At 42.0% G+C, this 71,929-nt stretch overlaps 2 protein-coding genes and 1 pseudogene across 8 annotated transcripts; 2 read left to right on the top strand and 1 right to left on the bottom strand.

The window, feature by feature from the left end:
- Nucleotides 1–4,207: 4,207 nt before the first annotated feature.
- LOC101118928 (protein SET-like) lies at nt 4,208–5,826 on the top strand (annotated as a pseudogene).
- A 23,070-nt stretch (nt 5,827–28,896) lies between these two features.
- PNRC2 (proline rich nuclear receptor coactivator 2) lies at nt 28,897–32,813 on the top strand. The gene is made up of 3 exons (XM_004005121.6): nt 28,897–29,066; nt 29,827–30,032; nt 30,748–32,813. Exon 3 carries the CDS (start codon nt 30,766–30,768, stop codon nt 31,183–31,185), a length of 420 nt encoding a protein of 139 aa, XP_004005170.1. The 5' UTR covers nt 28,897–29,066; nt 29,827–30,032; nt 30,748–30,765; the 3' UTR covers nt 31,186–32,813.
- Nucleotides 32,814–33,975: 1,162 nt separating this feature from the next.
- Nucleotides 33,976–47,323, bottom strand: SRSF10 (serine and arginine rich splicing factor 10). 7 transcript variants are annotated; one of them, XM_027965528.2, is made up of 7 exons: nt 47,178–47,323; nt 45,665–45,769; nt 41,781–41,884; nt 40,105–40,267; nt 39,831–39,884; nt 39,598–39,699; nt 35,014–36,329 (listed from the first exon to the last, which is right to left on the bottom strand). In XM_027965528.2, the coding sequence occupies exons 1-7, from the start codon at nt 47,240–47,242 to the stop codon at nt 36,269–36,271; spliced, it is 654 nt and encodes a 217-aa protein (XP_027821329.1). In that variant the 5' UTR covers nt 47,243–47,323; the 3' UTR covers nt 35,014–36,268. The 7 variants fall into 7 exon arrangements, with proteins under 7 accessions (XP_027821327.1, XP_027821330.1, XP_027821328.1 ...); XM_060410668.1 differs by having other exon boundaries at nt 39,831–39,881; XM_027965526.3 differs by having other exon boundaries at nt 33,976–39,699.
- Between the last annotated feature and the right edge of the window lie 24,606 nt (nt 47,324–71,929).

The following is a 71,929-nucleotide window of genomic DNA, read 5'->3' as shown; positions in this document are numbered from 1 at the left end:
GATCAGCCCTGGGATTTCTTTGGGAGGAATGATGCTAAAGCTGAAACTCCAATACTTTGGCCAACTCATGTGAAGAGTTGATTCATTGGAAAAGACTCTGATGCTGGGAGGGACTGGGGGCAGGAGGAGAAGGGGACGACCGAGGATGAGATGGCTGGATGGCATCATGGACTCGATGGACTTGAGTCTGATTGAACTGCGGGAGTTGGTGATGGACAGGGAGGCCTAGCGTGCTGCGATTCATGGGGTCACAAAGAGTCGGACACAACTGAGCGACTGAACTGAACTGAACTGATGTTCTGCTAAATGAAATAAGCTAGACACAGAGAGAAAATATTGTATGATTCCACTTAAGTGAGGTGCCTAGAGTAGCCAAAATCATAGAAACGGAAAACAGGATGGTGGTTATCAGGGGCTAGGGGGAGGGGAAAATGGGGAATTATTGTTTAAGGAGGACCGAGTTTCAATCCAAGAAGATGAAAAGGTCTGCAGATGAGTAGAGGTGATGGTTTCACAACAGTGTGAATGCCTTTAATGCCACTGAACTGTGCACCTAAAAAGGGTTAATGGTGAATTTTGTGTTATGTGTATTTTACCACAATACAAAAGCAGTGATGGGATTTTACTTCTGAGGTTAAGTTGCAAAAAGACTGTGACTTCCGTTTTGCTTGCTCTCCTGCTTTAACTCCCCCTGAGGGAAATCGTTGCCATATTGTGTGCTGTCTTTCAAAGCCCCTGTGACAAGGAAATTAATTCTCCAGCCAATAGCCAGGAAGTAGTCCTGTGGACAGCCAGCTGAGTAAGTCTGGAAGTGAAACCTTCCCGACTTCCAGCCTTGAAATGACCAGCTGACTCCTTATTGCTATCTCGGGAAGAGCCTGAGCCTCTTGTTGATTGAATGAGACCGAGATGAAATCTCTAAATTACAGAAAACATTGTTAAGAATGAGATATGTGAACAAGTGATTATCATTCTATTTCCAAATGAATGAGCACAGAAATGAGAAAAGGAATATCTAAATAAACCTAGTTTTGCCAGCCATGGGAGTTGAAGGACTGTTTGGCCACATGGGTTGTTTTGCATGCCAAGAACCCGAGGGCACTTCTGGTGCCCAAAGTGAAAGAAAGTGAAGTCTCTCAGTTGTGTCTGACTCTTCGCAACCCCGTGGATTGTAGCCCGCCAGGCTCCTCTGTCCATGGGATCTTCCAGGCAAGAGTACTGGAGTGGGTTGCCATTTCCTTCTCCAGGGGATCTTCCTGACCCAGGGATCGAACCCAGGTCTTCCACATTGCAGGCAGATGCTTTACTAGGGAAGCCCAGTGCAAGCTCAACACAACCCCAACATCCACTCATGGTTAACAATGTTTTGGCTCCGGGAAAATGCTTTCCAGATATCTTGCTGCATGATCTTGAAACAAAAAGCAACTGCATCCAAATGATAATGAAGTTTTGTGGTTGATTTTGTTGTTTTGAGTATAAATTTGACAAGGTAGGAAGCTGGGATATCTTTTATTTAAATATTTTTTAGTTTGTCCTGTTTAAATATTTAGACAAATGATATGTGGGTCTCCATGTGCACCCTTGCCCCAGACCTTCACATACATCAGGGACAGTGATGCCAAAATCCTGGCTCTCTGTGCATTAAGGCCAAAAAGATATATGGAGACAAAGCTTTGGAGAAAGGAGAAAAATCAGCTTTATTCTTTGCCAGACAAAGAGGGAACATAATAGGCTACTGGCTCAAGACTGGGGCTCACTTCCTGGGGACTAGGGAGAGATTTTATATCCTAATGAAGGTCTTGGAGAAGGCACTGGCACCCCACTCCAGTACTCTTGCCTGGAAAATCCCATGGGCGGAGCAGCCTGGTAGGCTGCAGTCCGTGGGGTCGCTAAGAGTCGAACACGGCTGAGTGACTTCACTTTCACTTATCACTTTCATGCATTGGAGAAAGAAATGGCAACCCACTCCAGTGTTCTTGCCTGGAGAATCCCAGGGATGGGGGAACCTTGTGGGCTGCTGTCTATGGGGTTGCACAGAGTCAGACACGACTGAAGCGACTTAGCAGCAGCAGCAGCAGCAGTGAAGGTCTTGCCTTATTTTTTCTTTTGCAAAATTTCAAAATGGTCACAGTTGGCATCAGGTAACTTGGTGACTGGGGTTAATCTTGTCTAAAGTCCATCTGAAACAAAGAATGCTACTAGGGCGTGTAGGGGGAGAATACCAGAAGCAGAATGTGATTCATATGGAGTCAGAGAGTAATTAGCTTTGTGAAGGCTAAGTCTGGCTACAGGTGTTTGTTCATATTAACCAAGAATAACCAAGATTGCTTAACTCTTTCAGGCTTGTTTATGTTATTTCCCCAGCCTGTTCCTGGTTTCATTTTTTTCCTTATCAGAAAAGTCTCATTATAATGTAAGAAAAGTCTCATCTCTATTTTTGCTGCAACAGTGGGTCTCAGTATCATCTTGGACGATCAGTCGCTCAGTCGTGTCCAACTCTGTGCAACATCATGGACTGTAGCCCACCAGGATCCTCTGCGCATGGAATTTCCAGGCAAGAGTACTGGAGTGGATTGCCATTTCCCTCTCCAGGGGATCTTCCCAACCTGGGGGTCGAGCCTGTGTCTCCCGCATTGGCAGGCAGATTCCTTACCACTGCGCCCCCTCGGAAGCCCTCAGTATCCCGGTATGTTGAAAAAGAAGCTCCATGGTATAAAGAAGTATTTTTATTTTTCTTATCCTGCCCCCTCCCTGTCTTCCCCTCCGCCTCCTCCTCCTCTTCTTTTTACTGTGGGAAATTAATGTAACATAAAATTTACTAATTTAACAATTTTTAGGTGTATATTCATATTGTTGGGTAACCATCAGCATCACCCATCTCCCAAACTTTTTCATCTCGTAAAACTGAAACTGTATATTCATGTTTTTGTTGTTGCTGTTGTTTATTTGTTTTTATTGAAGTGCGGTTGATTTACAACGGAGAAGGCAGTGGCACCCCGCTCCAGTAGTCTTGTCTGGAAAATCCCATGGACGGAGGAGCCTGGTAGGCTGTGGTCCATGGGGTCAGTAAGAGTCGAACACGACTGAGCAACTTCACTTTCCCTTTTCACTTTCATGCATTGGAGAAGGAAATGGCAACCCACTCCAGTGTTCTTGCCTGGAGAATCCCAGGGATGGGGGAGCCTGGTGGGCTGCCGTCTATGGGGTCGCACAGAGTCGGACACGACTGAAGCGACTTAGCAACAGCAGCAGCAGCAGCAGTTGATTTACAATATCATGTGAAACTCTATACTATTAAACAGTAACTCCCCCTTCTCCCTCTTTCCAGTCCATGGTAAGACCCATTATATTTTCTGTCTCTATGAGTTTGACTACTCAAGGAACTTCCATTCATATAAGTGGAATCATACAGCACTATCTTTTGGTGATTAGCTTATTTCACTTAGCATATTGTCTTCAAGTTCCACCCATCCTGTGGCAACTGTTAAAAGTTCCTGTCCTTTTAAAATGAAATAGTATTATATTTTATGTATATGCTACATTTTGCTTATCCATTCACTCATCAATAGACATGTGAGTTGCTTCCATGTTTTAGTTATTGTGAATAATGTTGATGGGAACATGGATGTAAGAAATATCTGAGACCTCCACTTTAAACTCTTTTGGGTATGTACCCAGAGGTGGAAGTGATGAACCATATGATAATTACGGTAACTATATTTTTTAATTATTTCAGGAGCCAGCATACTGTTTTCCACAGTGGCCATTCGAGTTTACATTCCTGAGTGCAGAACTGATGTTTTTCAACTGTGGTGCTGGAGAAGACTCTTGAGAGTCCCTTGGACTACAAGGAGATCAAACCAGTCAATCCTAAAGGAAATCACTCCTGAATATTCATTGGAAGGACTGATGCTGAAGCTGAAGCTCCAGTAATTTGGCCACCTGATGTGAGGAGTCAGTTCTTTCAAAAAGACCCTGATGCTGGGAAAGATTGAAGGCAGGAGGAGGAGGGGACGACAGAGGATGAGACGGTTGGATGGCGTCACTGACTCAATGGACATGAGTTTGAGCAAGCTCTGGGAGATGGTAAAGGACAGGGAAGCCTGGGGTGCTGCAGTCCACGAGGTTGCAAAGAATCGGACACGACTGAGCAGCTGAAAAGCAGAAGCAACGCACAAGGGTTGCAGTGTCTCTAAATCCTCACCAGAGTTCTCTGAGCTCGCAGTTCCTCTCTCTTCTCCTGGGAGGATTCTTGGCTTTTTTTCCCCATCATGGCCCCCAAACACCAGTCTTCTCTTCCACCCCAAGCGAAGAAACTGAAGAAAGCCAGGCCAACTCCTGCCTCCAGGCCAGACGAGGCATCTGCTTCTTCAAACTTGCCGAAGGAAGAAAAAGAACAGCAAGAAGCAACTGAACATATTGATGAAGCACAAAATGAAATAGACAGGCTTAATGAACAAGCCAGTGAGGAGATTTTGAAAATAGAACAGAACTATAACAAACTCCGCCAACCATTTTTTCAGAAGAGGTCAGAATTGATCGCCAAAATCCCAAATTTTGGGGTATCAACATTTGTTAACCATCCGCAAGTGTCTGCACTGCTTGGGGAGGAGGATGAAGAGGCGCTGCCTTATTTGACAAGAGTTGAAGTGACAGAATTTGAAGACGTTAAATCAGGTTACAGAATAGATTTTTATTTTGATGAAAACCCTTACTTCGAAAATAAAATTCTCGCCAAAGAATTTCATCTGAATGAGAGTGGTGATCCATCTTCAAAGTCCACTGAAATCCAATGGAAATCTGGAAAGGATTTGACGAAACGATCACGTCAAACACAGAATAAAGCCCCTGCTGGAAGAGACAGCATGAGGAACCAGAAAGCTTCTTCACCTGGTTTACTGATCATTCTGATGCAGGTGCAGATGAGTTAGGAGAGGTCATCAGAGATGATATTTGGCCAAATCCATTACAGTACTACTTGGTTCCTGACATGGATGATGAGGAAGGGGAAGGAGAAGAGGATGACGACGGTGACGAAGAGGAAGAAGGATTGGAAGACATTGATGAAGAAGGGGCTGAGGATGAAGGTGAAGAAGATGAAGATGATGATGAGGGGGAGGAAGGAGAGGAAGATGAAGGAGAAGATGACTAATGGAACACTGATGGATTCCAACCATTTTTAATTTTCTCCAGTCCCTGGGAGCAAGTTGCAGTCTTTTTTTTTCTTTTTTTTCCTCCTCTTGTGCTCAGTCGCCCCGTTTTTGAGGTCTTTTTTCTCCTTTATACCATGGTTCACACCTTATTTGGGCGGGGCAGGGGGGATACCTTGAGCAGAATTCAGTGGGACAAGAATCTCTACCCCTTTCTGTTCCAAATTCATTTTTATCCCTTCCTGTCTCAACAAAAACTATGGAATCAACACCACCATGCTCTGTGGGAAAAAAAGAAAAACCTTCTGCTCCCTTAGCTCTGCTGGAAGCTGGAGGGTGCTAGGCCCCTGTGTAGTAGTGCATAGAATTCTAGCTTTTTTCCTCCTTTCTCTGTATATTGGGCTCAGAGATTACACTGTGTCTCTGTGTGAATATGGACAGTTAGCATTTACCAACATGTATCTGTCTACTTTCTCTTGTTTAAAAAAAGAAAAAAAAAACTTAAAAAAATGGGGTTATAGAAGGTCAGCAAAGGGTGGGTTTGAGATGTTTGGGTGGGTTAAGTGGGCATTTTGACAACATGGCTTCTCCTTTGGCATGTTTAATTGTGATGTTTAACGGACATCCTTGCAGTTTAAGATGACACTTTAAAAATAAAATTCTCTCCTAATGATGACTTGAGCCCTGCCACTCGATGGGAGAATCAGCAGAACCTGTAGGATCTTATTTGCAATTGACATTCTCTATTGTAATTTTGTTCCTGTTTATTTTAAAATTTTTCTTTTTGTTTCACTGGAAAGGAAAGATGATGCTCAGTTTTAAATGTTAAAAGTGTAAAAGTTGCTTTGTTACAATAAAACTAAATGTGTACACACACACACACACACACACAAATCCTCACCAACATTTGCTATTTTTTGCTTTTTTATTTTTGTTTTTGTAATAGTCATCCTAATGATTGTGAAGTGGTATCTCATTGTGGTTTAGCTTTGCCCTTCCCTGATGATTAGTGATGTGGACTATTTTAGATATACTTTTTGGTCATCTGTATATCTTCTTTGGAGAAAATCTATTCATGTTCTTTGCCAGTTTTTGGATTGGGTTATTTTGTTGCTGTTGTTTTTATAGGAGTTCTTTATATGTTCTGGATATTAATCCCTTATGAGAAAATATGTACAAATATTTTCTCTCATTTGCTAGGTTGTCTTTTCACTCTGTTGATCGTGTCTTTTGATGCGCAAGACTTTCCTGGTGGCTCAGATGGTAAAAGTGTCTGCCTACAATGTGGGAGACCTGGGTTTGATCCCTGGGTCGGGAAGATCCCCTGAAGAAGGAGGAAATGGCAACCCACTCCCATGGAAAATCCCATGGACAGAGAAACCTGGTAGGCTACAATCCATGGGGTCACAAAGAGTCAGATACGACTGAGCGACTTCACTTTCACTTTGATGCAGAAAAGTTTTTCATGAAATCCAATTTGCTTCTTTTTTCTTTTTTTTTTGTCTGTGCCTTTGGTGTCATAATCCAACACTACATTGGCCAATCTAAATCTTGTCCCATGTTTTCTTAAGAGTTTTAGCTCTGATGTTTAGGTCTCTGGCCCATTTGTGCTTACTTTTTGTATATGGTATAAAACGAGAGTCCAACTTCACTCTTCTGAATGTGGATATTCAGTTCCCCTGGCACATTTGTTGAAAAGACTATACTTTCTCCCACTGAATGGTCTTGGCACCCTTGTTGGAAATCATGTGACCATATATGTGAGGGTTTATTTCTAGGGTCTCTATTCCATTCCTTTGATCTCTATGTCTATGGTTATGCCAGTTTCCCATTGTTTTTTTTTTTTTTTAGTTTTTATTTTTTAAATTTTAAAATCTTTAATTCTTACATGCGTTCCCAAACATGAACCCCCCTCCCACCTCCCTCCCCAGCCATTGTTTTGATTACTATAGCTTTGTAGTAAGTATTGAAATCAGAAAGTTTGAGACATTCCATTTTGTTCTTCTGTTTTCAAGATTGTTTTGGCTATTCAGGGTCCCTTGAGATTGTATATGAATTTTAGGACAGATTTTCCTGTATGACAAAATGTCATTGCATATTGATAGGGATTTCATTAGATGTATAGATCACTATGCAGTGTTGGCATCTGAACAATATTAATCCATGAACATTGGTGTCTTTCTACTTGTTTATGTCTTCTTTAATTTCTTCTAACATTAAAAAATGTTTTTATTTTAGTTTTAATTGACTAAGACTTTCACTTCCTTCCTTCATTCTTTTTCTGGCAGCTCAGAGGGTAAAGCACCTGCTTGCAATGCGGGAGACTTGGGTTTGATCCCTGGGTTGGAAAGTTCCCCTGGAGAAGGAAATGGCAACCCACTCCAGTATCCTTGCCTGGAGAATCCCATGGATGGAAGAGCCTGGTGGGCTATAGTCCATGGGTCGCAAAGAGTCGGACACGACTGAGCGAGCTCACTTCATTTCACTTCACTTCACTTCACCTCCTTGGTTAAATTAACTACTATTTTATTCTTTTTGATACTGTTGCAAATTGTGTTGTTTTCTTAATTTCCTTTTCAGATTTTACATTGTTAGTATGTAGAAATGCAACTGATTTTGAGGCCCTGACTTTTTATTTTGCTACTTTGTCAAATTTTTTTTTATTGTTTCTAACGGATTTTGGTGGAATTTTAGGATTTTCTATACATAAAAAATCATATCTGCAAACAGAGATAATTTTACTTCTTTTTCTTGCTTAAATTGCTCTGTTTAGGACTCCAGGACTGTGTCTAATAGAAATGGCAAAAGCAAGCATCCTTGCCTTCTTCCTGCTCTTAGAGGAAAATCTTTCAGTCTTTCACCATCAGCTATGATGTTTGCTGTGGGTTTTTCATATATGACTTTTATTATGCTGAGATAGTTTCTTTCTATTTCTAGTTTACTGAATGTTTTATGTTGTCAAATTCTTTTTCTGCATCAATTGAGATGATCATGTGGTTTTTTCCTTCATTCTGTTTCAGTGGTGATTAACTTCAGGAAAAAATTGATCAGTTTTCTATGTTAAACCATCCTTGCATTTCAGGAATAAATTCCACTTGATCATGGTGTTTTATCCCTTTACTATGCTGTTGAATTCAGTTTGATAGTATTTTTTAAGGGTTTTTGTATTAATGTTGATAAGAGATATTGGTGTGTGGTTTTCTTTTCTTGTAATGTCTTATCTGGCTTTGGTATCAGGGTATTATAAAATGAATTAGAAAGTATTCCCTCCTCTTTAATTTTTGGGACAATTTTGAGAAGAGTTGGTATTAGTTCTTCTGAAATTTTGGCTTCCTTGGTGGCTCAGATGGTAAAGAATCTGCCTGCAATGTGGGAGACCGGGGTTTGATCCCACGGCAACCCACTCCAGTATTCTTGCCTGGAGAATCCCCATGGACAGAGGAGCCTGGCAGGCTACAGTCCATAGGGTTGCAAGGAGTCAGACATGACGGAGTGACTAAGCACAGCACAAATGTTGGTAGAATTCACCAGTGAAGTCATTAGGTCAAAGCTTTTCCTTTGTCAGAAGATTCTGATAACTGACTTAATCTCCTTGCTAGTTATAGGTCCAATAAGATTTTTTATTACTTTATGACTCAGTCTTGGTAGGTTATGCGTTTCTAGAAATGCTTACATTTCATCTAGATTATCCCATTTGTTGGAGCACAGTTGTTCATAGTACTCTCTTATAATCTTCATGTGTGTGTGTGTGTGTGTGTGTGTGTGTGTGTGTGTGTGTGTAGAATTGGCAGTAATGTCTCTACTTTCACTCTAGATTCTAAGTAAATTGAGTTCTCTCTTTTTTCTTAGTCAATAAAGCTAATTTGTCAATTTTGTTGCATTATTTTTTTCAAAGAACTAACTTTTGGTTTTGTTGATTTTCTATTCTCTATTTTATTTATCTCTGTTCAAATCTTCATTATTTCCTTTCTTCTACTACCTTTGTGCTTAGTTTGTTTTTCTTTTTCTAGTCCTTTAAGGTGGAAAGCTAGATTGTTCATTTGAGATCTTTCTTGGTTTTTTATTGTGTTTATACTTACCCATTTCTTCCTTAGCCCTGTTTCTGCTGGGTTACAAAAGTTTCGATAGGTTGCGCTCTCAATTTCATTTGGTTGTAAGTGCTTCCTAATTTCTCTTATGATATATTTGATCCATCAATTGTTTAAGAGTGTCTTGTTTAATTTCCACAACTTTGTGACTTTTCCAGTTTTCCTTCTGTCACTGACTTCTGACTTCATCCTGTTGTAGTCAGAGTTCAGTTCATTCAGTTCAGCCCCTCAGTCGTGTCCAACTCTTTGTGATCCCATGGACTGCAGCACGCCAGGCCTCCCTGTCCATCAACAACTCCCAGAGCTTGCTCAAACTCATGTCCATTGAGTCGGTGATGCCCTCCAACCATCTCATACTCTGTTGTCCCCTTCTCCTCCTGCGTTCAATTTTTTCCATCATCAGGATCTTTTCAAATGAGACAGTTCTTCACATCAGGTTGGAAGTTTCAGCTTCAGCATCAGTCCTGCCAATGAATATTCAGGACTGATTTCCTTTAGGATGGACTGGTTGGATCTCCTTGCAGTCCAAGGGACCCTCAAGAGTCTTCTCCAACACCACAGTTCAAAAGCATCAATTCCTCGGTGCTCAGCTTTCTTTATAGGCTGACTCTCACATCCATACATGACTATTGGGAAAACTATAGCTTTGACTACATGGACCTTTGTGGTCAGAGAAGATACTTTAAATGATATCCATATTTTTTAATATATTGAGACTTCATTTGAGACATAAAATATGGTCTACACTGGAAAACGCCCCATGAGCACTTGAGAAGAATGTATATGTTGTTGTTGTTAGGCAGAGTGTCCTCTATATGTCTGTTAGATCTGGTTCATTTATTGCGTTGTTAGACAAGTCCTCTTTATTTTTTATTTTTACTTGTCTTCTACCTGATTGTTGTATTTTTCAGTAAGAATGGCATGTTGAAGTCTTCAACCATCATAGTGGAAATCTCCATTTCTCCCCTTAGTCCTATGAATTTTTGCTTCATACATTTGATACTTTGTTATTATGAACATAAACGTATTCTTTTAATCTGTGCAAGTTGATTGTCTTTTTCAGTCAATGGGTGACACACCCATTTTTATGGGCAGGTGACCTTTTTGATTACTCCTGGGCGGGGATGACATTTATCCAGTATGCTCCCAATGGCCCTGATGCTGCTGCTGCTGCTGCTAAGTCGCTTCAGTCGTGTCCGACTCTGTGCAATCCCAGAGACGGCAGCCCACCAGGCTCCCCCATCCCTGGGATTCTCCAGGCAAGAACACTGGAGTGGGTTTCCATTCCTTCTCCAATGCAGGAAAGTGAAAAGAGAAAGTGAAGTCACTCAGTCATCTCCGACTCCTAGCGACTCCATGTACTGCAGGTTACCAGGCTCCCCCGTCCATGGGATTGTCCAGGCAAGGGCTGTCTAATTTTGATTAGTCAACTGTCTGATGTTGTCTGTGCTACACCAGTAGTTATTTTACATTATCAGCATTTTGGGGGTGGGTGGGTGGGTAATAGAAATCTTTGATCACTTTAAATTTTAAACCCAATTTTGACCCAGTAATTAAAATTGGCCTGTCCAGGTAATAATCAGAACTTTGAACTTGGTTGAGGGTTGATGCTCCATTCTTCCTTATTCTTCTTCTGCAGCTTGCTAACTATGTAGCTTTTGACACCACTGAGATTTTAGTCACGGAGGAGGAAAGGCAAAGGAGAACAGGAAAGTTCCTTCTGCACTAGATAGAGCTCTTGTCAGATGGCTTCATGTTTTCCTAGCTTGATGGACATCGAAAGCTGCCTCTTTTTCTCATGGGCACTTTTGGGAGATCTTCATGAGTTTCAATTCAGTTCAGTACAGTCGCTCAGTTGTGTCTGACTCTTTGCGACCCCATGAATTGCAGCACGCCAGGCCTCCCTGTCCGTCACCATCTCCCAGAGTTCACTCAGAGTCATGTCCATCGAGTCTGTGATGCCATCCAGCCATCTCATCCTCTGTCGTCCCCTTCTCCTCCTGCCCCCAATCCCTCCCAGCATCAGAGTCTTTTCCAATGAGTCAGTTCTTCACATTAGGTGGCCAAAGTACTGGAGTTTCAGCTTTAGCATCATTCCTTCCAAAAGAAATCCCAGGGCTGATCTCCTTCAGAATGGACTGGTTGGATCTCCTTGCAGTCCAAGGGACTCTCAAGAGTCTTCTCCAACACCACAGTTCAAAAGCATCAATTCTTCAGCGCTCAGCCTTCTTCACAGTCCAACTCTGACATCCATACATGACCACAGGAAAAACCATAGCCTTGACTAGATGGACTTTAGTCAGCAAAGTAATGTATCTGCTTTTGAATATACTATCTAGGTCAGTCATAACTTTTCTTCCAAGGAGTAAGCATCTTTTAATTTCATGGCTGCAATCACCATCTGCAGTGATTTTGGAGCCCAGAAAAATAAAGTCTGACAGTTTCCACTGTTTCTCCATCTATTTCCCATGAAATGATGGGACCGGATGCCATGATCTTCGTTTTCTGAATGTTGAGCTTTAAGCCAACTTTTTCACTCTCCTCTTTCACTTTCATCAAGAGGCTTTTAGTTCCTCTTCACTTTCTGCCATAAGGGTGGTGTCATCTGCATATCTGAGGTTATTGATATTTCTCCCGGCAATCTGGAGTCCAGCTTATGTTTCTTCCAGCCCAGCGTTTCTCATGATGTACTCTGCATAGAAGTTAAATAAGCAGGGTGACAATATACAGCCTTGATGTACTCCTTTTCCTATTTGAAACCAGTCTGTTGTTCCATGTCCAGTTCTAACTGTTGCTTCCTGACCTGCATATAGGTTTCTCAAGAGACAGGTCAGGTGGTCTGGTATTCCCATGTCTTTCAGAATTTTCCACAGCTTATTGTGATCCACACAGTCAAAGGCTTTGGCATAGTCAATAAAGCAGAAATAGATGTTTTTCTGGAACTCTCTTGCTTTTTCCATGATATAGAGGATGTTGGCAATTTGATCTCTGGTCCCTCTGCCTTTTCTAAAACCAGCTTGAACATCAGGGAGTTCACAGTTCACGTGTTTGTGAAGCCTGGCTTGGAGAATTGTGAGCATTACTTTACTAGCGTGTGAGATGAGTGCAATTGTGCGGTAGTTTGAGCATTCTTTGGCATTGCCTCTCTTTGGAATTGGAATGAAAACTGACCTTTTCCAGTACTGTGGCCACTGCTGAGTTTTCCAAATTTGCTGGCATATTGAGTGCAGCACTTTCACAGTATCATCTTTCAGGATTTGAAATAGCTCAACTGGAATTCCATCACCTCCACTAGCTTTGTTCATAGTGATGCTTTCTAAGGCCCACTTGACTTCAGATTCCAAGATGTCTGGCTCTAGATTAGTGATCACATCATCATGATTATCTGGGTCGTGAAGATCTTTTTTGTACAGTTCTTCTGTGTATTCTTGCCACCTCTTCTTAATATCTTCTGTTTCTGTCGGGTCCATACCATTTCTGTCCTTTATCAAGCCCATCTTTGCATGAAATATTCCCTTGGTATCTCTAATTTTCTTGAAGAGATCTTTAGTCTTTCCCATTCTGTTGTTTTCCTCTATTTCTTTGCATTGATCGCAGAAGAAGGCTTTCTTATCTCTTCTTGCTATCCTTTGGAACTCTGCATTCAGATGTTTATATCTTTCATTTTCTCCTTTGCTTTTCGCCTCTCTTTTTTTCATAGGAATGAAGCAGGGCAAAGACTAATAGAGTTTTGCCAAGAAAATGCACTGGTCATAGCAAACACCCTCTTCCAACAACACAAGAGAAGACTCTACACATGGACATCACGAGATGGTCAACATCGAAATCAGATTGATTATATTCTTTGCAGCCAAAGATGGAAAAGCTCTATACAGTCAACAAAAACAAGACCAGGAGCTGACTGTGGCTCAGATCATGAACTCCTTATTACCAAATTCAGACTCATATTGAAGAAAGTAGGGAAAACCACTAGACCATTCAGGTATGACCTAAATCAAATCCCTTATGATTATACAGTAGAAGTGAGAAATAGATTTAAGGGCCTAGATCTGATAGATAGAGTGCCTGATGAACTATGGACTGAGGTTCATGAGTTAACCTGCCTGCAATTTCTTTGCAGTGGGTCCTGCTCCTCCTTAAGCTGGCGGCTGTAGAAGTTCTCTCAGCTTCTGCCTCTTAGCAGTATACTTTCACTGCAGGAACCACCTTTGTGGGCAGGATCCCTTTGAAAATAACCCCACATATTTATAGTCTAGCTTTTCTTTGCTTCCTTTCTAATTGGCATGAAGGATATATGCACAGATTTACTGGGCTGAAGATAGCTTGGACTCAGAAGGGTAGGAACCTCCCATTCCAGAGCAAGTTATATTCTATTTCCTAGGGATACAAACCCTGTAGACTATGCCAGTGTAGCAGAGAGACTCAAATCAGAGGTTTTGGTATCTCCTTAAGCCAGGTGTGAGTTCTCTGTGTATGACTCTGAGAATATCTCTCAACCTGCCTCTCTGAACTTCAATTTTCTCATCTGTTAAGTGGAGATAATAATATTACATACCTTAGGAGGAGTGTGTTGAGAATTAAATAAGAATTAAATGTATATAAATTGCTTGGTACATTGTCTTGCTCATTGTAAAGTGCTCGATACTCATTCCTTATTATCTAATAAGGGGTTCATTTGGAATATGCAAAATATCATAGTTTTGAAATGCGCAAGGTATTAGTTATAACAAAATAAAATAAAGATCTATCCATTAAAGGGAAGGAGATAGTATGAAAATTCAGCAATGGTGAACTGGAGTCAAGAAATCAGACCATCCTTGGGCAAGATATTTCATATCCCTATGCATTCGAAACTGTGAATTTAAAGGAGACTGCTTGGTGCCTGTGTAGTCACACCGTGGTGTCAACTAGGCCAAAGTGTTTTAATCATTTACTAAAGCTATGTCACTACGTTTTTTTGTGCTGTGGCAAACACAAGCTCTTGGGCCATGGAAGCTTGACTCACAGTCTCTTCCCAAGCCTATGCAATCAGCCAGAGAACAAACATCAGCCTGCTTGAATCACTGGAAAATTCCAGATGTTTGTTGCCCATTAGCTGCAAAATCGATGACTAGGGAGGCCATCAACTGTGATGAGTAGTTAAAGCCTATTACCACCATGGTCCCCTGAAGAAAGAACTGTCCCATGGGCATATTCCTTACAAGGGCCACATAAAATATGTCATCTTTAAAAGCCTTTTCAACTTTTCTAGACTATTTCTTTTCTGTGTAAATTCACTAACTCCGCTTACAGACCCAGTGTCAGAGAAGCAGCCATAAATAGCAAGGAGGAAGGGCATCCTCAAAGCTGGAGACTTCACCTTTACCGTGATGTTTGTGGTGGTTTAGTCGCTCAGTCGTGTCTGACTCTTTGTGACCCCATGGACTGTGGCCCGCCAGGCTCCTCTGTCCAGGGATGCTCCAGGCAAGAATACTGGAGTGGGTTGCCATTCCCTTCTCCAGGGGATCTTCCCGACCCAGGAATCGAACCTGGATCTCCTGCATTGCAGGCAGATTCTTTACCGACTGAGCTACAAGGGAAGCCCTCCCTTGATGTTGGGGGCATACATTAAGAGTCTGACCTATATATTTACTTTAGTAATTTCACCTCTAGGAATTTATTTAAAGAAGTGAAGTTTCATCCATAAGGATATTCAGCTCAGCATGTAATAGGAGAGATTGAAAACAACAGTAGGCAGGTTGGTGAAGTTAATGACAGATGGTCACAACATAGAACACTGTTAGCAACCATAAGTAGGTGTGTATATATGCACAGAAACACGTTCACAACACATTGAGTTTAAGAAGTGAAAAGAAAAAAGTCAGGTAACAAAAGAATGTATACCATTTATTACCATTTTTATAACAAGGGGGAAAAAGCTCAATAACTAGGGTCTTTCTATGTGTCAGGCATTGTTCCAAGTACTTCAAAGGTGTTGACTTATTTAACTCCTTACACTAACTATTAGGTACTATTATTATCACCATTTTATGGATGAGGAAACTAAAGCACAAAGAGGTTAAAGAGCCTGCCACGGTCATATGCCAGTAAGTCATAGAGCTGAGATTCAACTCTGGACAGGCTGTGGAGTCTGTGCTCATATTGCTTCGCAGTATAGGAAAAAAGGCTGGAAGGATGTCCTCAGGAAACCTTATCTCTGTGCTTATCTCTGGGAGGTATGTTTTGTTGTGTTTTTTTGTTTATCTGCCTTCTATACAGTTAACACACATTACCCTTATGTAGCAAGACAAACGCCAACAAAAATGTTTAAGGAGATCTTTTTGCAGATTTGAACCAGTCTCTCTAAGCCTCAATTTCCTCATTTGTAGAAGAACACTACAAATTCTTTACTCTATTTAACAGTACAAATAGAGAGTAATAACATCTTTCCTACAGAGCTGATGCCTGTATTAAAGCAATGCTTGTGAAAGCACTCTGATAATGTATAATTGGAATGTGTTAAAAAGTGCCAGTTGGACTATAAAGTAAGCTGAGTTCCGAAGACTTGATGCTGTTGAACTGTGCTGTTGGAGAAGACTCTTGAGAGTCCCTTGGACTTCAAGGAGATCCAACCAGTCCATTCTAAAGGAGATCAGTCCTGGGTGTTCATTGGAAGGACTAATGTTGAAGCTGAAACTCCAATACTTTGGGCACCTGATGCGAAGAGCTGACTCATTTGAAAAGACCCTGATGCTGGGAAAGATTGAAAGCAGGAGGAGAAGGGGACAACAGAGGATGAGATGGCTGGATGGCATCACTGACTCAATGGACACGGGTTTGGGTGGACTCCGGAGTTGGCGATGGACAGGGAGGCCTGGCGTGCTGTGGTTCATGGAGTCGAAAAGAGTTGGACACGACTGAGCGACTGAACTGAACTGAAAAAGTGCCAGATGCTACAGTACAAAGCAATACAAAGTAGAATGCAATGAGGCAAGATGTCTGCAGGAATTCAGAGACTGTCAAGCTGAGCCAACTCATGGGAGCTCGAGTGGGTTCATTGCTCTTCTGATTCTCTTTAGAGCCTTCCATGACTTTTTTTTGGGCATCGTTTATTTATTTGGCTGCACCAGGTCTCAGCTGTGGCGTGTAGATCTTCCATCTTCACTGCAGCATGCAGGATATTTTAGTTGTGGCATGCGGGGTCTGGTTCCTGGACCAGGGATCAAACCTGGGCCCCCTGAGCTGGGAGAATCTTAGCCTCTTAGCGCTGGGCCACAGGGGAAGTCCCGAGCCTCCGATGACTTCTGAGCTGAGGATTATATGCCTCTTCCTCATGCCCTTCACGTGACTTGTTGGGAGACAGGTATTGTCATGGTTTATATATAAGTAGATGGCTCTCATCGCCCATTACTATTTTTTTTCATTGAGTATTGGTCTCCCAGATCTCCTCTTATTATCAATCCACTTGCCCGTCGGAGGCTGTTATGGTTGTTCTGAATGTTGCTGCCCCTCTCATTGTTCACACAGCTTCTGGCCTGAAGGCCTGGGAGTTCTCCCTGCAGTGGGCAGAGGGATGGACAGCTTGGCTTAATGGACTAGCAGGGAGCTTACTGATGGAGCCTGGAGTCCACATGTGAGACATACACTTCATGAAGCTAACCTATGTTCCTCTGGGTATTCAGGAGCTAGTTTCTCACTCTTTCCGGTTGTTTCGTATGATCATCATCTTTGAGGATTATGGAGGACAAAGGGTGTCTCCTTCACACATGCATCCCCATGTAGGGGGGCTGCCCTTAGGAAAACCGAGAGCAGAAATCGTCAACCAGAGTGACGCAACCACCGCAATCAGGTGTACGGTGGGCAAAACTTTATCCTCACCTTGGTAAGATCTTCAGCTGGACCTAAGAACGAAACGGACATAAAGCAAACTAGCAAGGGAGGCGCATTCAAGTCTATTTAATATAAGTTTTGTGTGACATAGGAGCCTACATAGGGAAATGAAGACCCTAAGAAGCGGCAAAGCCTAAATGCTTTTCATTTTTTAAAAATTTATTTGTTTATTTTTATTTTATTTCTGGTTGTGCTGGGTCTTTGTTGCTGTGTTTGGGCTTTCTCTACTTTCTGGGGGCAGGGGCTACTCCCTAGCCGATTTCTCACTGCAGTGGTTTCTTTTGTGGCAGAGGACAGGATCCAGGCACACAGGTTTCAGTAGCTACAGTCCTTGGGCTCTAAAGCAGGGGCTCAGTAGTTGTGGCACGTGGGCTTCGTTGCCCTTGGGCATTTGGGAACCTCTTGGGCCAGAAGTTTCATTTCAAGGAGGATTCTTAGCCGCTGGACCACCAGAGAAGTTCCCTACATACTTCTCTATTAGACTGAACGAAGGGAGGCAGCTGCGGAAAAGTAACTAAAATATCTGGGGAGCCTAGAGGAAGATGGGGGCTTCCCTGATGGCTCAGCAGTAAAGAATCCACCTGCAATGCAGGAGACGTAGGAGACTCGGGTTCAATCCCTGGGTTGGGAAGATCCCCTGGAGAAGGAAATGGCAACCCACTCCAGTATCCTTGCCTGGGAAACTCCATGGACAGAGGATCCTGACAGGCTACAGTCCATACAGTCACAAAGAGTCAGACATGTCTGAGCATGCACGCACAAAGGAAGATGAGTCGTTACTGAATTGGATCCCATTACTTGCTGCTTATAAAATCAATACATACTCTATCAGTGTTGATACAAAAGCTGCCTTTAATCAGAATGCCAGAAATCTGGGGAGATGGACTTAGTGTCTTCCAAAACTACCTCTGAAGTTTCTGCTCAGCCACGATAACTTTTAAAGGGAACAGGGAAGCAATCTCAGTTCATCATTGAGATGAGGGGTCAGAGCTGTCACCATCCCCCACTGTGCAGGCTTGTGTGCAAGCTTGTTGACTCCTCATGATCTTCACTTAAATTTTGTCTCAATTAGAAAAAAGCCAAAGGCAAAATGAATTTTAAGTAAAGTAAGTCCTTGAGGACTCATGATCTTTATTTAGATGTTATCTCGTTCACACAGTTTGTTTGAGAGATTGCTGAGGGGGAAGCTACAGAAGAGATTTGATCATCTGTTGATTTCTTCATTTCTACTTCATCGATCTATGGAAAGAACCAACCAGTTAGGCAAATATTGTGTGATCAAAAGATTTGAAAGGCGTGCTAGAGCTGAAGATGAGTAGAGCATAGGGGTGCCTTGTTTAAGATTAGTGTCAAGATAAAGGGGTGCCTCTTTCAGAGAGCTCTTTCCTGCAAAGGGATTTTTTTTTTCTGCCAAAAGCTGCTTAGAAATCCCTACTTGTCAGAACATCATTCCATTTCTACAGCATCATGGGTGAAATTTCATCTTCTGTAGCTTCTTCATGCTGATATAGAGCACCAAATCTTTAGAGTAGAAAATATCTACATGGTTATGTAGAATCTCTTTGCTGACAGTTGTACTCACCTATTTACACATGTGGGCAGAACAAGCTACAATTATTCTGATGCCAACAAATATATAGATTATTATGAGCAGTAATGCTAATCCCATTCTCTTACAGCCAGTTCTGGGAAATGCGTGAGCCACGGACTCAGTACTGCTCAAGATGGAGCAGCTTATGTCATAGTTGCAATCTGGTCATCAAACAGTTAGCTTTCTCCCTACGTTGTGGCAGTTCTTATAGTGTCTGTAAAACAACTCAGGAATATGCATCAGACACTGAATCTGTGACTCCATTATCCTAATCATTAACTTGAGCCTGCTCTTTTGTGATTCAGGGAGGCCTGGGAGATTTCAACTTTTCTATAAACAAGAGGCAAGAGATATGAAGGGGCCTTTGTACTTAGAATGTTCAAACTACTGTCCAATTGCACTCACCTCACATGCTAGCAAAGTAACGCTCAAAATTCGCCATGCAGGCTTCAACAATTTCCTGAACCGAGAAATTCCAAATGTTCAAGCTGGATTTAGAAAAGGCAGAGGAACCAGAGATCAAATTGCCAATATCCGATGGATCATTGAAAAACCAAGAGAGTTCCAGGAAAACATCTACTTCTGCTTTATTGACTAGGCCAAAGCCTTTGACTGTGTAGATTGCAACAAACTGTAGAAAATTCTGAAAGAGATGGGAATACCAGACCACCTTACCTGCCTTCTGAGAAATCTGTATGCAGGCCAAGAAGCAATAGTTAGAACCAGACATGGAACAGTGGACTGGTTCCAAATTGGGAAAGGAGTATATCAAGGCTGTATATTATCATCCTGGTTATATAACTTCGATGCAGAGTACATCATGTGAAATGCCAGGCTGGATGAAGCACAAGCTGGAGTCAGGATTGCTGGGAGAAATATCAATAACCTCAGATATTCAGATGACACCACCCTTGTGGAAGAAAGCAAGAGGAACTGAGGAGCCTTTTGATGAAAGGGAAAGAGGAGAGTGAAAAAAGTGGCTTAAAACTCAACATTCAAAAAACTAAGATCATGGCATCTGGTCCCATCATTTCATGGCAAATAGATGGGGAAATGATGGAAATAGTGAGAGACTTTATTTTCTTGGGCTCCAAAATCACTGCAGGTGGTGACTGCAGCCATGAAATTAAAAGAAGTTTGCTCCTTGCAAGAAAAGCCATGACTAACCTAGACAGCATATTAAAAAGCAGAGATATCATGTTGCTGACAAAGGTCCATCTAGTCAAAGCTATGGTTTTTCCAGGAGTCATGTATGGATGTGAGAGTTGGACCATAAAGAAAGCTGAGCTCCAAAGAATTGATGCTTTTGAACTGTGGTGTTGGAGAAGGCTCTTGAGAGTTCCTTGGACAGCAAGGAGATCCAACCAGTCCATCCTAAAGGAAGTCAGTCCTAAATATTCACTGGAAGGACTGATGCTGAAGCTGAAACTCCAATACTTCAGCCACCTGATGTGAAGAACTGACTCATTGGAAAAGACCCTGATGCCAGAAAAGACTGAAGGTGGCAGGAGAAGGGGACGACAGAGGATGAGAACGGTTGGGTGGCATCACCGACTCAGTGGACGTGAGTCTGAGTCAACTCCGGGAGTTGGTGATGGACAGGGAGGCCTGGCGTGCTGCAGTCCATGGGGTCACAAAGAGTCAGACATGACTGAGCAACTGAACTGAACTGACTTGTACTTGGGGAAGGGGGTGTGGCCTCAGGGTTCTGCTTCATTTGGGAGTTACTTCTGACAAGTTCTGTTTGTATAGAATTCTCCTGGCCTTGATCCCCCATTGCTGATAATAAGACTGTTTCTTTCCTCCTAATACCAGGATATCTTTCACAAGGGAATTTTCTCCTGTTTTCAGGAGGAAAAGGCAAGGAGGGTCAGAGCATCCTTCTGGTACCTATTGTTTTTCAAGTGTCTTTAGCTCAAAATAATCACTATGGCAAAGTGGCATATTTGGGAATTGTGTATTCTGCCAGCCTTCAGCTGGATCTGAAATACCCAAGCACCCATCCTTAAAGATTCTGATCCTGGACTGGGGGTCCTGGCATCTGAAGCCTTGAAAGGTCCTGGAAATTGAGAACCTTTGGATCAGAATCACAGAAAGTGTGGGAGTTTCGCAGTGACTTCCTGTGCCCTATTTAGTAATTAAACCAAAATCGCTATAATGGCTGAGGACTGATTTGCAATTGCTCTGGAATGTGTGAGAAACTGGGAAGTCCACAGCAGCTGCTTTCCCAGGAAACAAAACCACTGTGTGGGGAGGGGTGTGTGTTTTGATACCAGTTTGGCAACAAGATAAGACCCGCCAAGATAACATCAGGCAGGTGGTTCACTTTCCTCTTGGCAGGTCCCAGGAAACTTGCTTCCCCTAAATGAAATAAACCATCAGCTGACAGAGCTGCAAGCATTCAAAGCTGTGCCCCAAATTCATAGATGAGCTTGAAGAAGAAAAAGAACCAAACCAACTTGTTTGAGATAAACATACAAGGTGGGTAAGGGATCCAGCCTGAAAGCCAGGCAGTTCAACAGGAGACGTCTTCCCAATGTTTGGCAAACACGTGCGTTTTGTCTCACCAGCCCTGACCTTTGTGGGGTCTAAATATTGAACAATATACATCAACCTGCCACTCGCCAGTCCTTCAAAGCTGGACTTTCAGAAGCCTTTTTGGGGACTTCCTTGGTGGTCCAGCAGTTACAATGCCTTGCAGGGATGCAGGGGACACAGGTTTGAACCCTGTTTGGAAAATTGAGATCCCATATGCCATGCAGTGCAGCCAAAAAATAAATAATTTTTAAAAAAGAAAGAAAGAAATGCTTTTTCGCCTTACTTCTACTTATAGATTAGGTAGGTTTTGTTGATTTTAGCTCCTACAGATACTAATTCAAAACAGATTTCCGGGGGGAAAGAATGTCAGTGAATGTGGAAATCCTCTCATTTTCCTCCCATTCTACAGGGTCTGAGCACAATGTCTGTAATCTGCATTCCTTTCCAATGTTCAGTTCAGTTCAGTTGCTCAGTCGTGTCCGACTCTTTGCGACCCCATGAATCGCAGCACGCCAGGCCTCCCTGTCCATCACCATCTCCCGGAGTTCACCCAGACTCGCGTCCATCGAGTCAGTGATGCCATCCAGCCATCTCATCCTCTGTTGTCCCCTTCTTCTCCTGCCCCCAATCCCTTCCAGCATCAAAGTCTTTTCCAATGAGTCAACTCTTCGCATGAGGTGGTCAAAGTACTGGAGTTTCAGCTTTAGCATCATTCCTTCCAAAGAAATCTCGGGGCTGATCTCCTTCAGGATGGACTGGTTGGATCTCCTTGCAGTCCAAGGGACTCTCAAGAGTCTTCTCCAACACCACAGTTCAAAAGCATCAATTCTTCGGCACTCAGCCTTCTTCACAGTCCAACTCTCACATCCATACATGACCGCAGGAAAAACCATAGCCTTGACTAGACGGACCTTAGTCGGCAAAGTAATGTCTCTGCTTTTGAATATGCTATCTAGGTTGCTCATAACTTTTCTTCCAAGGAGTAAGTGTCTTTTAATTTTATGGCTGCAATCATCATCTGCAGTGATTTTGGAGCCCCCAAAAACGAAGTCAGCCACTGTCTCCAGTGTTTCCCCATCTTTTTCCTATGAAGTGATGGGACAGGATGCCATGATCTTCATTTTCTGAATGTTGAGCTTTAAGCCAACTTTTTCACTCTCCTCTTTCACTTTTATCAAGAGGCTTTTTAGCTCCTCTTCACTTTCTGCCATAAAGGTGGTGTCATCTGCATATCTGAGGTTATTGACATTTCTCCTGGCAATCTTGATTCCAGCTTGTGTTTCTTCCAGTCCAGCGTTTCTCATGATGTACTCTGCATAGAAGTTAAATAAGCAGGGTAACAATATACAGCCTTTATGTACTCCTTTTCCTATTTGGAACCAGTCTGTTGTTCCATGTCCAGTTCTAACTGTTGCTTCCTGGCCTGCATACAGATTTCCAATGTTAGCAGGTTAATTTTTGTGTTTATATATAATTGGCACTACCTGTCCTCGATTCTCGGGAAGAACTGAGAAAACAAATGTTCCAGACACCAGCTTCCCTCTCTGATATGTAGTAAAAGGAAAAAGTTTTGAGTTGTTTAGTGCTTGAATGGAGCCTCATTCATGGCTGTATTCCCAGGGCTTCATGGAATGCCTGTCTCAAAGAAGCCACCAGCTAAATTTTTGATAAACAAATGCATGGTGACTCATCTACATCCTGAGAGCTATTTGTTTATATCAACAATTTCCTATTTGAATTGAGAACCATTAATTAGATAGTGTTGGTGGAACTGACTTTAAAGCCCAGCCTAGGACATGCAGAGGCTGGGCCAAAGCAGAAATGATGCTCAGTTGTCGATGTGTCTGGTGGTGAAAGCAAAGTCCAATCTTGTAAAGAACAACACTGCATAGAAACCTGAAATGTTAGGTCCATGAATCAAGGTAAATTGGACATGGTGAAGCAGGAGATAGTAAGAGTAAACATCAGTATCTTAGGAAACAGTGAACTAAAATGGACAGGACAGGATGAACTTGATTCAGATGACCATTATATCTACTACTGTGGGCAAGAATCCCTTAGAAGAAATGGAGTAGCCTTTATAGTCAACAAAAAAGTTCAAAATGTAGTACTTCGGTGTAATCTGAAAAATGACAGAATGATCTTGGTTCGTTTCCAAGGCAAACCATTTAATATCACAGTAATCCAAGTCTATGCTCCAACCACTAATGCCAAAGAAGCTAAAAGTGACCACCAATTCTATGAAGACCTACAAGACCTTCTAGAACCAACACCGAAAAAAGATGTCCTTTTCATCACAGGGGATTGGAATGCAAAAGTATGAAGTCAAGAGATACCTGGAGTAACAGGCAAGCCTTGGAGGACAAAATGAAGCAAGTTAAAGGTTAACAGAGTTCTGTCAAGAGAACACACTGGTTACAGTAAACACTCTCTTCCAACAACACAAGAGACAACTCTACACATGGAGCTCACCGGATGGTCAATACTGAAATCAGGGTTGATTATATTCTATGCAGCCAAAGATGGAGAGGCTCTATACAGTCAGTAAAAACAAGACCGGGAGCTGACTGTGCCTAAGATCATGAGTTTCTTATTCCAAAATTCAGACTGAAACTGAAGAAAGTAGGGAAAACCACTAGGCCACTCAGGTATGACCTGAATCAAACCCCTTATGACTGTACAGTGGAGGGACAAATAAATTCAAGGGATTAGATCTAGTAGACAGAGTGCCTGGAGAACTATGGACAGGGGTTTGTGACATTGTACAAGAGGCAGTGACCAAAATCGTCCCAAAGAAAAAGAAACGCAAGTAGGCAAAGTGGTTGTCTGAGGAGGCTTTTCAAATAGCTGAGAAATAAAGAGAAGAGAAAGGCAAGGGAGAAAGGGAAAGATATACCCAACTGAACACAGAGTTCCAGAGAACAGCAAGGAGAGATAAGAAAGCCGTCTTAAGTGAACAATGCAAAGAAACAGAGGAAAACAACAGAATGGGAAAGATTAGAAGTCGCTTCAAGAAAACTGGAGATATCAAGGGGATATTTCACACAAGGATGGGCACATTAAAGGACAGAAATGGTAAAGACCTAACAGAAACAGAAGAGATTAAGAAGAGGTAGCAAGAATACACAGAAAAACTATACCAAAAAAAGTCTTAATGACCCGGATAACCATGATGGTATGGTCACTAACCTAGAGCCAGACATCCTAGAGCGTGAAGTCAAGTGGGCCTCAGGAAGCACTATTACAAACAAACCTAGTGGAGGCAATAGAATTCCAGCTGAGCTATTTAAAATCCTAAAAGATGATGCTGTTAAAGTGCTGCAGTCAATATGTCAGCAAATTTGTAAAACTCAGCAGAGGCCACAGGATTAAAAAGGTCAGTTTTCATTCCAACCACAAAGCAGGGCAATGACAAAGAATGTTCAAATTACCATACAATTGCGCTCATTTCACAACCTAGCAAGGTTACGCTCAAAATCCTTCAGCTAGGCTTCAGTAGTATGTGAACTGAGAACTTCCAGATGTACAAGCTGGGTTTAGTAAAGACAGAGGAACCAGAGATCAAAGTGCCAACATTTGTTGGATCACAGAAAAAGCAAGAGAATTCCAGAAAAACTTCTACTCATGCTTCATTGGCTAATCTAAAACCTTTGACTGTGTGGATCATAAGAAACTATGGAAAATTCTTAAAGAGATGGGAATACCAGACCACCTTACCTGCCTCCTGAGAAACCTGTATGCAAGTAAAGAAGCAAAGTAGAATCTTACATGGAACAATGGACTGGTTCAAAATTGGGAAAGGAGTATATCAAGGCTGTATATTGTCACCTGCTTATTTAATTTATATGTAGAGTACATCATGTGAAATGCCAGATTGGAGAAATCCCAAGCTGAACTCAAGACTGTCAGGAGCAATATCAACAACCTTAGATTTGCAGATGACACAGCTCTCATGACAGAAGGCGAAGAGGAACTAAAGAGACTCTTGATGAGGGTGAAAGAGGGGAGTGAAATAACTGGCTTAAAACTGAACATTCGAAAAACTAAGATCACGGCATCCAGTTCCATCACTTCATGGCGAATAGATGGGGGAAAAGTGGAAGCAGTGATAGATTTTATTTTCTTTGGCTCCAAAATCACTGTGGATGGTGACTGTCATGAAGTTAAAAGACACTTGCTCCTCGGTAGAAAAGCTATGACAAACCTAGACAGCATATTAAAAAGCAGAGACAACACATTGCTGACAAAGGTCTGTATAGTCAAAGCTATGGTTTTTCCAGTAGTCATATATGGATGTGAGAGTTGGACCATAAAGAAAGCTGGGAGTGCTGAAGAATTGATGCTTTTGAACTGTGGTGTTGGAGAAGACTCTTGAGAGTCCCTTGGACAGCAAGGAGGTCAAACCAGTCAATCCTAAAGGAAATCAGCCCTGAGTATTCATTTGAAGGACTGATGCTGGAGCTGAAACTCCAATACTTTGGCCACCTGATGTGAAGAACTGACTCATTGGAAAAGACCCTGATGCTGGGAAAGATTGAAGGCAAAAAGAGAAGAGGACAACAGAGGATAAGATGGTTAGATAGCATCATGGACTGAATGGACTTGAATTTGAGAAAACTCCAGGAGATAGTAAAGGACAGGGAAACCTGTCCATGGGGAGGTTGGGGTCCTGCATGGGCTGCAGTCCATGGGGTCACAAAGAGTTGGACACAACTGAGCGATTGAATAACAACAATATTGGATGTCCTGAAGAGAATGTGTTTTCAACTCCTGCTTCCAGTTCTGGGCTGTTGTGAGTACTTGGTAAATTATTAATGAAGGATGAGGCTGGAGCTGTACTGTGAGACTCCTGGGAGCCTGGGACATGGAGTAGGCTTTAACAGTGCTCTTTGGAGGGCCCTGGGGAGGACACAGAGGTGAGTCAGACACAGATGCTGCAGGGAACATGGAGTGGGCTTTGGAGCCGTAGTTTGTGTCTTTCAGCTTTAAACTGTTCTAAGCCTCAGATTCTTTATCTGTACAGTGGAGATCAAAGAAGGGGATCTTCTCAACCCAGGGATTGAACTCAGGTCTCCCGCATTGCAGGTGGATTCTTTACCAGCTGAGCTATCAGGGAAGCCCAAAATATCACCTACTCTATATTAATGTTTTGTCAACAAAACAGCTTAGCACAGGGCAGAGGGAGGCAGAATAGTATCCAATACATCATGTGTGTGTACACAAGCATCAAACACATTCAGTAGAGTTCAGTTGCTCAGTCACGTCTGACTCTGTGACCCCATTGACTGCAGCATGCTAGGCTTCCCTCTCCATCACCAACTCCCGGAGCTTGCTCAGACTCATGTCCATCAAGTCAGTGATGCTATCCAACCATCTCAGCCTCTGTCATCCCTCTCTTCCTGCCTTCAATCTTTCCCAGCATCAGAGTCTTTTCCATTGAGTCAGTTCTTCGAATCAGGTGGCCAAAGTATTGGCGTTTTAGCTTCAGCATCAGTCCTTCCAGTGAATATTCAGGACTGATTTCCTTTAGGATTGACTGGTTTGATCTCCTTGCTGTCCAAGGGACTCTCAAGAGTCTTCTCCAACACCATAGTTCAAAAGCATCAGTTCTTCGGCAATTCAGCTTTCTTTATAGTCGAACTCTCACATCCATACATGACTACTGGAAAAACCATAGCTTTGACTAGATGGACCTTTGTTGGCAAGGTAATGTCTCTGCTTTTTAATATGCTGTCTAAGTTGGTCATAGCTTTTCTTCTAAGCAGCAAGCTTCTTTTAAATTTCAGGGCTGCAGTCACCATCTGCATGATTTTGGAACCCCCCCAAATAAAGTCTCTCGAATACATTACAGGTGTGTTTATACAGATAAGGTCTGGAGGCTGATTTAATTTTATATTACAACTTGGGGCCAATACAGGTTTGTTTTTTTTTTTTAAGTAACACAATCAGATCCATGAGGGCAGAATGGAGGGAGAAGTAGGATTGTAGCAGGGATGAATTTAAAAGATATTTGGATGGTGATAATACAAAAAGAATTAGAAAAAGAAAGTGCTCAGACTAAAACAAGACTGTTCATTTTACAAAAAGTGTAAGTCACTCAGTCCTCTTTGGGACCCCATGGACTGTATAGTCCATGGACTTCTCCAGGCCAGAATCCTGGAGTGGGTAGCCTATTCCTTCTCCAGCAGTCCTTCCCAACCCAGGGATTGAATCCAGGTCTTCCGCATTGCAGGCAGATTCTTTACAAACTGAACCCCCAGGGAAGCCCAAACCACTATATTAAAAAAAATATTGCAATGGTCTTTTTAAAATACTGCTTAGCTGTAATCTAGCCGCATGTCTAAGTCAGTTTCTTAAGTTTTTAGGTAACAGATTACACTTTCAGTGAGGTAGCAGTTCCTTATTATATACATCTTATTTGACTATAATGCTTAGCAGCTGAAAGTCCCACGCTCAGAAATATCTCTTCTACTCTACACATTTCACCAAATTAATTTGATTAACAAACTCTTTTAAAATGGTTTTCTTAAGAAACTTAAGGTCCATGGGTAGAACAACATAGGAGTGGGGGATGATGGTAGCAGAAAAACTCAAGATTAAAAAACGAATTATGTGGGACTTACACAAAGTACACGTAAATCTTGTAACAAAAATGTTAATATGTTTGTAGAAACTGGTGTTCTCCTTTACAACGCCAGCTTTGGGTTGCTTATCCATTTACTCCAAAGAAGCTGCCCTTCTTCTCTTCCTGGCGCCTTGGTGGCACAATCAACCCCCTTTCACTTACAGACGGAGCCGAAAGGGGGAAATGAGAGAGCTCCATTTTCTCAAACTTTTCTCGGGCACTTAGCATGTGCACTTAGCCTGTGCTCTGGGCTCAAACGAGTGACTGGGTGGACAAGTAGCTACACTACAGTGTGACTCAAGTTCAGGACAAAAGAGGAACTGATTAACTCGATCCGCACAAGTGTCGGAAACGTCTTCACAGAGGAGACCACTTCTCAAGAATTTCGAGGCTGCGGGCAGGGAGGACAGGAGGGAACCACAAGCTGGGGGAGGGGCAAAGCAATTTCCTTGACAGGGGAACACAGTGTCAGGACCAAGTGGCCAAGGGTCGGCCTCGGGAAGCAACTTGGTGGAGCATCTTGCATCGTAAGAGACTGGTTACACGGCTAGGTGAACTTAACTCGGGAACTCAAAGCCCCCTTCGGTGACGCCCCACGGCAGGGAACCATCGGGTTCCAAGGGCCGCGGGACCCGCGAACCGGGCAGCCCCGGTGTAAGCCGCGATCCGGGGGAGCCGCTCACGTCCCTTCCCCGGCGCCGGACGCGCGCGCGGCTCGGAGTCGCCGTGAGGGGTTGGCGCTGACTGCGTCCTTGGGTACCGAGCCTGGCCGGGCGGGCGCCTCCCGGGAGAGGACAGTGTCACCCGGGCGCCCGCAGAGGGCCGGCCACCGGGACCGCGGCGGTTATTCCCGACATGCTCCTCTCGGGGAGGATTTCAAACCTTCGGCCACAGCCAACTCCCCTCCCTCGGCCCCGTCGGGCCCCAGCAACAGGCGGTGGCCCGCGTATCATTGGCCGGGTCGCGCGAAAGCGTGTTTTGATTGGCCGCAGCGCCTCCCGGCCCCGCTTCAGCGCTCGCCGCCGCCTCCATTTTGTCGGTAGAGACAGGAGGAGGAGGTCGGTTGAGACGTTGAGGTGGCCAGCCGCTCGCTCGTCGGTGCTCGTGGGCTTCGCCCGTTCCGTGCCTCGTCTCTCCCTGGAAGGGGAGGGGGGCTTCGAAGCCGAGCAGAAGCCGCCGCCGCCGCAGTCCCGGGCTTGAAGTCGGTGAGTGGCGGCGGCGCGACGGGTGCGGCCATGTTGGCGGCGGCGCTCCCTATTGTTGGGGGAAGGAGGCGAGATCCGAGGCTGGGGGGGCGCGGGCGGCCCGGAGGAGCGGGTTCCCGGGCCGGGCTCGAGGGACGCGGAGCGCCTGGGAAGCCCAACCTCGTTGCGGAAGACCCGAACTTTCCGGGCTCGCTTTGGGAATGACTCAGGGTCTGGAAACTTAAATTTCTTTAGGGCGTTGAAACAGTCTGGAAGGGCCTCTCACCCTTTCGATAAGAGCTTCTTGCTTGGTAACTTGGCTTCTTGGACTATCAAGTGGAATCGCAGATGTTTAATGTTTATAATAGTGATTGTTTTATGTATTTAAGATGGGAAACTGCTTGTTATGGCTTGTGAAACTTATTTTAAAACGGGGAGGAGTCAAGAGTTCATAACCAAAGGAAGCGCTGCGTGACGTAAACATGTTGGGAGAGGAGGCTCTGCTAAAACAGATACGTGATGTGTCTAAAGATTGTAAAATTCTGGTGGGACTTTAAAACACGGTCTTTAGGAAACAAATTTCTTAGCACATTTCTTAGCATGACTGTAGAGGCTAACGTTTCCATGGTTTTACAACATTTTGGTCACTAAATCCATGTGAGACATTATTTTCTGCCTTTTTGTTAAGTAGCCATTCTTTAAATTTTTTCTGGAGTAAATATAAACGATCACTTTCTCTGTTTTTTTAATTGAAATAATGAAGAAATCGTTGCTTTTGTAGCTAAGACTTCTCTCAAACTTGTGTGCTGAGGAGACTCAGATGTTGGCCTCAGCTCCTAGGCTGAACTCAGCAGATCGGCCCATGAAAACTTCTGTATTGAGACAAAGGAAAGGATCTGTCAGAAAGCAACATCTATTATCCTGGGCGTGGCAGCAAGGAAGAGGACAGGTAGTGGAAATCCTGCAATCGGAAAAGCAGACTGAAAGGTATTAAAAACTTACGGTTGTAATGGGGCAGACATTTTATGATGGACTCATTCTAAACCAGGATCTTCCCTGGTGGCTCAGACGGTAAAGCGTCTGCCTACAATGCTGGAGACCTGGGTTCAATCCCTAGGTCGGGAAGGTCTCCTGGAGAAGGAAATGGCAACCCATTCCAGTATTCTAGCCTGGAAAATCCCATGGACGGAGCAACCTGGTTAGGCTACAGTCCATGGGGTCACAAAGAGTCAGACACGACTGAGCGACTTCACTCACTCATTCTAAACTAGAGCTTCCCAGGGGACTCCATGATAAAGAATCCACCCGCCAATGCAGGAGGCCCGGGTTAGATCCCTGGGTCAGGAAGATCGCCTGGTGGAGGGAATGGAAACCCACTCCAGTGTTCTTTGCTGGAGAATTCCATGGACCGACAAGCCTGGCAGGCTTTTCCCATGGGATTGGAAAAGGTCGGATATGACTGAGCATGCACACGGGCACATCCTAAACAAATTGTTTTTAAATGCAGTATTATTTAGATTTGTTGGTAGACTCATTTTTTTCTTAGGAAGGTAATAAAGGCTGTACAAGTGTGAACGTATAGTAAAGCTAAAGCAGCTGAATAGCACATACGTGAGTCTTCTTCGAGATATTTGGAGTTGCAAATTGGGGCCACTGAAGTTTTGTACTGGAATTTCACTCAGTATTTTGTTTCCACTCACAGGTGACAAAGAAGCTGAAGATGGGTGGTGGAGAGAGGTATAACATTCCAGCCCCTCAAACTAGAAATGTTAGTAAGAACCAACAACAGCTTAGTAGACAGAAGACCAAGGATCAGAATTCCCAGATGAAGATTGTTCACAAGAAAAAGGAAAGAGGACATACTTATAATTCGTCATCAGCTGCATGGCAGGCCATGCAAAATGGGGGGAAGAACAAAAATTTTCCAAACAATCAAAACTGGAACTCTAGCTTATCAAGTCCCACCTTACTTTTTAAGTCTCAAACTAATCAGAACTATGCCGGGGCCAAGTTTAGTGAGCCACCATCACCAAGTGTTCTTCCTAAACCACCAAGCCACTGGGTTCCTGTCTCCTTTAATCCTTCTGATAAAGAAATAATGACATTTCAACTTAAAACCTTACTTAAAGTACAGGTATAAAATGAGATAAAGTACTAACATTTAAGCTTAGTCATATTTAAGGATAACTGGCAATTGTTTCAGACCAAATTCACTAGGGAATTAATCTGTAAAACTGATTAACATAGAAAATATAATTAGACTTCATCTTGTTTTATGTGCACTGTGATGGTAGGAATCAGTACAGTTTAAAATAACTGAATTATGGATAATTGTATTTGATCTCTTCACTAGTATTCTCAATTGAGTAACCATATAAGTGAAACCATTCAAGTTTAGATTTGGGGAATGGTAAAGGAATCAACTTTTTATATTGCTTGTTGGGGGAAAATACTGGAGATTATCATTTCATGGGTCAGCAGATTGACTTATTAAGATATGGTAAATCTGATTATAATCATCCAGTTAAAGACATACAGGGGTTGAAAACTATTTGAATCTTTGAGACGTTATTGTCCTAGAGACACCTGAATCAGTACACCTAAACCAGTAGTATGACAACCTGATGCACTGCCTAAAGAAAATGTGAAAAAAAATTTTTTTAAGAGAATAGTATTTTAATGAACTGTATGGTGGTGAATGTGTAAAGGGCACTAGGGGCTATTTAGAATGAAACAAGTATACCCCATTGGCCCTGTTATGTGCAGTGGATAGTGTCTGCCAACAAATGCACCAAAACCATTTTTTTAGAAACAGTATTTGGTGTTCAGAGTAGCTTTCAAAATACATTTTTGTATGATGGCACTGCACAAGCTATTCTGACAGTGTTATGGCTTTAAATCATCCCTGCAAAGGTTTTTTAAAGTTGAGAGCTGTATAATGTGAAAGTTCTGCATACCTAGGAAAGAGCCATGTAAATATATGTAGTAAAATTGTAGCATATGTAAAGTTTTGTTGGCATTTATCCTACAAAAATAGAATATTTTAGTACGAATTTGCTGAATGTAAGACATGGACTCTTATACTATGGCCTAATTTTAAAGGTCAAAAAACACCCCACAAACAAACCTGTTTTTAAATTTTGCCCTTGTGCTTAAGTGCCAGTGTATGTATATTATAATTGATCTTGCTGTAAACTATATTTCAACGTAAATCCTAGTGTAAGAAGTTTTATATAACCGAAAAGGTTTTAAGCTGCTAAAACACTTGCTATTTTTGAGATGTGAAATGCAGTATGGGGTAATTTTTTTTCCTTAAACCCAAAGATTAACTATTAAGCAGTCCCTCCAACCTTAAAGATTCCTTTTGGCTTTCAACAACTTGTGTAACCTATGAGTATAGTGTACAATGTCAGTGTATTTTTTTTTCCTTGTCAACAGGTGCAACCCAGGGGACCAACTTATTGCAAAAGATGTAATTTCTTGCATAATACCTTGATAACATGTTTTGCTTACTTTAAACATGCTAATTAAAACAGCCAACCCAGTAGTAAAAGTAAAGTGTGTGTATTAGGGGGGGGGTTATTCTAATTTGGCAGCTTTTTTAATACTTTTAAGCAGAATCGCTAAATTGTTTCTCCGAATAAATTGAGGTGAGATAGTACTGTCCAAGTCAAATGATGATATCCTAAAAACAAGTTTTATATAGTACTTAATGTACATACATGAATTCGAAGCATGAAATTAAAAAATAAAGTTGTTTCTTCCCCACTGGCTTGTGTTTATTGTATAGAAGTTGTTATGACTACCTATTTGCATAATTAACCCCACTGAAATACAACAGAACTATTGGTTTTTAAGAAGCAACCCATTTGCTGACAAAGACTTTTGGATTAACAACTATACATTAAAAAGGCAAATGACTTCCTCTTTACAGCAGGGCTAACAGTAAAAGGCCACAGAATATTTAAGGAACTTAAATAAAGCTTTTGAATTTATTTCATACTCAGTAAAGCAGGTTGAAGTGCCTAAGATGGCTTGGGTTTGTAGAAAAAAAAAAATTAGAATTATTCAAATTGACAGGAATATTTGTGTTACCTATTTGTTAACATAGTTTTCACAAGAGGGCCTTGGGGAAAAAAGAACTATAACCAGCTTTCTAATGCATTGCAAAAGACAGGGTAGCTTAAAGTAGTTCTAAGTTCCACACTAAGCAGGCTGCGATGCCCAGTGCCAGGCTGTGTTTTCTCATGCACTCTTCTGAGTCGTCACCTTTCTCCTGTGTCCCACTGTAATTTCCATGAGCGATAATGCAAACAACTGCCAAGTGCTCTTTTGTGCCCTGCTGGAATCCACTGGACTGAACAGTCCTTACCCCAGGCATTAAGTTAGGGTTTGACGTATACATACAAATATATATTCTAGATTTTTTGGCTTGGAATTGACTCGTGGTAAAAAATGTTCACTACCAAAATTTTAATAGCTAAGGGTAACTTTATACCTTTAGATACAAAGTTATGGTTAGCCTACAAGAAGTATGTTGACATCAATTTCCCAAATTGTTTTAAGAACCCAAAAGTTTAGAACTCATCTTGTAGGGCTGCGGTCAGTAAAAGCATGAGCCTTGTCAGTGTTATAATTTAAATATCATCTCTTTGATGGCAGCATATACAGTTCGATAGAATCTTCAGTCTATAACCTATCTTTACACTTAAGTTCTCTTCATCCCAGAAGCAAGCACAAGATGGGAAAAAACCAAAGGGTTTTGGGTAAGTTTTCTAGTGTTTCTTTAACTGTATTCTCATAGGCAATTACTTTGTAAAATAAGTGGGATAAAGTACATCTCCAACCTCTTACACAAATGAGGAAAGCCTACCCAGTCACAAATCTGTCAGGCAGAGCTAAACCTAAAAAAAATAAAAAAAATTCAAGATTTTTTGGATCCTTGACCAGTTTTATTTCATTATCTAGCATTCAGAGATGTGCTCTACAAAAAACTAGACACAAAAAGGCCTTTTACTTCTTTACAAACTACTCTGTCAATTATCAATAATCAATTTACACACCTTGCTTTTTAGGCCAAATATGAAAAGAATCCCACCTTTAACATAAGGGTGAAACAACTGTTAGGAATACAGAGGAACAACACAATGAACATAACCAACACTGCTAAAGGAGGGACAAAGAGAAAACCCAAAAGGAACCTTTTCCATTGCAGCTAGCTGTTTTACAGATAGATAACAGTAGTTGTGAATAGGCTGCTGACTTCATTTATCAATGAGGACAGTTACACCTGGGATTCCAGGTGTAAAAAGCTTTGACAGACCTCTTAGTTGAACACTGTTCTCCTGAGCTACCACTGTGCTGTTCAAGTTCACAGCCTCCCCACTTCAAAATATCTCAGGATTTTGTAAACAAAAATGTTCAAAATGCAATACAATGTGATCGAAATTTGGAAAGCTAGATTGGAAAGTGAGTGACAGCTGCTGCCACCAGCTGATCTTGGATTACATTTAACCTCTTTTTCATCCAAGAAAGTTCAAAAAAACTCTTTGTAATTAAATTGTGTTCATAAATCTATTAAATCTTGCAAGTGAATTCTAGATTCCACTGTATTAATTGTGTAAGTTATTAAATTTACCTATTTGATTTAAACAGATGAACCAAATGAAAAACCATGGACACTAACTAGTATCTGCCACTTACGTGCTGTGTGGTCTTATGCAAGTTTGAAATATTAAAAAATGAAGCAGGGGTAAAAATACCTCCATTTCACATCTCCCTTATATGTATTCTGCTATATTTTCAAAATCTTTATAAAGGCTTAAACACTTTTGTATTTTTAGGTGAATAACTTTAGATAAAAAGTTTTAAATGCAGCAGAAATAAGACAAAAATATAATATGCAAGTGATGAAATCAATGTATAGGTAAACTGTACATCCTAATGAGGAACTAAGGAATCCAAAACATTTTGTGATACTACAAAAGTTATTTATTCACTATACACAGAACATGTCCCCTATAAAATGTACATGTAAATCACTAAAAAGTATAATTTGGTGAACATTTTCTCAATTACAGAACATACTAAATCAGTTGGGAATTAACAGCTCTCTGTCTGCCTCAAAATAATCTTAATTATAGCACCCAGAGTCTCCTTTACATCTGATGCAAAGTTAAATACTTATTTTGGGGATTGTTGCCTAATATGTGTTTGAGGAGGCAGAGTTAACAATTAAATATAACTCTAGTATATTACAGTCACTGCACAATAAATCAGTTTATTACAGATTAAAACAAATCATTTTTTTCATTATTTGTATTAATGGGATGCAAACAAATACTGGATACTTTTAAATGGCAAATAACCACAAAATTGCTTCTTTGATAGTATATTGGATTTTATAATTACATAGGATATAAATGGTGTAAAATATTGTTATAATACACCTCAAACAAGACAATGAGGCCACACTGTTATGATTCACTAGATTGTGCTCAGTAGACATTTATTGAATAAGTGAGTTTTATCTGTTTTTCTCCCCAGTTACCCAGTACAATTTTTGGGGCATAATAAGGGCTCAGTAAATGTTTGCTGTATATACTGACTAGGAAAGAGGTGAGAAGAGATGGACCCTCTTAGCTGGATGTCAAGTATCATAATTGGAATTTACAAGGGAGCGTGTTTAAGGAAGATGTAAACCACATATGGCATACAAGTAAGGAAACTCAGATGCCAACAAAGCAAAGCATTAGCAGAAAACACTGGCACTGGAATAATAAACAAAGGCAAGATTTCCCAATAGCAAAAATAGAACTGACTTTAAGAGATAACCAAGTTTATATTGGACCATACCTTTTCTCACCCAATTCACTTTGAGACAGACCAATAGAGGCACTGTAAGAGACTATGGCTGTCTTCCTTGATATTCAGACATCCTAGTTTCCAATAATTTAACATGGACCTGTTACCCATGAATCAGTATAAACCTATTCAGATTTAGGGATTAGTTTCCACAAGTACAAAGTTGAATTTCCTTTTATTTGTCCTAAAATGCTTACTTTCAAACTTGAAGGGACTTCAAATATTCCATGTAGTTTCCATAACATTCTTTTATCTTTTCAGACCAGAGTCAAAATATTCGTACAGTATTCATACTGCAGCACCTTCCACCCACCCTTTGGTCGCTTGAACTGCCCTTCTTTGGTTCTTTTTCCGCTTTCTCAGATCTTTCTTGAAGTGTAGTAAGCAGAACTGTACTGGGTATTCCAGCTGCAGTTTGGTCTTAAATAAAAGAAGGATGTTTGTCAGTTTGGTTTTTCTTTATTCTTCTCTGTGGTATACAGGATTTTGTTAGTTGAACTGGATGTAGCAGCTTACAGGGCCAAATTTTCAAGAGAATAGTATAATAGTTCCCAGGTCTTTTTCCTGGGTTGTAACTTAAGAGCTCATACTCTATGTAGCACCTTTCCTTAAGCATTATCTGTCATTATTCTTCTTGTTTACTTGGCTTCAAAAAAAAAAAAAATGCAGCGAGATCTTAAGTAAAAAGAGAGGTGAACTGTCAGCTCTCACTTGAGTCTTGATATGTTCTACTCCAATAATGGGTTGTGCCAGACACACAGTACATACTCAGTAATTATGCAACTATGTAACCCAACATTCAAGCCCTCTATAAGGATCCTCAAGTATCAGTAGGATCCCTATCATGGGTTCAACTATAAAATAGTCCCTTTGAAGCCATGTTAAACATGTCACTTTAGAAATAATATAAAGTTCTCAAGAAAGTCTAAAAATAAGTGACACATAAAAAAACTGAAAACATCAGGCCTTCTAATCCTATATGGACTGAGAACAATTTCAATGGGTTATTTCCTCAATCTACGCTATTTATAGTCCACTAAAAAAAAAAAAAAAAATCATCTAAGGATCAGGCCTGAGCTCAAATCCTGCATCTGCCTTTTATAGCTTTTTCTTTGTGCCTCAGTTTATCATCTGTGACATGGAGAAAATAAAAGTATCTTTCTTACAGAGTTCATGATGAGTAAATGAATTAATACATAAAACTTTAGAACAGTGTCTGGCACATCATAATATCAGCTATACTTGTTTTCATTATAAAGCTAGAACTCAGACCCCAAAACACCTAAACCAGTTTCCCACAGTGATTATCACTTAACATTAAGTGCTCACCAACACTGAACGCAAAAATATTTTAAATCATGCCATAAAGATAAAGCCCAATCCATCTTGTTTAGGATGGGGACGAGTAGAATTATTGGTCCATCTAATAATGAAAATATAAACTTAAAAATCTGACTCACATTTCATTTTAATGCATATCTTAATACAAGTAACCTAAGTTATTTAACCCAAGGGGTTTAATATGCAATCATGAAACAACTTTTGAAATTACACAGGAAATTTTAAGTACTATGTAAAGGATGTACCTTTCTGGCAAGTTCTATCATTTCCAAAGTAAAAGTTGTGCCTAGTGCAACACTGATTTAAAATACTCCTAAATCTACAAAGAATTGTTTCCACTGTTATTTTAGAATCTCATTCAAAACTATAATAATTCCAGTTAATCATTATTTCCTTCATTTTGTTTTTATTATAGCATGTTTGCTTAATTTACAGCAAGCAGAAAATAAGCTGGGTCTTGTTTTGATCCAAACATTGATGTTTTAAAGGTTGTACACAATATTTGTTAAAAAGAACATATAAAAATACCTTTTTAGAAGCTTCTATAAGAAAGAAAATACAAAGTTTAACCCCACAACTTTCCTCTTTGCTAGAACTGCGAACTACTGCTACAGTTTTAAATAGACTTTTTGTTTAAACTATACATCCAGGAAAATCTAAAAAAATTAAAGAAACGTGCATATAAATGATTGCATAGCAGAACATGAACATTAACTGCAAACAGTAAAGAAATGAGTTAGAAATACTATCAAATATACAAAGGTTCTAGAATCAATCCTTTAAACACATTCCACAAACAGTATTTAAAAACCACCTTTTGTTCTTTACAGGCAAGGCCTAGATCTCTAAAACCAAAACTGAAAAAAGTAATCCTCTAAAAGGGATAGTTTCCCCACAGCATTTCTTACTTATGCCTGTAAGCAAGCAATCTAAAATTTTAAAGATGCTAGCTTTTACTCTGAAATGAGACTGGACATATCAAGTCACTTTTTATTGCCCCCACATGATCTCACAGAGAGATGTTAGAAATTTTTATAGAGTAGGGTATTATTCTCTTATTTTTATCAGGTACTACACTGGTAATCAATCAAAAACTCAAAGAGATGTGACTTTCTTGAAATTAATTTTTTTCAAAGTTATTTTAAATCTCATGGCACCAGAGAATCACTTAGAATGGGAGTGTTGTTTTTTTAACTTGCCTCACGTTAAATAAACTGAGGTGTGAAGAACAAGCTTCCTTCATAAAGAGATGGGCACATTTTGATACAAATGCACACACCAAGTGCTTTAAGCATCAAAATTCAGTCCTCTTACACTATGCACACTCACAAACAAAACCTCCTTTGAAACACTTTACTTGCTTTTAACAGCAGTAAGAAAACTATGCAATATTATGGTCAACAACGCTCCTTAAAGTTGAGAGTAACTACATAAGAGCATTCTTTTCCCCTTAAAATTATTTCTGCCATCATCAACCTGCCCAAGTTTTAAGGTGAGTTTTTCCGACGTTTGTATGGTTCCAAATCTTCATAGAAACCAGGAAAGTGAAGGCTCCTTGTTTCAATCAAACAATCTGCCTGAAAAATGCTACTTAACCCACTTGTCATTTTCCAGGACAGTGGGGGTTAACAAAAGAACTATTCCACACTGTGCCATAAATTTACCATCACGGGCCTAGACATCTTGACAAGACAAACAGGTCCACCCTGAACCTAAATGTGTCTGGTCGGTCAGTGTTGTACTGTGGCTACAACTTCACTTTTTTATCATTCTATCTTATTAGCAAGCTACATTTCTAGGTTAACAGTTCTACCAAGTATGGATATGAAAGTTTATTTTTAATAAGACAATGTTGCAAATTATGGTCAACCAACATCTTTTCACCAATACTTCAAGCATAAAAAATGAGAATCTTTACAAAAATATACAGAGACACCACGAATTGGTAGCTGCCCATAACATTAAACAAACTGGACTCTTAAGAGTGGCTTCTCAACAGCATATCATTTTAATTATAACCATTGCCTGGTACAGGGAAAACTGACAAGTGTTTTTTAAGCATCATTGCAACATTGTATTCCTGATAATTTAAGTAAACCAAACTATGAGTAAATGAATGATACATGCCTAAAAATATCATGGTTTATACTATCAGTGGCCACTGGACTTAGGACTAGTCCAAGACCTTGACCTAGATTTTGACCTAGACCTAGACTGTGATCTTGACTGAGATTTGGATCTAGGTGGTTCTTTTTTCCTTGATTCCTTTTCATATCTTGAGCCAGACTTATAATGTGTTTTGGAATCTGTTTTAGAGGTGCCTCTAGTTTTGGTGTGAGATGCAGACCTAGAACGTGATTTAGCCTTCATTTCTTTCTTGGGCTGGGACTTGGACCGTGATCTTGAATTGGATTTAGATCTTGAAAAAGATCGATTTCGGTGTTTGAATCTTTCAAAACAGAGGAGAAATACAATTAGAGTAAAAATTAGATTCTATATTAATCAAATTTGTTTTTAGAGCAAAAGTTCACTCTGAAATTGAAAAATGTATAAAGTCTTTTTCAAAGCAAAGTTATTTACCTATCATTGTCGGAATGGCTTCTGCTACGCCGTGGTCTTCCAGTCGGTCTACTGCTAAAAAGTACATCAGAAAAAGCAAACAGTGACACATGTCTATTTATAAGTTTCTAATTTAAAAAGTGAACCATAAAACTTTTAAAAATAAAGTAGTAAAAATATTTTAAGTCTCAATGAAGCATACAATATACATAATTAAAAAGTATACAAAAAGATTAAAAAAAATTAAAGACTAACAAAGTTTTTCTAACAGATCACTGTGGTACACATCACTTACTTTCTAGGACTATAAGATCTTCTATAGTTGTAATCGAAGGACCGACTTCTTGATCTTCTTCTGTCATAACTTCGGCTTCTAGAACGTCTGTATCTGTCATAATCATCATAGCGTGAAGAACTATACACATTCCTCCCTTCCTTGGCTTTCATTTGATTTGGAGCTATGAAACAGAGAAGGGAAATATTCACAAACATCAAAAATTTAATATTTAAGCCTTCAAATTATAGGAAAATTTCCTGTATCACTTTCCCTTTTGCCCCCAAATCTGTGTCAAGGCTAACTGTGAGCATCTTGGAAAAGGTATTTATTTTCAAGCAAGGCTATTAGGAGATGGTTTTATGTTAAAAATGATACTCTCAAATATCTCAATTTTTTTTTTTCCCCAAAGACCTCTCACATCTAGTTTGTTGTCCAAAATAAGCCAACTACTTTAACATCAGGAAAATATTTTTAAAATCCCAAAGTAAAACACAAATGACTTTTGAACCACATGCTAATTTGGAACAATCTCACCATAGTTTCCACTTAGCTGGAACACAATTAACAATGACAAAATACTTAATGGTGGCCTATGAACAATATGTAGTGTCAAAATGCAACAACATACATTTAGTTATATAGTTCTGAGAAACCATGACAAAACTAACACTTGCTGAATGCCTTGGTGGTGGTTTAGTCACTAAGTCGTGTCCGACTGTTGTGACCCCATGGACTGTAGCCTGCCAGGCTCCTCTGTCCATGCTCCACGCAAGAATACTGGAGTGGGTTGCCATTTCCTAATCCAGGGGATCTTCCTGACCCAGGAATTGAACCTGAGTCTTCTGCACTGCAGGCAGATTCTTTACCAACTGAGCTATGAGGGAAGCTGAATGCCTTAGATACGCATATCCTTGGACAGGCCTCAATCCTTTCATTAATCTCATTTGATCCTATGAAGCAGATTTACGTATACTTTATGTATGTGTGTATGAAGGTATAAATAATAACAGTGACTACCCAGGAACCTATCATCCAATCCAAGAACTAGAGAATTACCAATAGCTTGTATCTACCTAAGTGATCCTCGTCTCTTCAGTAACTATTTTAATCTCTATCTTTTACTACCTTGCTTAAGGTAACATAAAGGTTAAGCCAGAATTTAAACCCAGGTCCATCTCACTGCAAAGCCTGTACTTCTGCCTTATTAGCATGCAGCCAACACCTGGTGTATGCCTGCATTAACAAAAATCAAGTACCAATAAAAGCATCTATTCTAGGTTTAATCTATATACTCTTTCCCAGTGTGTCAACTTCCACAGCCAGTCACCTACATAATTACTCAATATACAATGATGATCTTTATAAGGAAGGGAAACAGCTCAAGAGAACCAAAACTTTACAAATTTTATCCCTTTCGATTACACAATCAGTATATTAAACATGCCCTAACTGATAATAATGATCCATCCACTTTCTTAAGAGTCCAAACATACTTCAGGGATTCTAATCAATGCATTCTAAATCCTTATGTCTACCTTGAAATTCTGCAAAGTATTCAAGAATTCCCCCAAACTATCATTTTCGGTTTTGAACAGATAGACATATTGCACAAATATTTCCAAGAAGCATTCTCAAAACAGTGTCTAAATATGATGTATTTTACATGTATTAGACATAAGAGTCCTTGTACTTACTCTTTCGATCCCCCTGTGCAAACTGTATTTCAATCTGGCGTCCACAAATCCACTTTCTGTCCAAATTATGTAAAGCATCTTCAGCATCACGAACATCCTCAAATGTGCTAAATGTTAAGGGGCTCGGGAAGTTTTGCAAACTTTGATAATGAATGAGTTCAGTTGGTAAGTCTGGAACAATTTGCAATCTCTCAACATTATTCTAGAAAATCAAGACCCCACTAACTAGTTGGTTAATTCAGCTATAAACACTTCACAGTATTAAAGCACTTGTGGTTGAAAACACATGTGAACACATATTATAAAGTTATAATTGATATAAAGCCTGTTATAGCTGAACTACCAAGTAATCCCATCAGGATTTTCCTGTTTTAAGAATTTTACAGAAAAAGACAAAATAGAAAAACAAATGCCAATTTTATGTTGTATGCCAAAACAAAAATTTCTTAAAATAAAACCAAAACTGTTTTTCGTATTTTTGTTTCAAATGAAAAAAAAAATGCCAATAGTTCTTGTGTAAGCAAGCGGAATATACAAGAAATGAAAGCATTAACCTCAAATTAATCTTGCTATTTTTTCAGACATATCTAATTATTTCATGTAGCTGTCTTACTATATACCACGCTGAGAAGACTGATATGCTAGCCACTTGCAGTTATCAAGGACAGAATCAAGCAATACTAAAGACATCACTGTACCAGAAGCACATTACATCCATGCACAGACTATAAAAGCACGCTGTCAAGAAATTACAGACCATTTCTAAAGATTCCTGGACCAGAAAGCCCTAACCATGACACTTAAGCATAAAGCTTCGCATGAGGAAATGGGTTTGGGACTGGTTTTCAATTTGAGAATTTCAAGATAATACTTTTAAGCCCAAAGCAGGAGTTGTTGCTACTGCTACTGCTAAGTCACTTCAGTCTGTCCAACTCTGTGCAACCCCATAGACGGCAGCCCATCAGGCTCCCCCGTCCCTGGGATTCTCCAGGCAAGAACACTGGAGTGGGTTGCCATTTCCTTCTCCAATGCATGAAAGTGAAAAGTGAAAGTGAAGTCGCTCAGTTGTGTCCGACCCTCAGTGATCCCATGGACTGCAGCCCACCAGGCTCCTCCGTCCATGGGATTTTCCAGTACCCAGCTTTTGATCTGAGAGGCCAAGTTGTCTTGTTCTCCCCAGTCAATGTAAGCTTTACAAAATTCTTCTGGCCAAATTTAGTTCCTTTCCTAAAACCACCATTCTAATAGAAGCCAAGCACATATTGAAAGCAGTGTTTAACGGGAAAGCTTCTGAAGTGGACTTAGGCTAGGTCTGCGTGTGGATTTTCATTCTGTACTAAAATTCACTGTTCTAACTTGTCCATTTCTATTTCTTAAATTTGAGAGGAGTTCAGATCTTAAGTGCTGATTAAAAACATCCCAAAGTGCTACAGTCCCTTCAAGACTGATATTAATATTCTCTTACTCCAGAGACTAAAAGGTCTCACTATATTTGCAATTTTTTTTGTTCTGAAAGGACTTAAGGACCACAGCAGGGTCCCAGTTCTCTTTTCCTGAGGCTATTATGTGTAGTGAAGGAGAGGTTTTCTCAAGTCTTACATCATGAGGCTTTCATCATGAAAAGACAAAGGTTGATAGGGAGTTTACAGCCCGGACTACTATAACTAAACACTCCTCCAGGTTAACGCAGTTGGGCTTTAAAATAATTGAAAAGAACAAGGTCATTTAATGGTATACTACTTTGAGACAAAATAAAGGATTTAGACCATGAAGCATAAAAATTATTAATGAGAGCCAATCACCATCTGAGGCTATCCTCAAAAACAGAACCCTGGGTTAGAGGAATCATGGTAAGGCTCTACCATGGGAAGGCTCTACCCGTTAGTTGGGAACGGGGTCAGATAAAAAAGAGAATGACACAAAGGCAGTCAAATATTCTGATGCCAGTTATGAAGAAATTTATACTTAAGGTCTTTGCAAAATCCTGATACCCATTTCTTTTTAACTATTTTAAAACCATAGAAAGATTTTATATATATAAACATAGCTATAATTTGCCTTGAGGTTCCTTTGAATAATAACTCTTCTCTGGCTCAAGTATCACATACTCCTGAGTCAAACTGCTGATCCTGGTTCCCAGGCCACCCCCAAACCAGGTAAAATCAGGTCAACACTCTAAGCCAGAATACACTGCTACTTCAAACAAACAAACAAAAAAGAAGTCAGATATAGCTCTTATCCTGTCTGTAACAGAGCTCTGCAACCAGTTCTCACAACTGTCCTTGAGCAGAGGCCCTGCAGGAGTCGCAGCTTTGGGCATCTCCCCTAGGCCTCTCCAGAGCTAAGTCTCCAGAGACCCGCTGAACGTGAACAGCAAGAATTTAAGCACACAGCCCAAACTTCTGCTGTCACGAGATGATCTCCAGGAAGGAAGAATGTCACCTGAGACTCTGGGCCAGGGAACAACTTCCCATAGATCCCAATTAGTGCTTATAGCAAGGATAAGGCTTTCTGCAGCTATTCTGGGACAACTGATCGTATGTGCTAAAGCATTCAGGGGCACCAAGTTTCACAGAACTAAGCTTCAGATATTAAAAGAATGTGTGTGCCACTAGCATTCCCTTTAAAAACCTATAAACAGATAGTATCCCTAGTGGATATGACCTTCTAAGACCACCAGAACAGTTTCTAAGTAACCCCAGTCCATGCACCTGTGTCCCCTTTCAGCATGCCTCTGTGGAGTTGGTTTGACTCCAGAACCTCATGCTACTCCAACAGCCCTGCCTGCCACCCTATGGCACCTGACCACTTGGTCCAAAGCAGAAATATGCTGAATTTAAGCTTAACATTACATCCTGGTACACTTTAACTTGACAAGCTAAGAGAGAATGCATTTATACAAGACCACATCACAACATCAAAAGCCCACAAAATCAAGTTACAGGTTTTGTCCCTAGACCAAACCGGAAAAATTTTGGAAATTAACTGCTTACAAAACATTAGGAAAAAAAAAAAAGTAAAAGAAAAAAAGAAAAAAAAACAAGGAAAATAGTTATTCTGTAGGATACATCAGGTATGACTCCTTTAATCTTGGCCATCATTCAACTTCATCTTGACCTTTAACTCTTTAAGTGCTTGTCAGAAGGACTTGTCATGAGATGCTTGGCCAAATATGACAGATGGCTTTATCTTTAACTTTGAAAAACAACCTTTTCCCCCTTTTGTAGATAAAGCGAGGCTTTGTCTCCCATTAGGCTTGTCCTTCTTCCAGCTTTTCTTTATATTTTCTTTTCCCAAACTCTCCCTTCTCTTCAAGCCTGATCCTTAAGAGGTCTTTGGCTTGTCTACTTGCCTTAAGTGTTGAACTCTACTCTAAAGGTTCTTTCATGCTTTCTCTTTGGGGTCGCCATTAACTGTACAGCTTTACATTCTCTGAGGTAACAACAGAGGACAGCAAATTAGGGGACAATATTAAAGAAGCTTACCTCATTGTTATTATACAATCTGTTTTTGATCAAGTGATTCAAATTAACAAACAAGAATACCAAACTTAAATTGCTAAGCACAAGAACATATTAACCTTTAATTTGAGTTACATTAGAGGTGGTAGAGTGTATTCAAATTTAAATCACATATTATAATTGATTTGAGTTTCAGCAGCATGAATGGGAATTTAAATAATTTACTGTTTTTGGATTAACTTTAAGAAATAGTAAGAACAATGTGAGAATTAATTTAGAAAAAAACTGAAGACAAAACATTTATTAGAGGACCAAAAAAAAAAAAAACACCAAAAAAACTACTTTTTAGATGTTACCTCTTACAAAAACTTGAATTTCAAACTTCAACACCCCTCACTAATCAGCCATCTGAAGAAAGGATATTGAACATATGCAAATCCTCTTGGACGGCGAGTGTAGAAATCAAGTGGAACATACACATCAACTATAGGACCATAACGACCAAACTCCCGACGTAAGTCTTCAGACCTAAAACATCATAAGAAGACGCCAGATCTTTATGTTCACGCTTTTAACAGTTTCTTTGTAAGAAATAGGTTTCTTTTCTGTACTATTTTAAATAATGAAAGGGACTGTGCTATGTTCCTGGGTGACCTGAAACAAATAGGGAGCGCCAACTGTAAAAATATACAACATGTATCTTTTTGAGAAAGGACAGCCAGAATCCATGATTTTGGAACATAATAAAGGAGCTGGTAATAAAACCTACTAGTCTTTTACATCAACAGGAAAACAAGATATTTAAGGAAACCTGATTACAACTTAATCTTCACTGCTTTTATCCACAGCCTCCATAACTTCTCATAAAAAGTATAGTTAACATTAAATTGTATCTAAGCATTGTTAATTAAAACAAAACATTAAAGCAACTCTAGTATTCTGAAAAATACCAAGCACTTTTTTTAGCCCCAAATTTAACAGGTAAATACGGTTTGAAAAATAAAAAGACAAACATTTAAAATTTCTCAATAAATGTCAATATGAGATAAAGGGGAAATTTTCCTAGAAGCTAGAGTAATTACTATTGCTTACTTTCCCTACTTAAAAGTTAAGACAGAAAAATCACACAAGGCTACCAAAATGGTGTGTGTGTGTGTAGAGTGGTTACTTGTGAAACCGTAAATCTGGTAACATCTCTTCCAAAAAATTCTGACCGCAACTCCAAGCAATTAAGGGAATTGGCGAGAACAAAGGGACGGTCCAGATTAATCCAATTTAGCTATCAACGCCCTAATGGTAGAAGCTTCCTAAACCTCCGTTTTCAAAGGGTGATCGGCATTTCCCGGAAAAGGGGAAGGACTACTTCGTACCGTCTCACTGGGAGAATTTTTTCTAATCTCTATCTCAACATCCCTTTTCTCCAAACATCTCCAACACCAAAAGAAAAAAAAAAAGAGAGGCAAATATAACACAGCAAAAAGGGTAGCAAATGCTACGCCACACTCCCCACCCCCCGCCCCGATCCCGTTATTTTACTGCAAAGCAATTTTAACTAAAAAAAAAAAAAAAACAACTTGTGGACCGAGGGGGCGTGCACCCCAAAGAACGTTAACTTCAAATCAATGGGGAGCTGATGATCGGCGGACACCCGAGACTGGAACCGAAGAGAGGAAGCGAGGAGGAAGGCTCCCCCCATCTGCGGAGGGGGAGGGGGCCGAAACCCGCGCCACGCGGGCCGCGCTCCCGCGACCGCCTGGGAGATCAGCGGCCGCCGCCCTCGCTCCCACGCGGCGGTTGAGCCGGCGGCGCGGCCTAGTTGAGGCCCGAAAGCCCGCGCGGTACCCGCCATCTTCACCCCTTCCCCTCCCCCCGACCCAGGCCCCATGCGTCGCCGCACCGGTCTTCCCCGACCGCCTGCGGCCTCCCCTGTACATACCTGGTATCGTCGGCCACGTTCCTCACGAAGAGAGACGTGTTGGGGGGGCGCAGGTACCGGGACATGACGCCGGCGTTGAGTCTCCGCAGGGACACTAACGGGCTCAGCAAACCGTCCGCAGCTTCGGCGCCGGATCCTCCTCAGACACACACACGCACACACACACAGCCACAGGGCTCCGCTACAGCGACCGCCTCTTCTCGCGAGACTTCACTCCTGCTCCCCCATCCCCTCCCCTCCTACCTGGGCTCCACGCCGGGACCTGCAACGGTTCTTTCCCGCGAGATTACTAGGCGTGCGCCTGCGCACACGGGCGGCCCGAGTACGTGCCGCAGCCTCGGTCTCATTCATTGGCTTCTTGAGCTACCTCCTCCCCCTTGCCAGCAGCCCGCTCTTTCTTTCTTTAAGGCTTTATTTTCCCGCCTTTTCCTGCCTTGGGTCGCTTTCCCCTCTCCTTCACCCCGCCCAAGTCAGGAAGCAGATGTTTTAACTTGTGTGCTGTACTGTACAGTCGTTACAAACTGGACAGAGTTTTAAATGTTATAATTCGGAGAGACAGGCCTTTTTTTCTGTCTGGTCCACGGTATGTCCTCCTGGCTTTCATTAGATTGCTGGCCTGCAAGAGAAGAAGTTACGGCCTCTCTGGTATTAGTGTGAGAGGGAAGGAGGTGTGTGTCCTTGCAGAGAAATCGGCCTGCCTCTCCAGTGCTTTCAGCCGGCTCACTCCCTGAGCGCCTTTGCCCAGGTGGCCCCTAGCCACCACCATTCTTGGTAGTTTTCCCTCCTCTTATCCACGCAGTTTCCTCCCCATGAAAGGCTGTTCCTACCAAAATGGGGCGCAAACCTCATATCTTAGTCGCCATTGTCATCTACACCGTCTCTGTTGCTAACAGCTTCCTGAGTGTGCTTTGTTTCTGTATTGCAGTGTTTCTCCAACTTTTTGGTCTCAGAACTTCACACTCTTTAACAGATTATGGGAAGACTTCAAAGAGGTTGGTTTATGTGGGTTGTGAAAGTGAAAGTCGCTCAGTCATGTCCCACTCTTTGCGACCCCGAATTCTCCAGGCCAAAATACTGGAGTGGGTAGCCTTTCCCTTCTCCAGGGGATCTTCCCAACCCAGGGATGGAACCCAGGTCTTACGAATTGCAAGCGGATTCTTTACCAGCTGAGCCACAAAGGGAAGCCCAAGAATATTGGAGTGGGTAGCCTATCCCTTCTCTAGTGGATCTTCCCGACGCAGGAAATAGAACCCGGGTCTCCTGCATTGCAGGCAGATTGTTTACCAACTGAACTCTCAGGGAAGACATGTGGGTTATAGCTATTAATATTTACTGAACTTAGAACTTAAAATGGAGAAAGTTTTGACACAACACACAAGCACATATCCCACCATCCTTCATCACATACCTTGTAGCCTCTGGGAAACTGCAACTGTGAGAGACTAGACATGAAAGGGCTTCCCTGGTGGCTTAGATGGTAAAGAAGGTGCCTGCAATGCGGGAGACCTGGGTTCCATTCCTGGGTTGGGAAGATCCCCTGGAGAAGGGAATGGAAGCCCACCCCAGTATTCTTGCCTGAAGAATCCCATAGAGAGGAGCCTGGCAAGCTAGAGTCCATGGGATCACAAAGAGTTGGACACAGCTGAGCGACTTTCACATCTACTTGCTACCAATGTATTCCCAGGTGGACCAGCAGTAAAGAATCTGCCTGCCAATGCAGGTGATGCAAGAGATGTGGGTTTGATCCTTGGGTATGGAAGATCCCCTGAAGAAGGAAATGGCAGCCCACTGCCCTATTCTTGCCTGGAAAAATCCCACAGACAGAGGAGTCTGACAGGCTACAGTCCCTGGGGTTGCAAATAGTTGGAGGCGACTGAGCATGTAGGCCACAGATATGAAAAAGGCAAATGATGTTTAGTATAGTTTTGACCTTGGAAACTCCTTTGAAAGGATTCTGGAGACACTTTCCAGACCACACTTTGAGAACCATTCCTTGCTCTGATACAAATGCTTCTGGCATGTAGCACATTGCCAAGCAGATAGCAGTGACTCTATAACTATTTAATTGAATGAGCTTTTGTTTTACAAAAGGCAAAAAAAACATTTTTACATCAGTCAGCATCAGCATCCATAGCAATGAAGTGATTTGACATGAATGGTGATAGTCTGTTGGTCTCTGTTGCAGAGACATTGTTTTGCTAACCTTATGTTTTCTAAAAAGCTTTGGACACTTACTTTACTAAAACATGTAATTATTATGTATCGTGTATCAGATATTGTATTAGATACTGTAAATTTAGTGGTAAAAATCAGGGAGCTTATGTTCCCATAAAAAACAAACTAGTCAACAAATAATGGCAGATCTATGATATAAAAGAGATAGTAATATGAGTTAAAAGAAAAAAATCCCTTTTAAAAAACAAAGAGTTGCTGAACAAGTGTCTTCCCACTCCCCACCTCCAAAGCCAAGCACTTTTTACTGGCTAGAAAACAGACTCCAGTAAATTACCTTCAATAATGAGGGAATTGGACTTTCCTGGTGGCTCAAGGGTTAAAAAAAAAAATCCACTTGCCAAGTTTCCATCCCCGGGTTGGCAAGATTCCGTGAAGAAGGACATGGCAACCCACTCCAGTATTCTTGCCTGGGAAATCCCATGGACAGAGGAGCCTGGTGGGTTACGATCCATGAGGTTGCAGAAAGTGGGACACAACTTAGCCACTAAACAACGATGAGGAAATTAACACGTGGATAAAAGTTTAGAACAGAGTCTGATGCACAGTGAGTGCTCTATAAATGTTAATGGGATGGCTACATAATTTGTGGGACTCAGGGAAAATCGAAAATGTTCAAAAATTAAGATGACAATGGCAGCTCTCTAAGCCAAGGGCAAGGTGGCTCCGAGTGTGGGCTCCCGAGCAACTGCCCAGGCGCCACGGCCACTGAAGCCTGGCCTGAATGTTAGCAATTACTATTGTGACTCCTAATGCCTTGAGAAATAACAGGAGCCAGTGAATATAATAATAGGAGCAAATATTTACTGACGAGCATCGCTTTCTGTGTTGCGTGCCAGTGCCCCTTTACATTTTGTGTTTTAGAATCCCAGAGTCTTGAAGAGATGGTATTGGGAGGAGTAGAGGAAGTAAGCCCCTTTCAGCTGGGGCTTGAGCTGGGCACTTTACCAAGCTAGCAATCTGCTGCAGGTGGTGGTGGGCATGCCGGAGGCAGGTGGCGGGGGGGAGCGACGTCAGAGAACTTTGGAAGAGCAACACTTCCTCCACGTGTGGTGAAGAGCACCGTATTTGCGAGCACAATGCCAGAGTTGGTAATTTTTTTGAAAGCCAAATGTTAACCTCTGAAAACCGTCTGCTGGCACTGCTTCACTTCTTGAAGAAATTATATTTCATTGGGATTTGCATCAGAAAACCACGCTCCTTGCGTTCTGTTCTTAGAAATGCACACACACACAAATCCAAGTGTAAAATACATACCTATGAATTTCCTTGACGCTGAAACAACTCTCTCCTGATGTGTAGGTGAGGGTACAGACATCACACCCAAGAGGGCTGTGCTGCTTGTTGGAGGGAGACTCAGGGATCAATTCTGTGTTTTTATTAAAGCCTTGAATGATGTTATGAGCCTGTCTCCATAAACAAAATCAAAATCTTGAGTCAGTATATCAAGCTTAAGTTTATTGCTACAGTTGTTTAATTCAGACAATTGCCCTGCCTGGTGCTGGGTACTGCTTGTCTCCATAAACAAACAATCAGTTAGAAGCATGTTCTTTAAATGTGTTTAATAAGTCATGCCTGGTGTTTCCCTCTCACTCTAATGAGTGGGCAGCAAGCCAAGTTCCCCACACTAAGGACTCGGTGTTCCCTTTTAGACATTCCTTACCTGTGGGTCAGAAACTTTAGGACACTCATAAACTTAGTATCAGTTTATCTACGTACAGGCCCTTCTTTTGAAGTCCAACTCCCACTAGCTCTGCTGTGTGAATGAATTCACCACTAATGCAACTTATCTTATTCCTTAGATGATTTGTGCTAGCACATGGATTGCTACTTTAAATCTGCTTAAGATAAAAATCACTTGTTATATCTTCAGTTCAGTTCAGACGCTCAGTCCTGTCCAACTATTTGCGACCCCATGAATTGTAGCACACCAGGCCTCCCTGTCCATCACCAACTCACGGAGTTCACTCAAACTTACATCCATCTAGTCGGTGATGCCATCCAGCCATCCCATCCTCTGTCGTCCCCTTCTCCTCCTGCCCCCAATCCCTCCCAGCATCAGTCTTTTCCATTGAGTCAACTCTTCTCATGAGGTGGCCAAAGTACTGGAGTTTCAGCTTTAGCATCATTCCTTCCAAAGAACACCCAGGGCTGATCTCCTTTAGAATGGACTAGTTGGATCCCCTTGCAGTCCAAGGGACTCTCAAGAGTTTTCTCCAACACTACAGTTCAAAAGCATCAATTCTTCGGTGCTCAGCCTTCTCCACAGTCCAACTCTCACATCCCTACATGACCACTGGAAAAACCATAGCCTTGACTAGACGGACCTTTGCTGGCAAAGTAATAGCTTAGTCTCCTTTTAATGTCTCAGAATAACATCTTTCCCAGTTATAAATGTTCTGTTTGTTGTTAACATTTTGGAAATGGAGAAACTTTAAAGACAACAAACATCACCTGTGATCATATCACTGAGAACTAATTCTTTCTAAAACTTTTTCAAATTTCTGAGCATTTCTATAATGGTTTAAGTTGGGGTCATACTATATATATAGTTTAATAATGTGTTTTTTCTCTCACTAAACATTTTATAAAGAATATCTTCTCTGACCATTAGATAGTTTTAATAGAGTTTTAAATCATTGCAGTATTAATTATGAACTGCATTAAATTACCTATAACAAAAACTTGAAATAATAATAGTGTTGCTCATGATAGCTTACACATTATTGAGCACTTAAATGCCAGACATTTTTCTCACAAAAGAGAAAGAAGTAGCAGATTGTTACAACTTTTAGAGGTCATTCTGCTCATAGTTTTCAATTATTTTTAGTCATGTATATTAACTATTTAATCCTCACACCAAACCTATACACTAAGTTACTATTATTCTCTCCATTTAATAGATGAAGAAACAGGTATACAGTATTGTCTAAACAAATTAGAGTTTCACTTATTTGCTTTTTGTATGTTGAGAAGTCAGGAATGGGGAGTCCAGGAGTGGTATGGCAGCTTCAGGGTATGCAGGCTCCTCCTTTCTTTTCCACTATCCCCAGTGCTGGCTTCTATACTCAAATTGCCTCATAGTCACAAAATAGCTGCTGGAGCTTCCGGCATCATGTCTACATCCCAAGAAAAAAGAAAGAGTAGGACAAAGTTCGGAAGGCATATACTAATTGAATCGCCACCTGCCCCCCCCACACTCAGTTCTGTTTGTAAGGAATAAGAGGGAATGTAAGGATGTTGTGGATACATTTAAAGAATACATTTTACTATGTAGTTTAGCATGATTGATTTATGTAGAAATGGTGATGATGACAATAAAAGTGAACACTGGACAAGAACTAACTACATGCCATATACTGTTTATCATTTTATCTGCATTATCTAATTTGATCATTTAATCCCCATTCTACAGATAAAGAGATTGAAACTTTGAGACACTATGAGGCTTCCTGACAATATATAAGGCTAAGGGGATAAAAGATAATTTAAGACAGTTCCCATGTGTTCAAGGAGTTCTTAAGCTGGTGAGGTACACAATATTTATAAAACTGAGTTTCAGGTTAGTTTTACATGGTTCATAATTGGCTTGTTTTAATTTTAATCAGATTAGTTGTATATTGTCCAAGGTGCCAATCAACTACTATCCAATCCCAGAGTAAGGACAGGCCAAGTAAAAAAAGCTTAAAGTATCTACGTGTTTTTTGAGTGTCAGCGAGCCTAAGTCAGAGACTATCTGAAGCACAACGCACGAGTAGACAGACATAGGCAACGTGACCAGGTTTTGTGGTGCCAGATATTTGGTCAAACATTGTGTCTGTGTGTCTGTGTGTCTGTTTTGGGACGAGATTAACATTTGATCAGGTAGACTGAGTAAAGGAGTTTGCCCTCCCTAATGTGGGTGGGCTTCATCCAGTCGGTGGAAAGCCTGAATAGAAGGTCTGAAACAGCTTGCTGTCAGAGAGAAGTTCATCTGCTTAATTGATTGAACTGGGACATTGGTCTTCTGCTCTTGGACTGGATCCTGAAGGCACTGTGGCTGAGGCTGTTAGCTAACTACACATTGGGTGGGGGGAGGCAGGAGGCTCACTCTAAAAGGGAGACCTAGGCAGCACGTTTCTGTTACAGAATGCAAGTTCCAAGACCATGTGTCAGATGCACAGTGAGGTCAAATAAACTGAAACATTGGAGTTTTAAGTAGAGAAGGGCTTATCGTGAGGCCGTGCAAGGGGAACAGGTGGCTCATGTCGCCGGATCCTGAACTCCCTGAAGGGTTTCAATAAATCGTGTTTAAAGGTCAGGTGAGGGGTGAGGGTCAGAGGGTGTGTGATCTCCTCGTGTGCATGTCTCTCATTGGTTGATGGTGATCAATCTTTAGGTGCCAGAAGGTCTGGGGCTGCATGCTCATGACCATCAAATGGTTAATTTTTTCCATTTGGTGGAGGGTTTTAGCATCTGAAAATCTCGGGAAATCGTTTGAGATACTATTATTTGGTCCTTCAAAGAGGGCTACCTACAGCAGAGCATATGGGGAGGGGTCTGTCCCAGGAAGGCCCCATAGGGTCCTGCATGGTTTCACATCCATGGTGGCTAAAGTCCATGCCTCGATCCACGCAGATTCCCTTTTTCTTATTGGGAAGCATCTCCATGAGTTCCATGACTCTCTTACCAAGGGGAAAACTTGGAAGAGGGAGGCTCTTGGGATCCCGTAGCTGCAGTTGGTCTTGGGCCACATCTGGCAGTTTTCCTCCCCCTCCCCCCCTGTCTTCACACTCAAGTCACTTCTTCCAATCTTGATGGCTTGCCTGGTGGTGGTCTGAGCCCCTCGTCACCATGTCCTCCTCAGGTCAGGGCTGCAGCACTTGTCCGCTCACAGTACAGTTGCCAGGAGACACCAAGAGTGTCCTGACTAGGCCACCTGGGTTCCACATGCATTCCTCCCAACGCCAGTGGTATCACAGTCACCCTTCCTCTTATTGCCAAAGGGGTTGATCAGCTAGTTGTGAGACATTGTACCCAGGGCTAAGCACTGATCTTTGTTTCTGACAGGTTGGCAGCAGCTAGGTCAGTCTTGACAAGTGGAAATGTATGCCAGGGGTTGAAAACAACAGCCCTTGGGCCACATCTGGCTTGTAGCTTGTTTTTGTATGATCCTCATACCCTGGTGGCTCTGATGGTAAAAAATCTGCCTACAATGCAGAAGACCTGGGTTTGATCCTTGGGTTGGGAAGATCCCCTAGAGAAGGAAATGGCAACCCACTCCAGTATCCTTGCCTGGGAAATCCCAAGGACAGAGGAGCCTGGCAGGCTACAGTTCATGGGGTCGTAAAGAGTCAGGCATGAATGAGCAACTAACAGTTTCAGTTTCATATTAAGAATGAGTCTAAATGGCAACCCACTCCAGTATTCTTGCCTGGAGAATCCCATGGATGGAGGAGCCTGGTAGGCTACAGTCCACGGGGTCGCAAAGAGTCGGACATGACTAAGCAACTTCACTTACATTTTTAAATGGTTGAAAAAAACCAAAAGATTAATATTTATTTGTGTATTACCCAACTCCGTCTGCTGAATGTCTGTTTCTTAAAAGCATGGACTTGTCTATTTTATTCATGCCGGGACAGTTTTATGTCGCAAAAGCATGTAATAAAATGCGAATCTATGGAACCTTTGTGCATTGCTGGGGAGAAAGTAAAATGGTGCAGCCACTGTGGAAAACAATTCAACCCTTCCTCAATAAACTTAACATAGAATTATATAGAACATGAACATAGAAATGCCCAGCGATTCTACTCCTGGTATAGATACCCCAAAGAATTGAAAACAGTGTTCAAAGGAAAATTTGGACATGAATGTTTACAGCAACACTATTCACAATAGATAAAGGTGGAACAACCCAGATATTCATTAATTGATTGCTGGGTAGATAAAATATGATATTATTCATACAGCTGAATATTATTCAGCCATAAAAAGGAATGAATTACTACCACGTGGATGAATCTTGAAAACATCGTACTAAGTGAAACAAGCCAGACATAGAAGACCACATGATTCCATTAATATGGAATATCTAAATAGGTAACTCTATAGGGACAGAAAGGAGATTGTGGTCACCGGGAGCTTCTGGGGAAGGCCTGCTCAATGGGTATGAGGTTCTATTTTGGGGTGAAGAAAATGTGCTCGAAAGAGGAACACAAAAAGGAAAGAGGTCGTAGTGATGGCTGCACAGCAGCAACATTGTGAGTGTATTAAGTGTCCCTGAATGGCACACTTTAAAATGGTTAAAATGGTAAATAGTCTGTTACGCACATTTTACCACAATAAAAAGAGGCCATAAAAATAGGAAAAAAATTTAATGTATTGCTGAATGTTGGGACATCTGCATGGTTTCCAAATTTTCATTATGAAAACTAACCCTGAGATGAATATCATTGTACATTTTGGTTAGGACAAATTTTTAATTTGTTTTGAATCACTGAGTCAAAAAATATGAAAACCTTTAAGGACTTGATAGACATGATCAAAATGCCCTTTGGAAAGCTGTACTGATTATACTCTTCTTATTCATTCAATACCTAACATGTGCAGAATTGATACTCTCTGCTAAAGCTGGGAGTACACTGAAGAATAAGCCACAGTTCTCAGGGGATCGAAATCTAACTGGGTGATACAGTATGTTAGTAGCCAGTAACAGTAAGGGATAAGAGATGGAAGTTTAGGGTGACACTGAAACACAGAGGGGCTTAATTCACTCTTGGTTTGGAAGGGGGGTGATATTTGGCAGATCTAGGGGTTTTCTCAGCCCGAGTCAGCCACTGTCACCAATTCTGAACATTATTTTAAAAAAGAAGTTGTAATTTTCTAGATTTTTCTAGATTAAGATTTTTACTTCTTTAACCTTATATATATTTGATTTCTAGTGAAGATGAAGGTTTTCCCCATGTTTATTGACTGTTTCTATATATTCTCTAGCCCATTTTTTTCCATTCGTGTGTAAACATTTTTCTCACAAGTTTGGAGAGTTCTTTATGTAGTAAGGATACCTTTATTCCAGTTATTTTCATGGCAAATATATTCTGCTACTTTGTAATCTGTCTTCAAACCTTGTGTAGGTTAGTTTTTAAAGATAGCTTTATTGAGATATAATTTACATACCATAAAATACCCCCATAGTAAATGTACAATTCAACAATTTTTAATAAAATTTAAAATGTACAATTTAATTATTTTTATGTATATACATTGGGCTTTACCGGTGACTCATCCGGTAAGGAATCTGTCTGCAATGCAGGAGACCCTAGTTTGATCCCTGGGTCAGGAAGATCCCCAGGAGAAGGGAATGGCTATCCACTCCAGTATTGTTGCCCGGAGAATCCCAGGGACAGAGGAGCCTGACAGGCTACAGTCCATGGGGTTGCAAAGAGTCAGACACGACTTCTCTCTCTCTCTGTCCCTCCCTCTGTCTTTCTCTCTATATATATATAGAAGTGAAAGAAGTGAAGTCGCTCAGTCGTGTCCGACTCTTTGTGACCCCATGGACCGAAGCCTACCAGGCTCCTCCATCCATGGGATTCTCCAGGCAAGAGTACTGGAGTGGGGTGCCATTTCCTTCTCCAGAGGATCTTCCCAACCCAGGGATTGAACCCCGGGTCTCCCATGTTGTAGGCAGATGCTTTACCGTCTGAGCCACCAGAGAAGCCCCCCCACCCCGCTCTCTCTCGCTATATATATATGCACAGGTATATATAGGACATAAAATATATAGTAACTATAGAATTGTGCATATCTTTCATTTATACAGCCACAGTGTTTTTGTTATTATTTTTGAGCTCACACAATTGTAGAGATGAAAAATACCAGGAAAAAAACTTCAACATTCTTTCTGGAACCATGTTTCATAATCCATTGTTATTTATTTTCCTGTCTGGACCATGAGCGGAGACACATAGCTATGAGGAAAAAAAAAAAATCGCATTAGATTTTTTTTTTACGTGTAGAGACCTTGGGCATGAAAAGCAAAAACGCAGAGGTCTAATAGTTTAGCTCCACGGCTGCTGTGCTGCAACTCTGACTTGGTTAACAGGCGCCCACAGGCATGTGGGAGGGTCAGATGACTCGGAGCCCCGGGTGGGGAACTGCCGCGGTTACCCCACTCTGATTTAGGGCAAGATGACCTCTGCTTCAGCACTGTTTTGACTTCCCTCCCTCTCCTGCGCACCCAGTGTCCTATTTTAAAGCACCTTTCCCGTTCTCTTTTCCCTTTCTTTCAGTCTGACTCTTTCCAGAATCCTCTGGGCTTAGAGATAACTGTTGGAAAGGAATGACTTTCTGGATGATTCCCGCTTTTAGAGGGCATTTCAGCTCAAGTCCTGGCCTGGATGATCAGACCATAATCACCTCCAGGCCTGCGCTTTATATCGCATCCCTCCTCTCCTGGGGTTTCGTCCTTCTTTGCCCTAGCCTGCCACACCACTGAGGTGGGGAAGCTGGGCTACCCAGGTCTGCTTTTGCTTCCTGGTCTTTCACTCTGTGAAGTCAGTATCATTATCTCTTTTTTCAGTTGAGGGAGCTAAGAGGAGAGACAAGGTGGGGCTGGGGAGGGACTTCCCTGGTGGTCTAGTGTTTAAAACGCCACACTTCCACTGCAGCGGGCAAAGATTCCACCCTGAGCAGGAAATTAAGACCCCGCATGCCACACAATCCGACCAAAGGAAAAAAAAAGAGAGAATTCAAGGGATTTCACCAAGACGCACAGGTTGAAGCAGGGCAGACATTGTCTTTTGTTCTTGCTCATGCCCTGTTTGGGAAATCCCCTGTTTTCCATGTCTTGGTTAGAGGCAGAGCCTGTCTCACAGTATAGATACTTGCTCTCCCAGTCTCCCTTGCAGTGAAGGTGAGGACCTGTGACCTAAGCTTCACCAATCACACGCCCTTTTTCCAGGGTTAGACAGCAGGCTGGAACCACACAGGGGCAGGGACCATAGAGAACTCTCCCTGGTGGCAGCGGTGGTCACAAGAGTGGCACGGACCAGTGCCCTGCCACCATGCAGCGTTCTGAAAGGAGTGGCTCCTCTGTTGGAAGTGATGCCTGGACCCTGGGGTTTAAACCCTCAGCATCATGGGAGTCTTGGAAGTGACTGAGGTCCTCAGGGCTGGGCTATGAACAGGCATCTCTTTTTAAATATTTATTTTTGCTTGTATTTATTTACTTATTGGACTGTGCCAGGTCTTACTTGCTGCATGCAGGATCTTTAGTTGTAGCACGTGAACTCTTAGTTGCAGCATGTGGGATCTAATATCCTGATCAGAGATCAAACCAGGGCCATCTGCATTGGGAGTGTGGAGTCTTAGCCACTGGACCACCAGGGAAGGCCCTGAACTGTTATCTTTCAATGGGCCACATAATTTTGGGTAGTGAGCCTTTTAGTGTCAACCTCAACAGACTGGGAATCAGAGTACTTTTCCCCCAAATTTTTGGGATTACCTAAGTGCCCCAATATGCAAATACAATTCTGGGCAAAGGGGAAGGAGGTGGGCCTCTACATATAACGAAGGTTATATTTTTTTCCATCCACATAGACAAGAATTCAGAGCCAGATAAAGAATCCACTTGCAACGCGGGAGACCTGAGTTCGATCCCTAGGCTGGAAAGATCCCCCAAAGGAGGGCATGCTACCCACTCCAATAGTCTTGCCTGGAGAATCCCCTTGGATAGAGGAGCCTGGTGGGCTACAGTTCCTGGGGTCGCAGAGTCGGACATGACTGAGTGACTAAGCACACACACAGACAAATAAAACACCATGTCTTGCGTCCAAGTGGTATGGAGAAGAAAACATTAGCTGTATATGGGAAATAACTCACATGTTTTAATTGTATTTAGATCTCTATTTTCTCCTCCCCTCATAATCATAGTCATAATGATTGATTATTCATATTGAGAAGGAAAACCTGGTCTGGATCTGAAACTTCTATGGCCGCTCATTAGGGCATCCTCTAATTCTATCGAGTGATACTGAGCTGAAAGACAGAGTCTATGAAGGAGCCAGATAGCATCCATCCTTCCACTTCACCCCCGGCTTGACCACATTTCTGACACCAGCCCACTTTAGGAATGTAATGGACAGTTCACTGGGAAATCCAGAAAGAGCTGGGGACATGAGAGGGAAGGACGGGGCTGCTGATAATAAGCACACGTCTCAAAGCCTACAGATCTATATGGAATAAGCTCTCAGACCTGAGATCTTGAGGATGAGGGAGAAGAAGTACAGGAACGCCCTGTGGGAGGCACAAAGAAACAAGAACCACAAAAGAACTCTCTTTGGTGTCTGAAGTGATCACAAGAGTGGTGCAAGAATTTAGTTGGAGCCAAAAAAACTAACAAAAACTCAGAGAATGCAAATAATTAAGTGCTCATTGCCGTAGGAATCGCTAGTACTTAACTATCCTAAAAAGGTCCCAAGACATTACCCCTATCTGACAGATGAGAACACAGGCCCATCGAGAGGTAAGCCCATTTCCAGTTAGTGACAACATCAGCATGGAAATGGGAATGTTGACTTCTTTCTAGGATGATTGATTATGCAATATTACTGCTGTTTCTGGTTAATTGAATGTCCTAATTACTTGTTCTTGTTCACTGATATCACAAGAGCATCAGGCTTGTTGGGAGATTATGAAGCTTATATAGCATTTTATAGAAAAACCCAAATGAACTTTTTGGCCAACCCAAGAGTAAGTGTCATGGAAGATGGAGTGAACTTTGGGGTCAGAGGTGGCTTTGAATCCTTATCTCAGTCACTTTCTAGCTCTGGTTAGGAACCCTTGGGGGTAGTTTACTTAGTTCCCCTGAACCTCAACCTTCTCATCCAAAGATAAGAATGAAACTTTTATCCCTGATAGGATTTCATAAAGTTTAGATGTAGTAATAATGTAAAGTGTCTTGCACAGAGGTGATCAATAAATGGTATATTAATGTTAATAGTTTCATTTCTTATCCATGATTAAAAGTTAATCAATAAGAGAGTACTGGGATTTTTCTAGTGGTCCGGCGGCTTGGGGCTCTGTGCTCCCAATGCAGGGGGTTTGATCTGTGGTCAGGGAACTAGATCCCACAAGCTGAAAGTAAGACCCAAGACAACTAAATAAATAAATAGAGAGATATTAAAAAAGAAAAAAAAAAAGAGTACTTAGTTCAGTACCAGATATGAATGTAGTTTTTATTTTTGCTGGGAGGGACCCAAGGTCAAGAAACAATGGATATTAAAAAAATAAAAGATGAGGTACCTCCCTGGTGGTTCGGTGGTTAAGACTCTGTGCTTCCACTGCAGGGGATGTGGGTTCGATACCTGGTTGGGAAACTGAGATCCCACATGCTGTGCAGTGCAGTCAAAAAAAGAAAAAAAGTATACCCTACATTTGAAAACAAAACAACAACAACCAAAAAAAAAAAAAACGGAAAATGAAAGGTGAAAACTTAAATATTTGCAAAATTGGAGAACATAGTCAAGGCTGCTGTGTTTGGATGTTCAGGCTGTATATCACTCAACACAGGGGTATAGTTTACATACTATAATGTAGATGGTGGCCTCGGGATTTGTTCAGTGTACAAACTGAACCACCATGTGTGGTAGCTCTCAGTATAATAGGTAATTAATAACCTATTAATTCAATAAATTAATTGGATATTTTATAAAAGGATACCAGAAAGCAATTAAAGATATCTTCAGATTTTATGATTGCAAGGGCCTTTGGGGATTATCTAGTTCAAGTTCCTAATTTTTCAGATGAGGAAACTGAAATCCAGAGAGAGAGAGAGACATGCCTCATCCCAGGCAAGAACTGGGACAAGAATCACGTCTTCGGTTCTTTGCTGATTGCCCTTCCTGTTGATGAAGAATTTTTTCGTTGGTAAGAGCTAATCTTAAACTTCCATAGAGAAGAAGGGTTTATAGTTCCTTTGCTTCTTTCTCATCTTTGTCAGGAGCAGACTCAGGATGGCTATGCAGAAATTTGTTCAGTTCTGAGTCTTTGCAAGTTTTCTCACAATTCCTGTTGAGCAACACCCTCAAAAACATTTTGTTTGCTTCTGCTTTGACTTGATACTAGCTGGCAAGCTGTGTGGTTTGGTAATACCCTCAATCAGGTTGCTAGCTGGGTGGTAATCTGAGAACAGTATTTCTGAAGGCCAGCTGAACTCCTTTGAAGTTTGCTATGGAGAGCTGACAAACTGCTGCAAATTACAATTCAGAATCAAACAGGCAGAGCCTAGTGGGGCCTACGGGAGGCTGCAGGAAAGCTGATATTGGGCAGGCAGTAAACTGCTTGGGCTTCAAATTCATAGCTGGCTATGCATTGCCAATTCATTTTCTCTATGCTCCACTGCCAGAAATCAGTCGGAAAGCGGGTAGGCTGGAAACAATATGCCACTAGGTGCCATGGGGTGCCAGCAAGGCTAATGGTCTCTATCAGTGGGATAGGCAGGAGGGATTCAGAGGGCGGGAAAAGTCCTGCGGGCGGGCTGAGCCTTGGGGAGGGGCCTGTGTGCGGGAATTGGACCTGAGCCATGCCGAGAACACTGGGTAGGCCTGAAGCAGAGGAGGTAGAAAAGGTGAGATGGGGAACGCGTTCTGGGTGGGGGAAATGACAAGCTCAAAGGCTTAGAGGAAGAAACACACACGATGTGTTTGGGAAATGAAATATGGATCGATCTAACTGGGATAGCGAGAAGTTGTGAGAGGAAGCTTGGTCTAACTTGATAGGTTCTTAACCTCCAAACTATGGGGCTTTAGCTTTCAGTTCCGTTCAGTTGCTCAGTCATGTCTGACTCTTTGAGACCCCATGGACTGCAGCACTCCAAGCCTCCCTGTCCATCACCAACTCCCTGAGTTTACTCAAACTCTTGTCCAGTGAGTCGGTGATGCCATCAAACCATCTCATTCTCTGTCGTCCCCTTCTCCTCCTGCCTTCAGTCTTTCCCAGCATCCGGGTCTTTTCCAATGAGTCAGTTCTTTGCATCAGGTGGCCAAAGTATTGGAGTTTCAACTTCAGCATCAGTCCTTCCAATGAATATTCAGGACTGATTTCCTTTAGGATGGACTTGTTGTATGTCTTCTCCAACACCACAGTTCAAAAGCATCAATTCTTCAGTGCTCAGCTTTCTTTATAGCCCAACTCTCATATCCATACATGACTAATGGAAAAACCATAGCCTTGACTAGGTGGACCTTTGTTGGCAAAGTAATGTCTCTGCTTTTTAATATGCTTTTCTTCCAAGGAGCAAGTGTCTTTTAATTTCATGGCTGCAGTCACCATCTGCAGTGATTTTGGAGCCCCCCAAAATAACTTTACACTGACGATAAAGGAGACCTATGAGAGGCTGGCTTGGTGGGTAAAGATTCTGCCTGCATTGCAGAGGACACAGGAGACAAAGTTTTGATCACTCTTTGGGGAAGATCCCCTGGAGGAGGGCATGACAACCCACTCCACTATTCTTGCCTGGGAAAGCCCATGGGCAGAGGAGCCTGCCAGGTTACAGTCCATGGGGTCACAAAGAGTCAGACTCGACTGAGCACACGGCACATGTGAAAGGCTTCTGAGATGCAGGCAGTGCTGATGAGTAACTTCCATTTAGTCTTTGAGTCTGTCACCTAAATAGAGGTAGAAGAATGAGAAGGGATGCTCCGTGACCAAGAGGGTAGCCTGTGCTGGTCATCTGCCTATTGCGTTCTGTCCTCATCTGCCCTTCTGTGCTCTGCTATATATCGGTGAGAGAGAAATTGTATTTTCCAGATTCCCAAGCTGGCTGGTTTCTGTTTAGGTTTTGTCAACATAAGGCTCTGCAAGATGAAAGGGAGAGAGAATTGACTGCCTTTCTGACTCTGGTTTCCTGTGGCGTCAGCGAGGGCAGAACAGCTGAGGAGACAGTGTTGGTGGTGGCGACAGCGCTGGCTCTGGTGCCAGGGGCAGCAGTGAGTCAGGTGGTGGCTGCGGACAAGAGAGCAACAGCCTGGAGGTGTAGGCTCCGGGCTCCTGCTCACACCACTGGGCTCCAACAGCCAACAGGTGCCTCAGGGAGCCTGGGCCCCTGGGTTTTAGGGAACACTTTTGCCCCTCTAGCCCAGAGTGGTGATGCTTTCCTGAAGTTAATAATCTTTGAGAAATCACCCCTTTCCTCTTTTGCCCCTCCATCTCTTCTAATACTCTTGTAGCCATTTCCTTTATTAATTACTTCTGTTTGAAATGCTGAAAACTGGTTTTCTTTCCTTTAATTAGATCCTGAACCAAGAACTTTCTGATGTTCAAGCTGGATTTAGAAAAGGCAGAGGAACCAGAGATCATATTGCCAACATCCATCGGATCACAGAAAAAGTAAGAGAATTTCAGAAAAACATCTACTTCTGCTTCATTGACTATGCTAAAACCTTTGACTGTGTGGATCACAACAAATGGGAAAATTCTTAGAGATGGTAATACCAGACCACCTTACCGGCCTCCTGGATGGAGAAACCTATATGCAGAGAAACATTATGCAGGTCAGGAAGCAACAGTTAGAAATGCACATGAAACAACAGACTGGTTCAAAACTGGGAAAGCAGTACATGAAGGCTGTAACGACACCCTGTATTGTCACCCTGCTTATTTAACTTCAATGCAGAGTATATCATGTGAAATGCCAGGCTGAACGAAGCACAAGCTGGAATCAAGATTGCCGGGGGATATATTGATAACCTCAGATATGCAGATGACACCACCCTTATGGCAGAAAGTGAAGAGGAACTAAAGAGCCTCTTGAAGGTGAAAGAGGAGATTGAAAAAGCTGGCTTAAAACTCAACATTCAGAAAACTAAGATCATGGCATATGGTTCCTTCACTTCATGGCAAATGGAAGGGGAAAAAGTGGAAGCAGATTTTATTTTCTTGGGCTCCAAAATCACTGCAGATGGTGACTGCAGCCATGAAATTAAAAGATACTTGCTCATTGCAAGAAAAGCTATGAGCAACCTAGACAGCATATTAAAAAGCAGAGACATTACTTTGCCAACAAAGTCCCTCTAGTCAAAGCTTTGTTTTTTCCAGTAATCATGTAATGGATGTGAGAGTTGGGCCATAAAGAAGGCTGAGAGGGAACAAACTGATGCTTTTGAACTGTGGTGCTGGAGAAGACTCTTGTGAGTCCCTTGGACTGCAAGGAGATCCAACCAGTCCATCCTAAAGGAAATCAGTCCTGAATATTCATCAGAAGAACTGATGCTGAAGCTGAAACTCCAATACTTTGGCCACCTGATGTGAAGAACCGATTCATTAGAAAAGACCCTGATTCTGGGAAAGATTGAAGGCAGGAAGAGAAGGGGATGACAGAGGACAAGATGGTTGGATGGCATCACCGACTCAATGGACATGAGTTTGAGCAAGCTCCGGGAGATGGTGATGGACAGGGAGGCCTGGGGTGCTGCAGTCCATGGGGTTGCGAAGAGTTGGACATGATTGAGAGACTGAAAAACAACATATAGCACCTAGCATACTTTTTTGGAAAAGGCAATGGCACCCCACTCCAGTACTCTTGCCTGGAAAATCCTATGGACAGAGGAGCCTGGTAGGCTGCAGTCCATGGGGTCGCTAAGAGTTGGACACAACTGAGCGGCTTCACTTTCACTTTTCACTTTTATGCATTGGAGAAGGACATGGCAACCCACTCCAGTGTTCTTGCCTGGAGAATCCCAGAGATGGGGGAGCCTGATGGGCTGCTGTCTATGGGGTGGCACAGGGTCAGAAGCGACTTAGCAGCAGCAGCATACTTTATTTACTTGGTTTCTAGGACACTACACAGCTCAAAACATTTCCTTAGTAATAATTTGTATACCATGTTTTATTTTTTGTTTTTCTTTCTTTTTTTTTTTTTTTTTGGTCTTACTGAACCATGTCTTATAACATCAGCTTTATTGTGTTATTGTGTTAAGCAGGTCCGGGGTTGCACAGAGTCCTTTGAAGAATATAGCTTAGAGTAACTGCAGAGTCAGTTGCAAAGCCAACACTTCAAACAGAGAGAGATCTTGGGGAAAATTTCAGTTTACCTTGAATATCTTCCTAATCATATAAGCAAGATTTTCTTGCCAACATTAGGTATATTAGGTTCACAATCTCTTAGCTACTTCATTGTGGTTAAAACTTTGTCTATATTTTGATCACCTCAAACTTAAACATTTTGTGCATCAAAGAACACTGTGAGCAGAGAGAAAAAGCAACCTATGGAATGGGAGAAATTATTTAAAAATCATATGTCTGATAAAGGATTAATATCTAGAATAAATAAAGAATTCTTAAAACAAACAAACAAAAGCCCCTAAATACTCTGATAATAAATAGGGAAAAACTTCACTAAACATTTCACTGAAGGTGACATTCAAGTGGCCAGCAAGCACATGAAAAGATACTCAACATCACTAATCACCAGGTTTGTCCTTTATAATTATGGTTATTTATTATTTGTTTTGATGTAAGTTGGATTAGTCATTGTTGAATAGAAATTATGTGGTTATTGATTAATCGGTTAGATTTTGGGAATAGAAGGCTTGGAAATATGATCATCAAAATGAAAAGAGGGAATCCTATAATTGTTGCAGAGAAATGCAAATCAAAACCACAATGACATATCACCTCACGTTCATTAGAAAGGCTACTAAAACCCAGAAAATAAGACAGATTAGTAAGGATATGGTGAAATAGGAACCCTTGTGCACTGTTGTCAAGATTGTGCAATGGTGCAACCACTATGGAAAACAGTATGGAAGATCCTCAAAAAATTAAAAATGGAACTGAGTGTGTATATCCTACATAATTGAAACCAGAGTCTCAAAGAAATACATGCATACAACCATATTTATAGCAGCATTATTCACAATTGCCAAGAGGTAAAGCACCCCAAATGTCTGTCAACAGATGAGTAAGATATAGCAGGAAGAAATAAAGGATAAAGAAAAGATAGTATATACATACAATGGACTATTATTTAGCCTTAAAAAGAAAAGAAATCTTGTCACATGCCGCAACATGGGTGAAAGTTGAGGATGTTATGCTAAATGAAATAAACCAATCACAAAAAGATAAATACTGTATAATTTCACACATGTGAAGTAGATTCATGGCGTGCCAGGGGCTGGTGATCAGGGCAAAAGGTGAGGGCTTTGTTAAATGAATATAGGGTTTCAGATTTACAAGCTGAAAAAGTTCTGGAAATCTGTTTCACAGCAATGTGAATATACTTAACGTGACTAAACTGTACCCTTAAAGATGGTTAAAACAGAAAATCTTCTGTTAGGTGTGTTTTACTGCACACAAAAAAATAGCCTTCATTTTGCTCTATTTCAAGGATTTTGTGGGGGAGTCACCTGGGTGTTCATTGCAGGGACTGATGCTGAAGCTGAAACTCCAATATTTTGGCCACCTCATGTAAAGAGTTGACACATTGGAAAGACCCTGATGCTGGGGAGGGATTGGGGGCAGGAGGAGAAGGGGACGACAGAGGATGAGATGGCTGGATAGTATGACCGACTTGATGGACATGAGTTTGAGTGAACTCCGGGAGTTGGTGATGGACAGGGAGGCCTGGCATGCTGTGATTCATGGGGTTGCAAAGAGTCGGACACGACTGAGCGACTGAACTGAACTGAATCTTGAACTTAAAAGTCTTGATATACTTCCTGTTACTAGACGGCCATGCTAAATTCCATCACAAATAGTATAAACCAGTAATCATTCAATCAACAAGGGTTTCAGTTCAGTTCAGTCCCTCAGTCGAGTTGCGACCCCACGGACTGCAGCATGCCAAGCCTCCCTGTCCATCACCAACTCCCAGAGTTTACCCAAACTCATGTCCATTGAGTCGGTGATGCCATCCCACCATCTCATCCTCTGTTGTTCCCTTCTCCTCTTGCCCTCAGTCAACAAGGGTTTACAGAGCTTCTTTCTGGTATGCATGGTGGGCATCTGTTAGGCTCTGGAGTTACAGAGCTGAGTGAACCAATTTTGTCCAGGAACTTGCAGGCTTACCCTGTAGTGCTGGATGATTTTGTTAGAAGCGAATCGGTACAGGCCATCGCTGACACATTCCTGGAGACCTGAATCATGCCCACTCCCTCTGCTGTGTTCAACGGCTGATAGAGTCCTGGGGGCTAAATAGAACTTTCACCGGTCAGTGTACCTGGGTGACGCTGTCTTCTGAAGCCGAAGAAATTTAGGACAAGACTGACTTCTTCTAGAATATTCTGAGTGGCTCCTATATCCATCAGATAAGTCTGTTCAGAATGATTCTTTCCGAACATGTGACCAGGTGAACCTGGTATTCCCCACAATCCTCTGGGTTCGTGGTCTGTCTTTGGATCAGCAAGAATTGCCTGAACAGCCACTCCGGCTGCCTCATTTTTGTCTGCAGCCCTCCGAGTTCTTCTATTTGCAGCAGAACTTGAGCAGCTTCACAGAGAACTGCATTTCCTGTGTCAACACCAAGAATATGCTCGTCTGAGGCATCAGGCAAGCCTCCTTTGGTTTGGTTTGTCCCAGCAGCTACATCCTGTGTCGGGAGCTCCTGGACCGCAGTGAGAACTGCCTTAGCATTACCTGCACTTTCATCACTATCAGGTAGTCACCACGACACTGAACCTGAAGAAGGGTCGCAAGCCTTTACCCCGGGCTTCCAAGCAGGATTACTCACATCCAAACGGACCCAGGGCTCTGCAGTTTTAGGTGCACCGTCTACATGTTTGGGCTTCCCTGGTGGCTCCGAGGGTAAAGCGTCTGCCTGCAATGCAGGAGACCTGGATTCAATCCCTCGGTTGGGAAGATTCCCTGGAGAAGGAAATGGCAACCCACTCCAGTATTCTTGCCTGGAGAATCCCATGGATGGAGGAGCCTGGTAGGCTACAGTCCATGGGGTCGCAAAGAGTCAGACGCGACTGAGCAACTTCACTCTCTTTCTTTCTACGTGTTTTGCATTATCGGGTCCCAAGTCCTTATAGTTTTCAGCATTATCTGCATAATCAAGTCTCATAGCTGAACCAAGAAGCCAGGCAATTGTTACCTGGAGATCTTGAATCTGGAAAAAACAGTTCCTGTCTGTGAGATATCTTTTGAAGAACTTATCGAGTCACTGCTGTGAATGTTTCATAAAGTCTTTCTGTCTTCAGTGTTATCTGCTGGTATCTGATTTTCTGGTCTTCAAGCCAAACCATGGTTTCTAATTCTATTTCCTCTTTGCACTCTAGCTGGCAGGGTTGCAGTGGTCCTGGTCCCCCAGGCTTCGGCCAGGAGGGGAGAGGGGAGGAGTGGGTGATGCAGGCACTAGCAACATGCTGCTCTAGCCTGGTGGCTCTTCGGCCTTCGCAGCTCCCATGACCTTACTCTGTTCCACCTAAGCACCCACTGCCGCTGCCACACCCTGGACCTTGTATCATTACCACACCCTCTCATCCTTCACAATCATTAATTAGTTTATTTATTTTTACCCAATTGCTCCCACGACACCCGTTCTTCAAACTGGTTAAAACTGCCAAGATGCAGGCCTCTCTGCTGTCTCCCTTTCTCTTCACTTTCCTGTTCTAAGCTCCTCTCCTGCCCAGTAAAGGCCGAATGCCTTCACCACGTCTTTACCGATCACTCCTCCTGGGCACCACTGTCCTCTCACACCTGATGCTGTTGATATTTGTGCCCTAACAAGGTCATTCTCTCTCTCTCTCTCAGCTGGGTCCTTGTTGCCTGGCAACCTTTCCGTATCTTCCTGATCAGCCTTCTCTTTCATACTTTAAACCTTCTTCATTCTCCTTGAATGTCTTCTACAGAACAGAAGGGGATACAGAACATTCACGTTCTTCAAATTGGTGAAAACTGCCAAGCACCTGGCCTCTCCATGGCCTCCCTTTCTACTCACTTTCCTGTTCACGGACACTGAGATGTCTGCCAACCCACAGCTGTATCGCAGAGGCTGCCGGAGCTCTGCCCATGTATGTCATCTTGGATTCCTTTCATTGTCTGGGGGCACACCAGCGCCCTCAGGCTGCCTGAATCCCTCTCCCTGCACAGAGAAGCGCAGGTGGCCAGGAATTTCCGCCCTCCCCACCTCCACTCACCGAGGGCGGCTCTTAACCTCTGACTGATGGGTTTGGGAGTACTAATAGCCCAGCAGCCCAGCAACCTTGCCCCATGACTGGAGTGACTCTGAGGTGGGAGAGCTTCCCCGGGCAGGCAGACAGCCCAAGTCAGGGTGCCCTTCGTGGTACGTTGCTATCGTGGCGATCTTCCCTTCCTGCTCTCTCTTCCTTCCTCCCTTCAGGTTATTCCTGAGAATAGTCCTGCTTCCTGACAGGTCACTGCCCAGGAATCCTCGTCTCACCTGCATCTGGTTTTGCCTTCTTTCTCTCACGGAGAAGTGCCTCCTTCCTTCAATATAACCCCAAGTATTCACCTTCCTTCTTCTTCTCTGAAGGGGGTAGGAGGGGGATGGGCCTCTGGGCTGGACAGCTGGTATTTGTCAAGTGGAATAAAATTGAAGCTTTGTTTTTCCCCAGACGCTCCAAGGACAAAGCTAATGGCAGAGATAGAGTGCCCGCTCCTGAGGTCAAGGAAAACTTCCCTGTCTGCACATGCACAGTGGGAGGGGGCACCACCCCACCGGCCTGTGTGGTGGAATCCATCTTGGTAAAACTCTGTGCCACACGTGTTGGGGAGGGTCCTAGGATGGGTCAGATGTGAAAAAAGAAGTAACTGGCCCAAGGGACACAAAGATCTGAAAGGACCGCCCTGCACGTCTTCACTGTGCTCCTCCTCCCTAGAAATGGTGCTCACAGCATTTCTCTGAGGGTGTGGATCTCTGCCTTGCTTCAGTCTTAAACAGTTTGTTTCTTTGTGTGCCCTCCCACTTGGGCTGTGTCTCTGATAGTAAACTTCACACCTGTTGTTACAGTTGCTGCCTTCTTGAAACATTCTTGCTTTCAAAGGGGGTGGGAGGGTGGCAAGCGCCAGGGCCACTTTAGTTCTAACTTCTAACCCTTGTCTAGCAGTTAGGTTTCCCTGTTTTTCATCCAGGCTGTTGTTGCTCAGTCTCTCAGTCACATCAGACTCTTTGCAACCCCATGGCCTGTGGTATACCAGTCTCCTCTGTCCTCCTCTGTCTCCCTGAATTTGCTCAAAGTCATGCCCATTGAGTTGATGATGCTATTTAATCATCTTATCCTAGGTTGCTCCCTTCTCCTTTTGCCTTCAATCTTTCCCAGCATTAGGGTCTTTTCTAATGAGTTGGCTTTTCACAACAGGTAGCCAAAGTTTTGGAGCTTCAGTTTCAGCATCAGTCCTTCCAATGAATATTCAGTGTTGATTTCGTTTAGGATTGACTGGTTTGGTCTCCTTGGGACTCTCTAAGGGACTCTCAGTACCACAATTTGAAAGCATCAGTTCTTTGTTTCTCAGCCTTCTTTATGATCCATCTCTCACATGCATACATGACTACTGGAAAAACCATAGCTTTTATTATACTGATATTTGTTGGCAGAATGATGCCTCTGCTTTTGAATATGCTGTCTAGGTTTGTCATAGCTTTCCTTCCAAGGAGCAAGGGTCTTTTAATTTCACCATCTGCAGTGATTTTGGAGTCCAAGAAAATAATCTGGAAAATAATCTGTCACTGCTTCCACTTTTTGCCCTTCTATTTGCCATGGAGTGATGGGATCAGATGCCATGATCTTAGTTTCATCCAGGCTGCCCAGGGTGAATTCTTGGGCAGGGAACTAAACGTCTGTCTTCAGGACTGCTCACTCCTGTCTCTTTGAGATTACTTCCCTTTGCATCAACACACCCTTCCTAGGCAAATTTACCTAATTCCCTGGCTTAATTTATCATCTGTGTTAGTTTCCTAAGGCTTCTGTAAGAAAGCACTGCAGACTGGGTGGCTTAAGCAACAGAAATTTATGGTCTCACAGCTCTGGAGACTAGAAGTTCAAGATCAAGGAGTGGTGGGGTTGGTTCCTTCTAAGGTCTGTGAGGGAAAAAAAAAATCTGTTCCATCCCTCTCTCCTAGCTTCTAGCGTTTTGCTGGCAATTTCTGATGTCTGTTGGCTTGCTGCCTTTATCTTTCCATGGCAATCTGTGTGTTCAAATTTCCTAGTCATGTTGAATTACGGCCAATTCTCATGATCTCATTTTAACTCAATCACCTCTGCAAAGACCCTGTCTCCAAATTGAGGACACATCCTGAGATACCAGAGGTGAGGACATGGGCGAGCATGCTCAGTCCTGTCCAACTCTCCTGTGACAGGTTCCTCTGTCCATGGGATTCTCAACTAAGAACACGCGATTCTCTTGTGTCTGCCACCGCTGGCAGGAGGGTTCTTTACCACTGCCTGGGAAGCCTCACCTGAAGGTGAGGATATAAATTGGGGGGAGACACAGTTCAGCCCATAGTGCCATCTCTGTGCTTCTGAGCCCATGTAACCCTCCCAAGCTGTATACGCCTTGTCGTCATTGGCCAGACTGCTCCA

Source organism: Ovis aries, chromosome 2 (assembly GCF_016772045.2).
Source record: "Ovis aries strain OAR_USU_Benz2616 breed Rambouillet chromosome 2, ARS-UI_Ramb_v3.0, whole genome shotgun sequence".
Taxonomy (NCBI): domain Eukaryota; kingdom Metazoa; phylum Chordata; class Mammalia; order Artiodactyla; family Bovidae; genus Ovis; species Ovis aries.
This window is presented reverse-complemented; position numbering and strand designations above follow the sequence as displayed.

Coding starts and splice junctions, on each gene's coding strand:
- PNRC2 (XM_004005121.6), top strand. CDS start 30,766: ATGGGTGGTGGAGAGAGGTATAACATTCCAGCCCCTCAAACTAGAAAT.
- SRSF10 (XM_027965526.3), bottom strand. CDS start 47,242: ATGTCCCGGTACCTGCGCCCCCCCAACACGTCTCTCTTCGTGAGGAAC. Junction 45,770..47,177: donor AACGTGGCCGACGATACCAG/GTATGTACAGGG, acceptor ATGATGTTTTAG/GTCTGAAGACTTACGTCGGG. Junction 39,885..40,104: donor AGATCTTATAGTCCTAGAAA/GTAAGTGATGTG, acceptor TGTACTTTTTAG/CAGTAGACCGACTGGAAGAC.